Raw genomic sequence first — 72089 nt, 5'->3', positions numbered from 1 at the left:
AACTACATTTTCCAAATTTATAGGAGAAATAATAGGATACTTTAAAAAATATACTATAATTTACTATTTAGAGTTTAAAAAAAGCAAAGACCAATAACTTGTTCAAAAGAGCCAGATATTATCAATAATTGTTAAAATCAAGCATTAGCTTGAGTTACATAATAACAGCTTAGACAATATCAAGCCATATTAATTTTTCCAGTTATTAATCTAATTTCATTGAGTCATTTTCTCTCCACTGCCAGCTATGTCAGTTAATGCATATTTTGTCCCAGTTTTCCTGGTTACTGATGGTTATCAAAAGACATTTTTTCCTTATGGACCACAGCATTATTAGTTTCCAAGGTAATCCATCAAATTAAGTGGAAAGAAATTTTATTTTGCTGTGAATGTGCTGTGAAATGCACAGTGGAGGTGGAATAGGTCATGCTATAGGTATCCCCAGGATAAGTTTCTGAGGAGGGCTGTCTAAAGATAACAGTGAAAGTCAGTTCCCTGAAACCACTCTTCCCACAGACTAGTTTAGACTAAGATTTACAAAAATAAAAAAATTATGAACAAAATACAAAATATTCACATAAATTGCACCAACCATGTTGCACTGTCACAAAAGATAATAAAAAAGAATGATAATAATCCATTTCTTCCCATCCTTATTAACTTAAAAGGGCAGACTGACAGCCCTTTTAAATGCAGATGACTGAACACTGCTATAATGGTAACTAACAACAAAGTCAGAAGGATTTCCAGTAATGTTGCCACCTATTGATCTACTCTATATTTTGCATATTTTTTGCAAATTGCATATTATATGCACAGTTTAAAGCACAGCATATTGTAGGGACTTAATTTACCAGTAAACTTCATTAGTGACATTGATACTACAGCACTAAAAGAGCTTACTTCAATTATATAAAATTTACACCTCAGCTGAACCGTAACAAAATATTTCCATATTATAAATGAGGTGCATATGTAGCAGTCAACTAGGCTTGGGTTTATACAAGAAAAAAATTGAGTCAATATTTTTAAGAATAAATAGGACTGATAAAAGTACATAAAACAGTCAAACTACAAAAATATTTGTCTTAGTAACTGCTGGATGACTTTGCTGTTTCTCACCCATCAAATTCAGTGAAAGAAGCAGTGAATGTTTTCACTTTAAAGCTTAAAGAGCTGCCTGATGGAATAAACTCTTGGCTATTTAAATTAAGAAGCACATCAAGTAACCTTCAGAGTTTTTATGAGACCATGTCCTGAAAAAAAAGCTGTACTCAAAATAACAAATATGTACAATACTTTAGACCAATATTTAGGGACACTTCTGTACATTATGAAAATAAGCTTCTGAATATAAAGGCAAAATTCAAAAAGAACTTGGGAGGAACTCAAGAAAGCAGCTGTTACAGGAGACATTAGGAGATCTAAACCCTTTTCAAAGTATACCATAACCATTCAATAAACATCCCCATTATGTTGTACAACTTTTTTCTTTCCAAGTCCCATGACTTGGTCCATTGTGCAGACCTGAAAATAATTTTTCCCACTTTCCAGACATATTGACTTTGTAGATAAGGCTGATCCTCATGGTCTCCTCTATCTCATATTGTTCTGTGCAAGAAATTTAGGAATGACAACTGTGATAAGGACCATCTTTTTTGAACTTGAAAAGTGAATATTACCATTTCAACGCTGCCTTCAATGAAGCAGGATAAATATTTAACTAATTTTGCATGTAAGAACTTCTAAAAAAGTAGTCTCGGGTTTTTCTAAAAAAGTAGCTGTCTCTCGGGTTTTGTTTACTACCTAATATAACTTCTAAATGGATATAGAGGATTTTTGTTGAAAAAGTCACATAGCACTAGATGTGGCACAGAAGTGATCTATCTTAGTCTAGCTGGTGCTGCTTCACAAATTATGGTTTTTTAATAGTTAAGGAACTGCTGTAGTGATATTTTTTTGACTTTATTTCTACTACATACAATAACTCTCTCATCTTTTAACTGAAAACAGAAATTGACACAATAAAAATTTTATTCAGATCATCTTTACCAAGTTACTGCTTTACAGCTGTGTAATGGTCAGCTTTGCCTTAGCCTAAAGTCCCACTTTAATATAATTAACCTAAAAAAATGTGACTTTCAAAGCAAAGAACACTTGCTCTAAGGAGGAAAGAGGAGTTGGCAGTGTAAAAGAAGATAATAAAATGTTTCATTCTTTAGCTTTCTACTAGGCATGGCTACCAATGATATTTCTGTTCAGATATATATGATGTTACATTTACATAATTTTGCCATGACAAAAGCATTTTTTATCCTGCTTAAACTCAATTGCCTACTTTTAATACAACAAAAAATTATTTCTGTTTAACAAGCATCAATGACTCTGCAGAGACAGTCTGCAGAGACAGGAATTTTAATTCTTGGAGGTCAATTGTACCAAATTTGTAGACAGGCTCCCACCTTTCATGCATTCACGTCTCACTAAATGTTGTTTGTAGGACTTAGTTTGAACTCATTTCTTTCTAATGCATGTCACCTGTAACACCTAAACACCACGATTTTCAAGTTTCGTGTAATAATTATTTTCTTCAGAGTGTCAGTAGAAATGCATTCTCTTCATTGCATGCTTAGGGAAGCATTATCTTATCACTCACATTGTTCAATCCCCATTGCGTGTAAATCATACATATGTGGTAACTTAAGAAATGGTACTTCAATGCTAGAAAAATGCTGACTCACTGGCAGTAGAATGACATTTGCAAAAATACCACATTCTCAAAGGCATTCACTAATGTTCTTTCTTTTCCTTCTGTTACTATACATAGTCTACATGAAGGGTAGGCACTATACAGCAAGAAGCAGCATAAATGTAGCTATGAGGTTATTAAGAGGTTTAAAAAAATGCAGTCAGTTTGAAAAAAGGAAAACAAAAAAAAAAAGCCAAAGGGAAATAAGAACAAAAAAATATTAATGAAATTGAATCAAATTATTCTTCTGTTAATGTACCATTTATCCAGAGATCAGATAGGTCTGTGTATTTTTATATATGCTGCCTAATTTAATAATGATTTCAACTTTAACACTCAACCATTTGGTAGGAGGTAGGCTTACACAGAAGTATAATCATTTTCAGCTAAGCAAGAATTGTGATAATGTACTTTATAATGTTTAAAAATATTTTATAGGATCATAAAATCAGAGAATATCCTGAATTTAAAGGAACATCAAATGATCATAGAAAGCAACTATTGGCACTGCACAGGACAACCCCAAAAATCATGCTGTATTCCTGAAAGCTTAATCATCCAAACACCTCTTGAAGTCCAGTAGGCTTGGTGGATTTTAAAATGACATCATTTAGAAAACAGGGTTACCTCTTTCTATGCATTTTCACTATTATCTCATACAATCAACAACTGCATCATTTCTCAGCTAGGAAAAAATCTCTCCTCAGCACTAGCAATATGTAAGTTCAAAAAAAGTTCAGCCTGAGAAAAAATATCTGACTTTGCAACCATTTTCTACACTTTTTGTAAAAAATAAGTCTATTTTTTTGTGCATAATTCTCTTGTTTTGTTTTGTTTTGTTTTCCAAGAAGAATCTACTTTTGAAATTAAGGTAAAAGCATCCTGCCATCCAGTTTACAGCCACTGTTAAGTCCTTGTCTTAGTGATTCTACACTGTAAAGGAAGGAAGGTGATGCAAATAAAATTAATTCCATCCAGTCCTGGTTCACAAACTATGAATTAATTTCTCTTACTAAATTTTATCTTTTCAGTGTCACTGTTCTGCTATTTGTTCACTGTCAGGCTTCATGTGGTGCCACATGCTGGGGTCATTGCAATTTCACATCCTGTGAAATCTATTGAACTTAGTCTAATTACTCTCATGGCACAAGAAGCCTACTAAAGGCTAAAGTTGGATTCATCCCAAATTACAGTTCACAGAATTTTAAACTTATGACTGACATGGATACCAAATTTTCTGAAGCATAACCCCTATTTAGAAGAGAAATAAGGAAATTGTCTTTTTCTTGATTAGGACTTTGGCTTAAGTAGCTTATCCAATATTATCATATTTTATTATGCAATAGTTTCCAGGAACATTAAACTATGTCATTATCTAGAAGCTCAAGTATTTTCTTTCTACCAAACATGCATACTAAACTGTCCTTTGTTCCCAAAATAGAGAGCAATTCTTTAATAATAGAAAAATACAGATATTCGTCAGGTACTTTACTTCTTCAGCAACAGAGTAAATAAAAAGACCAGCATCCAAGCTTTGTTGTATATTATAACACACAATTTACAGTAGTAATAAATTTCTAATGCCTATACCATGCACTGTAGCACATTAGAAATTCATTGTCCATAACACTATGATAAGTTTCCATGCTGTACTTAAGTATTAATCAATCTGATTCAAGAGCCATTTCAACTAAATCTGATATTTTTACAAACACATTTGTAAATTTTTATTAAATGAGCAGGACAGAATAGGCAGCTAGAATTCATTATTTGTTGTACAAAGAGTGAAATTACTTTGAAGTAAAATATGTCTGTAATTCTTGGTTTTAATACTGTTACTGAGAGTGACAAAAAACCAGGCAAGTGAAGAAATATTTCTACATTTATTAATTTCTTAACATTTCTTTGGAGTCTGTTGTAGAACCTTTTCTTAATGTTCAGTTACGTGATTCGTTGGCAGCTGTATCTATTTGTAGCTGTGCTAAAACCAACCATCATCTTATACAGAACTTGTATAGATTTTTTCCACTGCTGCTGTCTATACCCTGATCTATCCATAGTTCAATAGTCTCATCACTTCTTGACCTTTATTTTGTCAAGCAGTGGTAAACTCATCTAAACACTGGGAAAATTTTAGCTAGAAGAACCAGAAACACAGACTCTCTCTCAGTCCCTATAAGCCTGAGAGAGTTCCTAAAAATGGGGACAACCAAGGAGAACATCTTGAGCATTACTCATATTTTTGAAATTAGGTTATCAGTTTCAGTTATTTGTTGTTATTGAGTTCAGTTTAGGTAGAAAAATGAAGAGTCACAAAGGTCTATTATTTAAAAGACAAATCATAAGACATACTGTCCTAACAATAAGTCATTGGAAATTCTTCTCTGGAGCAGTACTGTAATGTGCTATTGTTTTAAACACCATTTAAATGCTGGCAGCTTCCCTTCTGTCACTCATTAACCGTTCTTAACATGTGGAGAATAATCTTGGGCAATTGTAGGTAACAATATCCAAAAGAAAATGCAAAATTACAAATTCAGAAATATTTTGATATTTTGAATACTTCAAATCTTAGTTGGAAGCAAAAAAAAAAAGAAAAATCTGTGGAAAAAAAGAGCCATGAAAAACCATTTACATTATGTACAATCACTTCTGTTGATGTATTTTCAAGAGAGTTTCAGAAATTCCATCTGTATCTCTAGCTTTCAGGAGCTCCTTCCTGAAAACATTACATCTATCTGTATCTGTATCTATATCTATATCTATATATCTATCTATATCTATATCTATATCTATATCTATATCTATATCTATATCTATATCTATATCTATATCATCTATATCTATATCATCTATATCTATATCTATATCATCTATATCTATATCTATATATATAAAAATTAGGTTGTTAGTTGAATAGAAAGAAAACAGTCTTAATTACCACGTTTGAGATTCATAGGTTAGAAAACCATTAATCTGTAATCTGTACACATATTTGAAATGTAACAAATTTATTATTTATAAATTTTACAATTTTTATTTGCTTCTTGAAACTTTTGCTTACACCCCATACCTACTCACTTAAAGGGGGGGAAAAATATAATCCAAACTTTTGACTGAACTGTGTATCTTAAATATACAACAGCATTACATGTCTTAATATTTTAGCACTTGAGAGGTTAGGAAAAAGTGTCCAAGAAAGTAACAAAAACCTTTTCTACTTCCTCACTAAGTTTTGGAGTACCTGAGTGTAAAACATATAAAATGAAACCTATAGATCTTTGTCTGAGAAAATGAAAATTATTGCCTACTCCCTCACCAGAAGGAATAAAAAATATTTCTGAAAGAGGGAACTTAGGTGAGATACCTCTTCCATCTTTATGCCATTTCCTGCTTCTCCTCCAATCTTTCTCAAAAGTTCTTAAAAATTAAGATTCACATGAGCATCATGAGCAACAGCAGGCTCATTCCCTTAGCAAGAGAAGCAGTGCCAAAATTCTCCATAGTCAAGATCCAGTTATTATTTAATATTTGTATTTTTTGGACAAAGCATATTAATTAATGTCTAGTGTGGCAGATAATCCTCTTCAGTAATGTACCACTTAAAAAATAACTATGGCCAGATTCAGCCTGGCTCTATAAGTTTTGAAGCTCTATAAAAAATGTTGCATACAGAACACTTCCATTTTTTGACATGGGCAGAATACATACAGAAAGATATCTTCAGGCCATTCAGTGAGAACAACCCCTAACAAGAATTTTTTCATATATGCTTAGTTTCATTTTGCTTCATGGAAGGGGAAATGTCCTGGGGTGAAAGAGTAGAAAGGGAGTAATTTTCTTGGCAACCCCCTGCCATAAATCTCCGAAAGGTGATGCCTCTCCTGTAGGGATAATGAAGGTGAAATAGACAGAAAGAGCAATTACTTAGTTTGACATAAATCAACAATACAGAATATGAATACTGCTTTTAAGTCGTCTTATTTCAGAAGAGGAGTATGTTTTTGTTACTCTAATTCATAGTGATAAAACTACTACAGATTTCTTGCTTCCAGTTTACAGTGGCATTATTGTATTATTTCTGACAAATACATAGCAGTGTTTGCACTTAATTCCAGCAGACTCAGATGTTTGCAATTGTATTAATTGGATCACAGGTTTCTTTCCCTGCTAGTACCTTGCTAATATTCACCCTTTTCAAAGGAGTCAGATTGAGGGAAGGCTCTGCATTAGAGACTGCAGTCATCTCTATGCAACACCAAAACTAGTCTTTCTGCTTAAATGGGTATACTGAGTATTTACATTTTTATTCTTCCACTTTTCATTTGCTATTCATATTCATCATATATTTATACCCATGTTGAAAGAGTAGGAATTTCTTTTACAAGTTTAATTTTCCCTCTAGGCTACTGATTTGTTTTTCATTACTAGAGACTTGCTGATGCAACTTATCTCAGCTGCAACTGCAGCCTGTCTTTCTGCCAAAGACACTGCAGCTTGCAGTTTATCAGCTTTGAGCAACATCTTAGCATCTGTTTTGCACCAGAATCTGCTGGTTTGTTATGATTCCATTAAGAAAGGCACTCAGACTGCAAAGTATCAATTCAAATACCATTTATTAAAGATACCACTCCACAGAAAAAGCAATATTAAGTCTCTCCAATGCTGGGAATCTCAAGCTGTGCACCATCAAATGTGTCTTTGATCTTTGATCAGGACACAGCACACAGTGCAGCTTCTGTCTGTGGCAGAACATCCCATTTGAATCATTCACAAAAAAATACTTTTTTCCACTGCCAAACACAAGTAATTTTCACACAAAACTTCTTTCTGAACATTTAGATAATCTAAAAAGCCAGATCACACAGGTGTCATAATTGCTGGTATCAAGTTGATGCTGCAGTTCAGTGTCTTTCCACAGGCTGCAGCCTTGACCTCCAGTGCCATGTCATGTGGAGAGACCTATCACTGGGGAGCCCAGGGGTCAGTGGAGATCCGCATCAGCCTGTGCTGGTGACACAGAGCACTAGGGCTGCACTAGAGCTGGTGCCATGAAGTGCTTCAACATCCCTACTACAGCTGACTGCATTCCTGGTGCACGTGCTGGAGATCTGCTGGCCCAATGCACTGCTCCAGGCCAAGTTTTTATGGGTGGGTGGCCACTGCATGGCACTGTGGTGTGGGGTTGGGCAGTTTGGGGCTCTCAAGGAATGGTACTGCATGATATGGTGTGGAGAGGCGTCAGGGCCTGCAGGGTGGGCCCAGGAGCTGTTCCCCTCTTAGCCATGTCCTGTGGGTTTTGCAGAACACTGGAAGTGCTGCAGAAGCAAAGCAAAAACCCATAAACCCATAAACAGAAGCAGAGTGGTGATCAGCCCTGGCACCCAGCACACCACAAATGGCCAGCACCTCATGGCAGCAATAACTCAGGACTGTGCCAGGGGCTATCCTCTCTTGACAGTGTCTCTCCAGGCAGGTGCAGAAGCCCACACTGACCTCAGAGAGTCAGAGAATGTTGAGGGAGAGCACCAGATCCTGCCCCAATCTCTCACGCTATGCTCTGCCTCTGCCCACGCAGGACAGTGCTGTCCAATAGCCAAGGAACTCTGCTGTCCACAGGTCCTGCCACAGAGTCCAGGGTCTCTTCCCTCTTCTCTGCACAGTGAATATGGAGGCTTCAAGAAAGGAATGCCTGCCCCACTGGCCTGCCTGCCCATCCCTTTGAGCTTTGAGGACTATGTGTTATGGCACATTTCTATTTCCAGACTCCTTCTGGCCCCATGCTGTCATTGACCTGACCATTCTCAACCATGTGGAACAATGCCAGTTCTGCAAGGTTGGCCTGAGGACAGTGATGAAGCTGGGGATGCTCTTTCACCAGGATCCCCACTGGAGCTTCTGTCAGGAGCAGACCCAAAGCAGGGATGCTTGCTGGAAACATCAAGGACAGGGCACAGTGCCCTGTGATGTGGAGGTGCACCCCAGCAGCCTCCCAGACACGGCTGTAGACAATGATGTACTGCTCCTGGAGATCACCCACACCCTCCCATAGACCCAGGTGCTGAGTGGAACTGAGAGCCACTGCAGGAAGAGCTGGTACAGTGGAGAGAGGTACTGGGGGCCTGCGGAGATGGCCGTACCAAGGTACAATCGAGCTGGAGTTCCTGAGGGACAGTGTCCCCACAGAACTGCTGCAGGTGGATGTGGACTAGGCTGCAGATAGGGGCATGACTCCAACACAGGCCCTGTGCTGGCAGAGCTGGGCCTAGAAGAAGATTAATAGAACTTGAATTTCATTAATCCTGAGCATCCAGTGAATGTGGGGTCAGGAACCCCCTGGGTTACCCCAAATCCTATCCAAAATGTTAAAAAATACTTATTTTCTCTATCCCTGTTGTTATAATTCTTCCATTCATCCCATAGATGGGGGTGCAACACCATCAGTGCCTGACCCTTGTGGGGACTGAGCACTGCTGAAACTCACCAAACTGGGGTGGTTGGGGTATCTGGTATTCCAGTGAGTGTGCTGGCATCTGGAGATGGGCTGGAGAACCCGGTGGTGAGTACCACCATGAGCAGCGACATCAGTTCAGGGCAGTGCTGGTTTAATGGTTGGTTTTGGTGGGGCATGAGTCTTCTTGAAGGGGTAATTCCAATTATAAGTGCTCAGCAGTGGTAACTAGAACTGAGGATGTGGGGGTGTGAGTGGATAAGAAGCTCAACATGACTCAAAAATGTGCACTCACAGCCCAGAAAGCCAACCACATGCCGGGCTTCATCCGAAGTAGCATGGGCAGCAGGTCAAGGGAGGTGGTTTTTTCCTTCTCCTTGTCCCTCCTGAGACTCCCACTGGAGTACCTAATTCAGACTGGATTGTTAGAAATAAGAATCCTGAATTCACAAAATATGGTACTCTATCCTATGCAAATGCTTGGAGTTCTGTTCCTTTGCACTCTTGAGTTTAGCTAATCTCAGGTACAGTGAAAGTCAAAAACATTTTATCATTTGTCTTCACCAGCCACTCGACTTTGCAATTATATATAAACACAACAGGACCACTACATATTTGGGAGATGAAAAATCATCATGGCATGAGGGTTTAGAAGAGTCTAGTTCTAAAGAATTAAGGAAACTCAGAATACATGAGTGAGTGAGAGAGAGAGTGAGTGAGTGAGAGAGAGAGAGAGAGAGAGGAGAAATCATTGACTAATGGGATGAGTTCATCTTCATTGTTACTGATGAAAACCTAGCAGAGAGTGACTAAGTCTGTTTTTTACTAAAATGATTCATAACTCCTTTTATCATTTGCATAGAAATAAGTGGTGATTAGGATCTTGTTCAAGATCTATATTAGGAAATTAACAGCTTTGGCAATTATCCTGTTACAAATTTCTTACTTTTCTATAAGCACTCTCATGAGACAGCAACAGATTCCTTTCAGTATGAGAGTCTTTACCAATGGAGTGTCAGTCTGGAGGCGTTAGTAATGTCTTCTCCTGTTTAATGGTGTATCAATGTTTCCTTCTTAAAGAATAGTATTGTAGCAGTCAAAGAAGAGTTATGCTACTTAGTTGCTGAGGCAATTTTCTTACATGATACCTGTTAAAGTTACCCACTAAATGTTCCCTTTTGATAAACAAAGAAATAGTTCAATTCCCTGTCCATACAAAGTCTCTATTGTTGAAAGAAGGCTAGGTAAGCTATTAGTAATGATCTCTTGAGATCTCTCTGGTTGGTAGCACAAATTTTTGCCCTTACCAACCAGATCATTCATCACAGAATCACAGAATGGCTTGGGCTACAAGGGACCTTTAAGATCATCTAGTTCCAAACTCCTGCCATGGACAGGGATGTCACACACTAGACCAGATTTCTCAGAGCCCCATCCAACCTGGCCTTGAATACTTCCAGGGATGAGGCATCCACTTCTCTGGGAAACCCATTTCAGTGCCTCACCACTCACTGAGTACAGAATTTCTTCTGTAGAATTTCTAATCTGCTCTCTTTTAGTTTAACACTGTCTCCCCTTGTCCTGTCAGTACCTGTCCATGTAAAAAACCTGTCCAAAGCCTGTCCAATATAAAGCCTGTCCAAAAAGCTAGTGTTCCTCTTTTTATAAGCCCCATTTAGGTACTGGAAAGTCTCAATAAAGTCTCCCCAGAGCCTTCACTTCTCCAGGCTGAACTATCCCAACTCTCTCATCCTGTCTTCATAGGAGAGGTCCATCTCACTGTCTGCTTTTCCAGCCCATATTTCAACAACTTCTCTATGAAGATGAGAGACTGAGGTTTTGTTTTTAAAATAAGGCTAATACACTGTTTTGCCTGTAGCTCTTTAGTGGCCTCAAACATCTAAAGGGACAGAGACAACTGACTTTACCTTTTGTGGTTAATACATTGTATGCTATGTAAATCATCTCCTCTACTGTAAGGGGTTTAACAGTTTATATTTTCTACAATCATTCTTAATATTTTTTGACTGCTATACTACATCTGATGCTTAAAGTTTTAGCTTTCATATTTTTTAGATTCTGTACTGCCTTGGTGTAACTCTGAATTTCATATTAAGTGTTTGTAAGTTCTCTTCACACAGGAGTTAGACAAAACAATCTTTTTCCAGCCTGAGAACCAAGGACAACTGTTACAGCCTCAGGCCCAAAAAGCATAAACAACAGTGAATTGAGGAGAGCAATCTGGGAGGATATGGCTTCATAACCTGGAGCTGTAATTGGACAATTAACCCCAATATGTAAATAGATCAAAACTTATAAATTGTGAAAACTCATGACCAGTCGTCCATGTTGTGTCCATCTTGGGCAGAGCCAAGCCAGGCTCTTGTACTGCCCAAGGTGTATCCTTGGAAGGCTTTTAATAAATACCTACGTTATTCCTATAACTCTGTCTAGCCTCTGTTCCAGGTCAGCCTCTCTAGGCATCACACTAGACAGTCCCAAGCCAGAAAGTGATACAAAGGGATGCCAACTGTGAGTAATCTACTGCTGTACATGCTTTTCAATAAAGCAGATGCATTTGTTTGTTCTTTTAAGTTCTAGGAGCAAAAAACAGACACTGGAATTAGTATTACTAGCTTAAGCAAAGACGAGAAAATATTTCAGTATTGTTCACTCCTCATATTAATTCTATTATTGAATGAAATTCTCAAAGGAAGCCATAATGATTTATTAAAGTACAGTAAAAGAGTTAAAGGAAAAGTTATTCTCTCTTTCTCTGTCATGTTGCTCTCCCTTTCTGCTTTTAAAGTGAATCAACTTGTCTAATGACCTAAAATGATTCAATAACCCAACCTTTTTCTTCACCAAAATGTATCTTTTCTCTATACTCTATAAATAGATCTTGAAAAATACACCAATTATCTTAAGACCTGCTTCTGCTCTTCTCAGCCCCTCTGGGATTGCATTTGATGTCTTGCACATAATGAAAGAGGAGAAAATGCTGTCATGAAAGAAGTTTATTGGGGAGTACTCCTGCATCTCCCATTTCTGTAGGCTAGAAGATGCTACTCTCTCTACCGCTACAAATTGAATTGCAGAAGGTGTGCCGACACTTTAAAGAAAAAAAAAATAAAGTAGAAGTAACTGAAAAAAATATTTCTTCAATACAAAAAGTGTATAATAGGTCATCTTAAACTCTCCTTTTGCCTTTTATAGGTACCTTAAATACTTTAGGATCCCTTTTCATTTTGCTTAGATTATTTACTAATTATTTACACTTACACTTGGTAGTGGTATATTTGCTGACAGTCAGCTTCAAACACACAGCATTAGACCTAATATGTAAAAATTTTTAGAGATCTGTCAAAGTAGTAAGTGCCAAGTGCATTTTTAAGTCTTCCTGTAGCTCAGCTGAAGTTCTTTCCTCTATCAATTCTCTGCCCCACTTTTGCATAGAAACTTTTCAATTATTTTGTCATCATCCCACATTTGGAGGAAAAGGACAGAGCAAAGGAGGGTTAATGTTACTTAAAAAAAATTAAGTTTGTTATCATGTGAAAGAAGAGGAAATTGGATTTGTGCTCTTTCTCACTTCCTATTCAAATGATAGAAGTTCTAAAACTGAAGTGTTTATTAGATTAAAACTCAAGCTCCCTAACTCTATGTGTGCATTGCAGAATCACCTAAAGTATTATCCAACAATATTTAAGGCAGAAATTTATAATAAAAGCTTTCTTTTATCAAACAATCTATTGCTAACTAGAGTTTAAAATGCATTCTATTGGAAGTGAATGTGGAGTTGAGGGAGAGACAGTTTCCTTAAGGCTCTCTTTTAAAGCACAATGGGATAGTAATTAAAGCAGGAAGACATAAGCAGTAAGACATAGGCACAAATCTGACCCATACCATAAGGAAAGTAGTAATGAAATTCATAAGGGACCACTGGAACATCAGAATGTTCATTTCAGTTGGATTATGCGATCACCTACCTTGTGAAAGCGGGTGGCGAGGAAAAGGGACAAGGAATTAACAATATATACAGAGTAACAAAAGTAACAAGCAAACATAATGGAAACAGAGTCGAGAAGTAAATCTGGCCAACACACTGACTGATGGGCTACCAAGGAACTGCAGCAAGAGATTTGCAGCAGGGGTAAAAACCTGAGGATCCAGGAGGGTGGAAGGGCTAGCGGGACTGTGCAAATTGATGGAGAACTGTGCAGAAGAAGGGGACTGGAAAGGAATAAAGGGAACGTAGGCAAAAACATTATAAAATGGTCTAGTCAAATCTAAAAATGGGACAGTCAATTAGCTTTTCTGACTAAGACCTGCAGATGGTCTTCTTAAAATATTTAGTTACATCTTTGAATAATCTCACTTATCCTGTGTCTGCTAATGCTGCAAGGGCTAACAGCTTCTTGTCAGACTATGTGAATGAGTAGCCTGGCATCAGCACCTGGAGCAGGACCACAGCACGTAGTGCATGTGCTTGGTGCTGGCTGCTGCAAGGGGCTGAGTGTCCTTGCAGCGCCCCAAGCCATGAGTGTACGTTCTCTCTCTGTATCATTTGATTGCAAACCATAGACAGGACAGCCCTTAACACAATGTCTGTTGTGAAATGTTTTATTCACTCTCCCCAGGACATCAGAACCTCAGTATTTAGTTAATATTGGAATGGTTCATGCTAGTAAAACCTTCTTCCAGATTAGTGTGAATTATTGAGTGCTCCCTTGCTTACCATCATATTTATAATTCTCTAAGCATGCCTGTCTTTGTATGAGGAACACCATTTGATTGTATTTGAGATGAGAGAAATTATTTTACAAATTTGTTTTAGTGATATTTTAATACACCATGGGAAGAAACTTCAGGTGGAATGAGTGAAGACAGACACAGCCTTTTATATTATGCTTCACCTTTATGAATTACAAGTCCAGGCAAATATAATTACCTTCATGGATGAATGTAGTAAGTTTTCTTTGTATTAAAGACTTTTATTAAGCTTTGGTGCCAAATCAAACTGCTATGTTTGCCAACCATAATTCACACTTGACTTCTTAATTTCTGGTAGCTACACAAATAACTGATTTTTGGTCTGTAAAAGAAATAAGACCTCTTCTGAGCTCAGCAATATAGTTCAAAAAGAATACAATAATACTAAATTTACATGTTATGTGATATTAATTTCTAGGAGTATCATCAAGGTAGCAGATGCTTCATAGGACCAAATTTTAAACTTGAGACAGTAGCCTGAAATCCAGGAAATGTCTTTTTGAAATATAACTTAATGCTTTAGTCTAAATTGTAAGAATAGATATATCCTGAACAATATAATTCTTTAGGTTTGTGTGAAAAAACATTCCATCTTAATGGTTTTCCACAGCAACATTTGGATTTGCTAAATAGACAAGTAAATAGGAAGTATTACTTCACCCTCATCTAAGAGGTATATGTAAGATTATATTGTTCCTTCTCTTTGAACCTATGTCAATCTGCAGTTCTTCCTGAATCCATAGTACAGAATGTACTTTCTTGGGCTTTGCTGGAAGCGAAAAATACTGGACCCTGCTGACTCTAATCCTAACTTCACATAACCCATCAGTAGGGTACTTATCTCAGACATAAATCCTGGTGGAATTTTTAACTTAAAAAGATATGGTGATGAGATTTTAGCTGTATTAGTACTTATGCTGCTCTTCAGAGGACCAAATATTTTAATTTTCAAATAAATTAATTTAATATCATATCATATCCTATCAAATCATATCTATTTAAAATATAAAATTCCAACAATTTTAGTTTAATATTTTTTAAAATAATAAAATTAAAAAATTGTTGGAGTTTTGGCTCAAGACAATGAGTGAGTTCCTTTTCATTTGTTGGCTTGTTTTGCAGATGGAAACTGATCTCTTTAATTTTCACACCAACAGAGTTAATTTTCAGTTTGGGAATTTTATATATATTACTGACAATATTATTCTATCTATAAGTACATTCTTTTCCTGCCACGTTAAATTTTCTAAAAGGAGACTATATTATGAACCAAATTGGGTTGTGAAACCAATATTTTTTTTCCATGTCCATATATACATATATATCCCCACACACAGAGGCAAAAATGTATACATTAAAAAATTAGAAGTATATCTTTTATGTGTATAATAGGAATATATACATATTCTTACATATATTTTTATATAACCATTTTGTATACTCCTGTGTTAGAAATACTGATAGAAATGCCACACTGTTTCAGGGTATGTTTGTTATTAATTTAGTAGATACTTTATTTTTATACTCACAAAGAAAGTTTTTTCTGCCCATTTCATCTTATTGCCAGAACTGCCTGCAAACGGGAAACAAGGATACCCATTATTTTTCTATATTGCCAACAGCAGTGCAACACATACATGCTGGCTATCACAAATGAACACCATCCTGTATCAAACTGTGAAACTCAACTAAAATAATTTCAACTAGGTAAAAATACTATCTTATCAAAAGAAACAGACTATTCTATTCAGAAAATTAGTATAATTTGATATTTTAGATGGCCTTGCATATTTTTCTTCTCCTTCAGACTGTAAAACAGTATGTAATGACTGGAGCTGGAATGCAAATGTTTTGTTTCTCTCTTTATATACAAGGTTTTTTAATAGGGAACTTCTTATTTTATGAATCTTTTAAGCCTACAGCTTTATGCTGAGTCATGGAGCCTTTGCTGTTATTTATGCTCAGCTGGAGATTAAATTTCCTGTTTGTAATGATTAAAAAGTAAACTCCTAAAAAGCATTTGAAATCTTTCAGAGGCAGTTCCATTTTCCAATCTGTACACTGCTTCCCAGTTTTGAGTTCACTTTCACCCGAGTCTGAACAAGGATTTTAAAAATAATAGTAACCAAAATTTTTTTAATGTAAATTAAATCCATCTTTATAGATTTGTAATGACCAAATCCATATTAAAGCTCATGTAAAAACATGTATCATCTCAAAATGCAAAGCAACATGGAAGGAGGTTATGTGTCATACCTCCCATACCGAACTTTGTATGGTAAAAACCTAGGGTTATATATGCTTATTGTAATTAATAACTATTATTTATATTATTATATAATTGATTTAGGTAATTTAGTTATTTTATTAAATAATATAATTTAATTTAATTTATAAATTTATTATATTATTATATAATTAAATTATGTTAAATTATGCTTAAATTATGTTAAATATATCTTCAAAACCAATTCAGTGAATTTTAAGCTTAAAAAATTGTTAATTTTATTTTTTATTCTTGTGTCTGCATTTTAATAATAATGATAAAAGAGAGAAAACAAATACTACTTTCAGGTGTGAAGATGACTGACCCCAAACTAATACACTATTCTGACAGAGAACTCTGTTCTTTTATGCTAATACTTTATTCCAATAGAGAAAAAACAACCTCAAAAAATTAAACCTGCATTCAGCCAAAACCTTTGGAAAATGAAATTGTCATTTGAGAGTGCATCTAAGAAAATGTACATAACAAAAAATTGTAAATAACAGAGAAGAAAATCTAGATTTAGGAGTAATTGTTAGATTAAAAATGCTTGACTGCTTCCTGAGAAAATGAGACTCAGGTTACTTCAAAGTCAGTTGAGACAACCTGAATTGCTATCCTGTAAAAAATAAAGCAGGGCCTGCCATCTCTGAAGGCTTCTATCCTGAGCCCAAACCCATATCAGATAATTTGAATCAACTTTACATATATCTACACTGTTGTCAGGCATGGAACAAGAACTGTGAGGCTTCTGAACCAGCAGTGCCACCACACGAAGAGGGAAGAAGTGTTTAGTGTTGAAGCCACCAGATAGATCATCAGTTTTCAAGCAAGATCTGTCAACAAACTCCAAGTACATACCACATGAGATCCTGTCACATCCTTAAACTATAAAAACAACCTTAGCCTCTTAGTGCCCCAGTCACAGACACAGTAGTTTTTCTGTATAGGTGAGTATAGCATGGAGCAGCTGACATCACCAGGAATGTTCACTGCAAAAGCAAAGTGCATCCATCATTCCTGGCAGAGCTTTTAACCTCTGTTACAACACCGTTTAATCATTGACTTTTCCAGTTTCAGATTTAATTTGGAAGCATGCCATATCAGGGAGCAGAGCTAAACTTATACGGAAAAGTTGGTTTTTAACAAAACAAATAATATGGAAATCACATTTGAGTTAATTGTGAAAGTAAGTTACCAATAGTAAGTAAACTCATTAGATCATAACTATGGAGGAGATAAAATTAAAAAAAAGGAAATATGAACTGGAGACTACACAGGAAATAATTTTCAGTAGTTTTCTAAATGTCTCCATCATGATGTGCCTTTAGAAATACTAAATTGGAACAATACTTGCATTTTGTGACTGAAGTGGGAGGTGGGTTCATTAACAGTGCTGTGTAAGCAACTATGCAGAACAGAGAAGGGAAAAAAAAGTCATAACATTGACAGGACAGTTGACAGAGAAGTAATAAAACTGCATCAGAACACTGTAAAGTTGAAACTTCTAAAGTTGAAAGTTTTTACAGATTTAGTATAGATGCATCAAAAATTGAGTGGTTTTAACGAAATAACTTTCCTGCTATGTCAATTCCTTATTCTGAATTTTTAAATTAACATTTAATTCTTGTTTTCAGTCAACCAAACTCTTTTTATTTCAAGATATAATTTTTTTTTTTATTAAAAGAGATAATAAAATAAAATAATTTACTTCCATGTGATAAGTGGGTGAAAATATTTAATATATTACCTCTGAAAAAAACCCCAAGTCTCAAATAGAAGACTACAAATTTAAGGAAAAAAAAGACAGTAAGAAAGAAAGTGAGATATAATCATTAGAAATAACTTAAACCTCAAATAAAAAGGGCAAATTCAATATCCACACAAAGAGCCAAGTAACTTGCTTTAGAGGCAGTATGTTCATGAAAGCCTGGAAAATTTATTGTCACTGAGGAAATCAAGATGAGATATTTTTTCCCAGTTTGAAGATGTCATACAACTTTGCAGCTACACAGTCACAATTCACTTACTTTATATGCAAGAGATTAAAGAAGCAGCAGAAGTGTTGCAAATCAGCATTCCCAGTAGTATGATAATAATATGCAATCTTTTAGCAATAATTTTGCAAAGAATATGTACAGCATACCAGAAATTCTTGTCTAATGGATGCTTTATACGCATGGATATAAATGCATACGGTTGTGTTTCACCAAAAATTCACTAGTATAGTTGATTCTCCAGTAACCCTATCCTATAAATAAATTAAAATTTTGAACTCTACTGCTTCTTTTTAAAGGACTATTGATATATTTTTCTATCATTTCAAATGTCAATCAAAAAGAATATTTATCCTCAATTACCATGAAAACTAATGTTTCAGTTCGTAGATGGATCAAAGAACTAGTCTTTTAAGACTGCTTACATTTCAATAAAACAAATGTCAAAAGCATAATGTATCATGTGTTTCAAAAATGAAACTTTGAAACTAACATCTCAAATTACCTTGGAATTATACTGTGACTAATTTGATATTTTCTCCATGGAAAAAAATATATTTCACCCATGATTTGGGGACATGATTTAAGCACCTAATCCCTTCTTTGCTTGAATGCAGATTGGCATTTTGGTAGCACACTTCTGCAATTTTTCCTTCCCAGGAAAAAAGAAAATGTTTTAGGAAAACCAATATAAAACATACCACAGGGAAAGTTTTTCCCCACGACTGCAGTCAGCAGTTATCAATATGATTAAGAATCACAATGCCCAGTTGTTTGTAGGCATGAATGAAGTCGTCGCATGTGCTGAAATGCAAAGAAGGTACTTCTATGTGTACCATTAATTATAAGCAAATGGAAATAGTATGCATGTCTTCTTATTTGTACAACTCAGATCTTAGACGAAGTACAAAGGAAGGTTTGAATGTAAGGCTAGAAATGAGGATAGAGTGTAGCCACTTAGACTATATCAGCACTACAGTGAGCCCTTAGATGGGGCATGGCAAGGATATGTTCACATCTGTGCCAAAGGATAATTGCTAAAGGAGAAAGAAACAAAAGAAAACCCAAATGAAGCTTACAGGCAGAAGCAGAAGAATGATAACTAATTGGACAATGTGGTGAAAAATTTTTAGAGATGGATTTCAAGAATTACTTTGAACTAGGAAGCAGAACAACTATTGTAAGTGTTCAATATGAGCTGGGTAAAGGCAAATAAGAATAATCACAATGAATAGAGATTGTTACTTCAGCAAAACACATTCAAAGATTTCTGAACTACAAAGCAATGCATCACATATTCAATGAGAAACAAAATAGAGAGACATAATTGTACACAGATGTAGCCTCTTCCTCTAATGGAGAAGGTTGTCTAGCCACTGGTGCTGATGGATGAAGTAGAGTACATTACAATGTCCCTAAATGTAGTTCATTATAATTTCTAAATAGCTTGGCTTAGTAATTAGGCAAAGTATATTGAGCTTTGTTGTTGAGGTCAAAGACACGACCACTAAACACTATTTTAGAGGTTGTGTTTCATTTTGTTTCCAGTACAAACCTCCACATCTGCCCTGTCAGCTACAAAAGGAAAGGAGTCTAACAATTCACTCTACACGGGAGGGTATGGGACTGATACACAAGTGTAATAAAATACTACAGCCAAGACTGCTAGGCTGTTCTTCAGATTAGTTGTTAATATACTCTATAATATTACTTATGTCAACACTTCTGAACATTCTGTACACTTCAGTATTTAAATGAATTTTTTGAGTGGCTTCAGGATGCCCTTTATGCCTTTGTGAGCAATTTCTGTTACCTGTATTTTCTCTGCACCTATAATATTTGTTGCATTGTAGGAAATGTTCACCTACACTGTATTTCAGTAATTAATTTATGCCAACATTGTTTACCAAACATGAAGTACTGACCCTTGCTTTTTAAAAATTATATATTACATAATTACTCAAAAACTGGTGGTTTTCTTCATTGTATCAGAATTCTGGCACTTAATCTTCTATCAGTAAACTGTTTTATCCGGCATTTCTTTAGTCTTCAAAAATATGTACTGACCATTCTTCCAATGTGGTGCAGTTTAAATTGCCATTTTCCATACGTTTTAAGTAGACCATTTGAATGGCTCTAATTTATCTTCAGGAGTTTATCTGCAGTGACCTGCTACACCAAGTCCCTGCACTGTTGTTTCTGGGGCTTTCATTTCCTTTTATCTTTGCTAGCCTCATCACTGCTGATGCTTGTTTTGTATGTTAGTCAGACCAGACGGTATACCATCTTGAAGGATCCACCCTGTATGCCATCTACCTAATTAGAGAGGCTCAATTTCTAAGGCAACAGCTTGCAGTGTCTGAGGGATCTTCTGGTACAGATACCACCACAAATCATTATTCAGAGTGACATTAATTAGTTGGTCTCTTCCCAGGATTTACTCTACTTTGGCAAAGATATCACAGCATTTTATTTATATTAGCTCCCCCTCCCCTCCAGTCTATTATCAGCTTGACTTAGGAATCCTAAACTTTTATTATTCATATGAAAGAGAAATAATTTTTTTCCTTGCTTCTGAACTGTCAATCAATGTTTTGTCATGGGCTTATGGCTCTTTAGTTACTTAGCTGACTGACTGCTTCCCTAAATCCGCCCATCACTGTTCCTAACATATCTGGGAAGCTTTGGGATTTCCCCAGTGGAGCATTTACTCATTTTATAGTTGAATTATTTCTTTCTTGGAAGGGATGCAAAGAACTTGTAACACAAACAATTTCCTTATTCCTTTACAATGGAAGTGATGGTGAATGTCAGCCTAATCACTAAATCTTTTCAGTACACTTCTTTTGAAGTGTTCATTTTTAAAACTGCTCCTGCAATCACTATTTTCTTCTTAATATTAAAAGTGCTATGCAAAAGTGTTATATGTAAATCCTACTTTAGAACAGTAGCAGAGAACATTCAATTTGTTATTTAATGTAACAGTTTCTGCATAGAGGAAGCACACATTACCCTTCTCCACATTCAAGTTCCCCTCTTCCTTATGCCACCTGAAAAAGGAAATAAATTTTACATTGGCAATAAGAAATGTATCAAGAGGAAAAGAAGAGGGAAAAATATGCCAAAACATGTTGCAGCATAAAAATTTATGCAAATTAAGGAGGAAGTATTTAATTGAAGCGTCTCAGTTCACAATGGCCAAATCTAATTTGTCAATTTTATGCATTCATTTAGAGTTAATGTTAGATTTTGTCTTTTCACTAGAAATTATTGCAACTTGCTGGTTAATTTTTAAAGCAACCTTTGGAAACCCATGCCTTGTATCATGTTCTAGCTGCAAGGTAGCAGCTATGAGAGACAGTGAGAGACACAGAAATACACTATTTCTGTAGGAAGTTAAAAAATATTATAGCATATATCAGTGGTCATGATGTCTATAATCTGAGTTCTGCTTCTGATGCATTGCTTATGGTGTAGCTTTTTTCACCCTCATTATTAATAGTGTAAATGCTATTTGCAACAAAGGTAGCTGCACATGTAAATATCAGGACATAATTTTAGGCCTTTATCCCAAATGCAATTATTGACCGACTAGGCAATGATGCAAGTGTTTAGAAAGTTTAGCTTTAGAAAGTGATATTATTTCTAAAACACAAAAATTATGATTTGATTAATATTAACCTGGCATTTAATTTATAATATATGTATAGTTAACAATGACAGTGGTACAAATAGCATTTTTTTCACATCCACTTCGTTCATGCAATCTGTTTCACAGTAAGATACATGTTGTTGTATAGCAGCAGTAAAACTTTCCAAATTGTCTTTTATGTGTTAAATTCTCTATCAAACAAATTTTTCCTTAAATATTTTAGCATATTTTTTTTTCAATTCTTGCTTAAAAATTGAAATTAATGTTAATTATTTTTTTCTTATTTCATCAATTGGCTAAAGGCAAGAACTTTAGTGTCAATTCCCCTCACCTTTTCCTTTCTCCAGAATTATTTGTGACTTTGAAAAGGCCATCACTATTAGTATTATCAAAAACAAAATAGTAAATTTATCTTCAATATTATTATCAAGCTAATAATAAGTATTGTTTATTATTATCAACAATAACCTTTAACATACACCTTTAAAAAAATGCCTATGAAGTATTTTGACATGTAGCATAGGCATTCATGGTGTTTTGATTTAAATAATTTAGATTGGGAAATAGGAAGTTCAAATATAAATGTGAAGATACTCATTTTTTGAAGGCCTGTTGCATAGTGTAGGTGTTCAATAGATAATAAACCTGGCCAATAGGAAACTTTGAAGGCAAAGTTGAACAGAGTTTCCTGATGACTTTTAAAATGCACAGAGATTATTTAAATGAATGGAGATGTCTCCTGTGAGTTGATACATATAACAGAGATTCTCCTCAGTGTCCATGGCACTTGAGCAGACCTCTAAATGCAGTTCCTTTTTCAAGGTGCAAAAATAAGGACTTTTTTTTTTTACTAACAGACATATTTCTCAAAATGTGAGAAAGGAATTCTCCCCTTTTTCCCTAGAGTGGGTCAAGCACCAGGCTACAGGCTCTTCTGGATGAAAGCACTCCCCCTTCCCTTCTGGAACTATATCACTGTGCAGAACATACTGTGAAAAAGAGAAAAAAGAGCAAGACTACTCTAGTAGGAGATTGAATCTTTGGTAGCAAGTCCTGTACATGTTCTGGTCATCATCCCTAATGATTAGTTTTTAGCTATGTTATTAAATTACTTACAGTTTTTTACTCCTAATTTGTTTACTGCATACTTACATACAAACTACTTCAAAATACTTAAATAATGAACTACTCCAAAATCTAGCAGATTTATAGTGAAATTCATATAAGGCATAAGGGTCATAAATATCTAAATTTTATACAACTGGATAAGCAGTAAATTTTTTCTAAGTATTGAATTATCAACGCATGAGTATAGAGTAGTATTAGAGCACAGTAAGGATCTGGTAGATGATAAAACACACTAATTAAATAAGCTGTAGTAAAACCAAAAAGGTCTGTTTCAAAATATTAAACTCTGAAATCAATCCAGATATGAAAAACAATAACAAAATTCTCAAGGAAAGCATTAGAATAAAATTCTGTTAAATACTGATTAGCAAAATTAAGAAATCCATGCCCATATTTTAAACTTATCCCTTGGACTTAATAAATCCCTTTGATGTTAATACATCCCTTGGACTAGAGCGAAATGACACTGAATGATCAGTGTTTATATTTATATATATGTGGCAGGTTTTTTTAGAATAATTTGCAATGAAAAGGAGGTATGTGGCCATTTTGTCTATTATTTATCATTACATAGCATTATATATTATCTAAGTTATATACAATATAAAAATATAAAGATCACTTAAGAAAATAATGATAATAGGGAAAGAAAAAAGAGAAAGTATAACATTAGATAGTGGAGAAGAAAGGTATCACCACCAATAAATCCAGAAACAAGGCTTGATTGTCAAAATTTAGATGTGCATTGGTCAAAATGACCGGTTGCAGTCTTGATTCCTTGGGGGTGAGGGAAGCACACCTGATACAATGGGTTAATGTGTGTTCAGGTTCAGGTCCAGGTTCAGGTCCTGGTGGAAACAACCAGGTAACTCTTCAGTGACAGGGAGTATTATATTGTCTGTTGCAACACTATGGATCATGCACAACATGGGTCTGGGGGCCCTTCAGCAGGTCCTTAATGGTCTATAACACCTTCTGAGACACAACTGCGGTTTCTTTCATCAGTGTAGTTGAGCCAGTTATGCCTAATTGGAAGGGACAAATACTGGAATTGGACTGGAATAATAAGACATGGAGTGAAACAGGATTGAGAGCAAAAGAGTGAAAAACACAGAATAAGCTATTAGCCAGATGCTAAGACTATCTGACACCTTAAAAGCAATCTTTACTTTTTTTCAATGTAAGAGAACAGCTATCAGGAGGATTCAGAAAATTATACGAAAAAGGTTCCAAGAGAGCACTAATGTAACTAAAAACAACACTGATAAATGAAAATAAGAACAGATTCAATCTGCAGTTCAAAAGTGGCTGTCAGTCTAATCATCTGGTGTTCTCTTCTCTGTACTTCACATGTATGCTCACACTTAAACACAATTAGCCAAATGCTCACTTTTGAACATTTGAGATCTCCAAGAAACTTGTTTGGCAATTAGACTGCAGAGACCAGTTGTTTCATATATTCATCACTGAAAACTTACAAAATTCTTGTTTTCGGTCACTGTTAAAACCTTCATTGTTTTTCACAGATATACAAGCAAATATGCCAAATTGATCAGAGCACTCTAACCACCATATACTGTTGATGAATACTGCACATTTTCTGCCACATAGTAAAGCATTATGATATTGTCAAAACAAGCATTCACAATTGAACTAGATATGACAAGGAAAGAAGAGTCACTGTTTACTGTAGTATTGCATTATCCCTGGGTAAAGCTCTGTAATTTGCAGCCATTTAGTAAAAGCACAAATGAAAGGTTGATAATCAGATCCTGAGAAGAGAGCAACCTCTAAGTCTAAATTTAAAGTCTTTTGAAGATTATTTCCTGCTGACAAATAAATAGTGAATCCATACTCTCAGGCCTAGAGGAGACATGACTGGGACATATGAGCAAACAGTGAAGTAGCTTTGAAAAATCTTTGGAAATTCTATGTCAGAGAACTTCTCTGGACAATAGTATGGTTTATAGTTTTTATATATATATATAGCCACGTAACCTTATACAGCCACATAATCTATGTTTACTCTCTAGTTTAAATTTAATTTATAGAAATTATTTTAACAAACTAACAAAAATCAAGAATGAGTCTTCATGCAGGCCATATAATTTGTTATTGCAGTAATGGTGCTTTAATGGTTTATTGTAAGTAAAATTGCATTGACAGAATTAAATAAAGAAAGGCCTATATAGACCAGCTAAACAGTTGCATACATCTTTTTCAGCTGAACAAAAGTTTGTATGTCACTTCCACTCTTCAAGAAACCCTCAACCAGTTAATTTTGAAAACAGTTACAAAGTTTAAAAATAGCTGAGAGTGGCCATGTTTGTCAAGAATTTCAGTCTAGCACTGAAAGTTCCTTTTTATGTCCAAACACAATTTATGTGAACTACCTTTCATGAACATCCTTGTTAATTAAACTCTAACTGCTTTGGTACTTCAAAGTTATATCCCTGACCTAAAATTAATTCATTGTTTATATTCATTAAGCTCATTGGAAGCCCGGGAGGCTTCATGGTCTGTTCTCACTGTCTACACAGAACACTGAATTATTCACATATGCAGAATTCTTACTAGTGTCTTACCTGATATATCATTTATTATTACTGAACACCTGTGACACTACAATAAATAATAAAGTTTAATTTATCATGTACTAGGAGTAACCTCTTCTTCCTAAAATTTATGTGTTTTTAGTAAGACCTTTTTTAAAAAAAAACATTTTTGTAGGGAATGAAGCATCCTTTTAATTTGTACCAATATTCCAGATAAATAGGAAAACGGAAGAAAACAAAATTTTAAAACCTCAACAAAATACAAACCAAACCAACTAAACAGACAAACAAATGCCCAAACCATAAACAAATAAACAAACAAACCTCAACCAACTAAAAATAGCCAACCAAACTGAAAAAACAGTGCAGTAAGAAAGGTAGTATGTCTGTTAGGCACAGTGCATGTAAAGCACCTTACCTACATTTTCTTTACTTCTAGCATAAAACAAGAAATTCTTCAACTCACTGAAGGAAATGGGACCCAAAAATTCTACCAAAAATGTCAGCCAGCAACCCAGAATGATCAAGAATTAAGGCCAGTGGTAGAATTCAGTTTACTGCAAAAGCCTGAATGACCAAACCTTTTTTTCTTAGTTAGAAGAGGACAACCTAGTATAAGCAATAGCAAAACAGCATTCAGAACAAAAAACTGAGTAGATTCAAATAAAAAAAGGAATAAAATTTAAGGAGCTAGTAAGGAGCTCTTACTTTCGTGTTTAAGGCAATTAAGATAGAAACATCCATGTTGTTGAGATATCATAAAGTATTTGCTTGAACAACAGCCTACACTAAAATACTTGGAAATTGTGGCTTCTATTACATGGATTCATTTTGTTATTCTTGGAAATTTCAGGCCTGATCTCATGGGCAGATCAATGAAAGATGTATAAAATTGACATTTTCCAAAAATGTGATCTGAACGACGCTTATATTGCTCTGAACAACATAAGACCCTTATAGTCATTGTGCAAATATGTCTGTACAAATATCAATTCAAAATACTTATTCAGAATATTTTTCATATTGGTTACATTTCCCATCTGTAAAGCTTTATGGTCAAACATTAGCAAAGACTTTCAAAATCAATGTGAATCATATTCTAACCTTTGTGGTTTGAAAACACTGCCTGAGAGAATAATATCTCAAGTTGCATGTGAACGTGCTTAGAATGGGAAGATCTCTCAGTGTTCTAATACCAAAATTTAATCAAATATTGCTCATCAACTCTTAACGGTAACCAGAGAAACAAGACCAGTATAGAGTTAATACTCTCTAGAAAATGCAAAGAAAAATGTAACCACATCCATATTCAGAAATACATTATAGCAGAGGTATTCTCCAGTCTGTAAGTCCTGTGTCCCTCCAGGAATGCATAAGAGTTGGCATTCATGTTTTTGACAAACACAGTGTGTAAAAATATCAAAACAGCCCAGAAAGCACGATGAAGAAATCATTCCTTCCAAGAAAGAAACCATCTTACCCTGCAAAACTTTTCACAGGAGAAAGCTTCTAAAGTTTGAAAGAAAAAAAAAGGTAGTAGGAAGAATTTGAGTACAGTATCTCCATTACAAGAAGACATTTTAAGTGCTTGTTAGCAACAGTAATGTTGCTATGGAAAACACGTTATTATATTACTTTCTAAACACCATGTCATTATCAACTAAGGCTTAACAGACAACATATTTCATGCCATGATGAACATTTATTTATACAGATTTCACTCAGCATGATTTCAAGGCAGATGCTACAAAGAACGGAAAAGAAAGAAGGAAAAAAAAAAAAAAAAAAAAAGTAAATGTAAAAGAGGAATCATTCTGCAGTCTTGGGTAATGAACATCAGGGTCACTAGGTGCCCTGCTGATGACTTTAGCCTCCAAGATCTTACTTCTCCATTTAGGCCCAAGCAGTTTCTGAGTTGCTTGTTGGGAAGAACACAAACTGACAACAGTAGCAGAAAAAGCACAGAAACTTCAAAGTTCTACAACAGTGCTCCCCAGACCACTTGAAAAAGAATTTAGCTTAAAGATCTGAGGTATTGCATTAATTTGTTTAAGGATGTATCTCACACATTTCTAAAATTGTAAAGTTTTTCCCAAAACTTTGTTTGCCAATGGGCTTTAAAATGCTTCTAACATATCTAATCTAGTTGAATGGAGAATTGTATATTAGAAAAGTGAACTTTCAAGCTTAGTCTGGAAATGTATACTAAAGATCTGTACCCACGTCTCTTGCTGTGAGCAAGATTGGGCTGTATCACATAACCAGTTTCTGGGAAAAATTTACAAGTCTGTAGTAGTAATATCTACATCTCCACATGGAGACTTCAAGTCCAGATATATCCATGGATAAAATACTCTCCTTACTCAAGTTTTTATGAGACTAGCCCATCTCTAAAATGGGGTCAGTATAAAAGCAGATGGAGAACTCCTCTAATTTTGTGCAAGCCCACCTATGTAGGCTCTTATTTGTATAAAATTAAAAAGGAATGGATAGTCCTCCAACCAAACCTCTGAGACAATAAATACCTGGTAGTGCTGGAATAAAGTATTTAATCTCAGTCTTCAAAACAGCAGCAATTTTTGAGTAGCAACTCCAAATGAGAAAAAAGAATGAAGAAAATAAAGACAGATATGAGGGTGTGAGATGTCCTACATATGAGTAGACTCTGAATTCTTTTTTCTCCACTGTGTTGTACACCCGAATAAAACGTAATAAACTATAACCTAACTTAAAGTAACTTGTTTAACTCTTTGAAAAACTTATGAATTGTATTTCTCTAAGACTTAAGACGGTAGACAAAATTATAACAATACAAACTCACTTTTACTTAGACTACTGAAGACTAGCTAAAAATGTATGTATATTTCTTTAAGCCCGCAAAATATTCTGGAGGTATGAATGAAACTCAGGTTGTAAGCTAGCTATTTCTAAATAAATGGCAGTAATAGGTAATGGGCTTTATTATTAAATACAAATTTTCTTTAAATCCTTGATAATAGACAAACTGTTAAATTAAATTTTTTCTACTAAGTATATCACCTATGCAAAAGCCACTCATGTTTAACAGTGAATAAAAAAATTGTTCCTGGATTTGGGGCAGGGGATGTGTGTGGGGATGTTAACTAAAGTTTAATTTCTGTTTTTTTCTGAAATAACTTTTATGAGAAGCTCTCCTGATCAAGATGGGCTGGTTGTTCAAAGACAAGTGATATACTTTGCCAGACAAATAACAAATTTATGATGAGTAATACTCAAGTTATCAAGAGATATAGAAAGACAAGTTATGAATACTCCATATCCCAGAAAAAAAACTGTGAAAACTTTACATTTTGTTATCATCAGTCTTCTCTCTGAAGGAGACCGTTTCAAGGAAAATAAATCTCTCAGTCATTTCATTGCAGAACAGAAATTTTCAAAGCTTCCAAGTTTAGATAGAAAACCAGAACCCTTGTTTTCCATCCAACGTTACTAAGAAGAAAACTGATGAAAGAGAAAGTAATAAATCTGAAACATTCTGAGAACTCTATATGTAGTATTTTAGCATTGGACTGCACTGTGATAAAACAGTCAGCGAAGAACTTTGCTATTATTCTTTATCTTTAATTTGAGTTTAAGCATTTATCCATGTTCTGTAAAACTTCATATCAGCAGATATTTCAAAGTGTTATATATGTATGATTGATGCTTTAGGAAGAGACATTTTATAGAAAGCAGCTTACAGTTATGAATGCTTAGAAATTACTTCAAAGTTGTTAGTTAACAAATGGCACCTTGATATAAAAGTTTTGGCTCAAGTATGTACTTCTGGTCTTGAAGAGCAATTAAGAACAATTTCCCAGCTATGGGGAAGCAGGAGTATATGATGAGATCAGATTTCATCAGATTCAGTTTCAAAATAGAAGAAAGATGAGCTGAGGGAAAAAGATCGCTTTTGTAAAGCCCAGTTGCTCTGTGTTTACTTTACAAACTGACTGCCTTGAAGGGGTTCTTGATAGGTCTCAAAGCTGCACAAATAAAAGATGTTAAGCCTTCAAAGCAACAGAATCTAACTGAAAGAAAGACTTGAAACCCATATCATAAACTATTGCAGGAAGAAATGATCCATTCATGGCTGACCTAAGTGGTAGAACAAAAGTTTATGTAAATTCAGTTCTGTTATTTTTAGAATAAGCCTTCCACCAGCGTGCATAAGCCTTAAGGGCAGTATTAAGAAAAAGCCACCTAGTGCTTCAGAAATATCCTTTTCATAGTCTTTACAAGTAGGACAACAAAGCAAATGCACAGAAGGAGACTAACTTATTCATGTTTTTCAAAGAGTTGTTTTTTCAAAGAAACAATTTGTGTTTCTCACATCTCCCACTGAAACAAACAAGAACAGTTTACAATCTCACTAAATAATATTTATTCCCTGTAGGTACATTGGAAACTTCAAAAGAGCATGAGAAAATATGTGGCATAATCACAGTTGGAAGGAATTTTACAAGATAGAGAAGACACAGCATGCCACCTATCACCAGTCAACATCCAGATACATTTTCAGAAGTTGGCAAGGGTTTACATCTAAGTAAAGATGAGTAGTATCCTACAATATCTAAAAGTCCTTTTTTCTTTGATAATATTTATGTAGATTAAATGAAAAATTATCTGTGCACCATTTTTTGACACTATTTGAGAAAATACTGAATACATATTAAAATTTCTCTTTTTAACTTCTAGAGCTGTAAAACTTAACTTAGATGTAAGCAGATAGTAGTTTGTCTTTAGATGTGCAGAATCCTGACCTAAGCTCTCAATGTAAAGGCAAAATCTCACTATTTTAAACTCTTCTAAACTACAAAACTGTATGACTGGATTTTCAAATCATAATCAAAATGTAACTTCAAATACTGAATCAATCAAATTACAAGTACCCTGAACTAAATAGTGCAGTTGCCAAAAGGACAAATCCTCTTAAAGTTGATACAGTCAGTTTTTGCTCTTTAATTTACACATCTTGGAACCATGAGACACACCGTCCCACCTAGTTTTAAGGGATTATCATTAAAGCATGTTAATCAAGCCTTGTGAAAAGTTTAAGATGCAAAGGAAATTAGCTGATTATCAGACTTTATAGTGAAGCTTTTCCCAAGGTTTCTGTAAGTAAAACAATACCTTATGAGCTCTTTTTCAGTTTGGACCTAAGAACACAAATCACAAGGGGAGTCTGCCACTTTCATCTGCTCTGATAATTCATAGTTTCTGACAAAATTAGGTGGACACTCCAGCTGAAGGTGTACACTTTAATATTTATGCCTTAAATTCTATATGCTAAACTGAAAACTCAGCTTTAGGTTTTGAGGAAAAAAATACGGAATATTTTCAAGGTCTGGACTCTTCAGTCTGAGTGGTAGTGACGTGTATGTCACAGTCCTGCAGCCAAAATCATTGGCTGCAGGTTGCAACACAGTCGCCAGCCTTCAGGATGGTGATCAGCTTAACTGCCCCCAGCTGTGATATTTGTTCTAGTTCCACCATGTCTACATATTAAAGACTGAAGTACTAATTTCACTTAATAAAAATCTTTAACAAAGTGTTGGAGTCAGAGGCACAGAGAATATCTCTGTATCTGTGCTGGCAGTTTCAGACACTCCAGAGAACACTGAGTTCAACCTGAAACCATGAGAAAACTCCTAAAACTAAGTGAAGAAACTGAGAATGTGTGTAAGTTAGATAGAATTTTATTAAGTCACTGGGTGAGAAAGTTAAAGTTTAGGGTTTAAGCTATATTAGCGAATAAAAGACAACATGGAGGATTTAGGACATCATCCCTTTCTCCTTCTTCTTCTTCATCTTCTTCTTTTAGGGTTTTTAGGTAATATTGGGTGATTGGATGAAAGAATCTGCATTGCAGAACGCAGGTGTTTGGTTATTGGGCTATAAGTGAAAATAAGTTACTTGGCATTTCATTATTGGGCAAGTTGAGACTTAAAAGACCTTGAAGAGATATTTCACTCTCCATTTTGTAGCTTGTTAGCCTAGTGTATATAGTTCTTCACTGTCTATAAATACGTAATGCAGATGAGGAAGAAACAACTGAGCCAAATCACAAAAGCAGTCTCTCTGTCATTAAGTTGGTCCTGAAGAAAAAAAATGACCTATCAGTTACCCATAAATTTCATTAGAGCATTTCACTGTATATGAAGACCCCAAAGATCCTTGAGGATCATACTCTGTTCTCCTATGATTTTTTTTTTTTTTTTTTTTTTGTATGTTTTAACAATTTTTTCTTGACTTTCCCCTAAAATTTTCATCTTCAGCTTAGTGGATTGGGGTTTTTTTGAGAGGCAAATTACATTTTGTCATTTGTCTTAAATTATTGTGATCACATCATATGGCTTAAAACTTTCTGTTTCAAGTATATTATATACATTTTCCTCACAATGGAGAAAAGATACACACATATACTATGTATGCCATGTATGTGTAGAACTGTATGTGGAATTGAAACAGATTTTTCAAACTTATTATTGTCCACAATGTCCAATGGATGTCAATGAAGTTAAGAGCATCTCAGAAAAACATTTCTTATATTCTACAGAAATCAGCAAGTTATTGATATATAGGAATATCTGATAAAGAATATACTGTAAAAAATATGCACAGATAACAGCACAGAGATGCAATTTGGGCTCCAAGGGAACACTGTCCTATATCTCTTCTCTTAGATGTAATGATGTCCCAAACATCAGAGTGCCTTGATTTGAAAGACAGATGTCTGCCAAGGAAGGCAGGAACCTCCCTTGGAGTGGGACATGACCCCCTGTCCCTTCAAATTTTTATAACTTTGAAATTCAGGGGCTTTCAGGCAAAGAGATAGGAAAAGGAATAACATTTCTTTACTAGTATGTGTGTGCATAGTCTGCCAGGCAGGGGGTGCAGGACTACAGTGTAGCAGGAAAAATGGGAGCAGTGGCAAAGAAACAGCAGGGAGTGGGAAGGGAAGAGGCCCAGGGATGCCAGGGTTTCCCCTGAGGCACCCCAGCAGGTGGCAAAGGGGAATTTTTGTGAGGTAGGGTGTTTTTAAGGTCCCAGCGCAATGGCCACTCTTACCAGCAGATCTCCACTCATGGTAGAAGAAAGGCAGCAGGAGACGGAACCCCGCAGTGGTGGTGGATTCTACCCATGGCACTGCAGCCTCTCTCCTCTCCCAGTGTCCAGAGCACAAGACAGCTAGGAGCTGCACCCAACCCCTTTTCCCCAGCCCAGTCCTTGTGGTATCTCTACCCTTCTCAGAGAAACCACCAGGTAAAAAATGAAGAGTAGCCAGCTGGACCCCTTCCATCCTCGGCCTCCTCTTATCTCTCATAAGTTATCTCTCGTTATTGTCTCCTAGCAACACATATGGGAGAAGATTCCCTGAGAGAAGGAAACAAAAGGAAGAATCCTAAGCCCCAACACAGGGCTCTGCACTTGTAGACTTCGTGGCAATTCTGATGAATATTTTGTCTGAAAGAAAACTTTTCATTTGATGTACGTGGCACTATCAGTCTAACTACATAACAACAAAACTTATAAAAGAATTAAAGAATGGACTAAGCGTGAATGGTTAGCAATGACATGCAAATTTATGATGTGTGTGCCTTAACTTTCTGGACTGTGGTAGTTTGGCATGTAGGGAGAAAGTAGGAAACATCCACGGAAGTGACTTCTCTGGGAGAAGCTGCTGGGAGTTTCTTCTCTGCTTGAGATCAGGCCAATAGCTGGCCAGTTCTGAGAACTGACAGCATTTTGGCACCACGGAAAAGTAAGATCACCTTTGTGAATGCCACCTTTTAAAAACCCAAACCTTCTTGTCTCTTTGTTTCTGGCCTTGAAAGGTATCAGAGCTCTGCTGTGTCTGGCCCCATTCCCCCCCACGGGCCTGTACGGCCTGGGGGAGGCTGGGCCGGACTCCAGCAGCTCCTGGGCAGGGGATGGAGACTGTGGGGATTCCCCCCCATCAGGCCAGGCTGGGGTCTGCTGTGGCGCCTCCTGGGAAGCCTTCCGGCTCCTATTCCGGTGGGGTGGATGAAGCCTTTTTCAGGGGGCCACAGCCCTAGGCTGGGCCTGGCCACGGCTGCTGACATCTCGCTGATATACCCCCCACCATGGCCCACACAGACAGCTCCAGGATGAAAAATGGCTGAAAACTGACTGTCTGCTGACTTCCAGTGCTGCTGAGCTGAAATACAACACCATGAATACCTGCTGCTGCTTGGGTCATATTTAACCCTTTCACTACCTAGATGAGACCTGCAGACTTTAATCTCTCCAAGGAGAAAAAAGGACACGAGCGATCAACGTGTAAAGAGACAACATGAAACATCAAGGTCAGTAAGAGAAAGAGTCAAGCCTCAGATGGAAGGAGAATGAGGAGATGCTTTAATAAGCTGAAATATTATTTTAGTAGAGCCATGGAGATGGACAATAATGTTCTGAAAAACTCCTTTAATTAATGGAAATATTATTGGGGGAAATGAACTATTCAAACTGTAAATCTGAGCAAAGGTATCCATTGATGATGACAAGCAGATGGTGGAGTAGCTGTGATCCCATGAGGTACTTCAACAGAGAGAGAGAAGTGAGAGTTGATGAAGACTCTTTGCCTTTGAATAACTCTAAAATAATGCCCCTTGAGTTCATGGCCCATGAATACACCTCTGAGTGGTGTGAAAATGGGAGAAAGGGATGATTGCAGTCTTTTTTCTGGGAGCCTGCCGTAATGGGAATGAAAAGCCACGAGTAAACTGTTTACTGTGTAGAACTCTCCATGGCATGACAAGAGAAAACTCCTCTCCCTACAGAGACTGATGAAAAGACTGCTGTATAGTTGCTACTGCTAACATTTTAGCAGTTTTTTAGCATTTCAAGTTTTGTCTCTATGTTGTCAGTTGAGAAAGGAAAAAGTTGGGTGTGGGGAAGAAAAGGTTTCTGGAGGTTTTATTCCGGTTTCTTTTTCTTGTAGCTCTGTTAATAAACTTTCTTTATTCCTTTTAAGTTTAAACCTGTTTTGCCGTTCTCCTAATCCATATATCACATCAGAAAATAAATACTCAGGTGATTCTTAGCTAGTGCTAAACCCCACCACATAGACTAATGATTTGATGCTTTTTTTTAACTAGCAGTCCAAAGGAAGTCAGAACTTAAATACCTCTCTTTCTCTTAAGTATGACTGAATATATATATATATATATATATATACACACACAGTACAGACCCTAATTTTGTGACAATTATCTTCTTTTCTTCTTTCTTTTTTATTTCTGTTGACTTTTTTTTTGCATGAAATACATTCTGATAGTTATTAGGAGAAATACAGTAAGAGACATTGTTACCTGTCAAGAGTCTATGCATCACATACTGTGAATAGACAGGATCACTCTACTGGTGTAATCAAACATCACAAGGAAATATTTACGTGCCTGATTCTGTTGTACTCAGTTGTATCAACCACAGATTCTCATATTAAAGGAATCTGCTGTCTCAGTTGCTCTTGAGAGATCACTAATATTTAGAACAGAAAATCCTTGGTTATTTTATTGATCTTTTTTCCTAGAATTTCCAAAGGACATGTTATTAAAAGCTTAACTCTAATTTCACTGAAGTTAATGGAAGAGAGTTCTGAATTAAAAGGTAGACTGAATCCTAAGACAGATTTTCTTTATGGCTCTGTAGTTTTTTTCTGTAGCTAGAGAAAAATTATCCCATCAACTGTAAACATTGACACTGCTTTTTTAAAAGATCTACTTAACAGTTGGAATCTTCTGAGCAATTAGCAAATCACTATTCCATTGTTGCCCAGTAGGTGGTCTTAGATTGTGAAAATTCTTCTCCCTGCTTTAACACTAGCCCTGTTTTTTCAGCTTGTGCTTATGATGTGCTGCTTCTGACTGAATAAAGAGGTACAGATTCTTTGCCATATATGTTTGTCAGATCATGCACCATGTGTTATTACTATATATGTGCCAAATGACATATATTGAGGTGACCCTCAGTTTATACCTCTATTCTTCTTCTCTGTTTTTGACACATGAAACTTGATCCTAGCTACCTCTTTTCACAATACCCTAGCTGTTGGTAAAATGTAGTAAATATTTTTAGCTTTTCCTTTCACTATATCCCATAGTATGTTTCCACGCACATAAAAAAATACACTATTTTTTTAATACATACAACAATCAGTGTGTATGTAAAATAAACAGTAAGAACTGAAATTCTTTGCTTCTATGCTAGACTGCTGTATGCCTAACTATGTCTATTTCACTAATACAAATACTGTCCTGTACTCAGGGAGCATAGTGTTATCAGAAATCACAAAATAATAAATTGGCTGTTTGCTGAAAAAGAGCTACGACATAAAGCATCTCATTTATGAGAACAAAAAAACACCAAAAAACCAAAAAACAAACAAACAAACACCATGAAATGGGAAGGTATAAAAACAGGAATATCCACAAAGAAAACACCTAAAGAGGCAGTCTCTTTAGAAAGAAGTTAAGGACATTTGACTCAGATTGTAGCTGTGGCAGGTAAAGTGCTCCATAATTGCTACCTAAGTTTCCAATTCAGATAGAGGTTTCAGTTTGTAGCTTTGAACAATAACAGAGAAGGGTAAATGTTGGTTTTTTTCTCATCTAGTGACTGAATTGAAATGCTCTGTAATCACTAGGTTACACATCCTCAGTTATTGCAAACAGAAAAGCTACTGACAGAAGAATTACACCACATCATTAGCAAAATATTTAGGTCATACTGAATAACAAAATTAAAAACACTTGCAAATTTATACCATGTATATTTATACAATCATGATTTTACATAAATTCAGATTATTATGAAGGCTATTGACACACAAAGATTATGAAAAAACAAGACTATCTGACAATATAGAGGAGTCACATATATTCTGATGAGTTTCTAACTAGTCTGTAAACAAGACACTTATGAGGAGTTAAAAAGTTTAGTTGTTCTTTGTTGAACAAATCTTTAATCTTGTTCCTGGCATGACCTAATTTCATATTTTGATAAAAAACAGTAAAAAATTGCTTGCATTTCCCCTTATAGTAAAAGCTGGTAAACCAGTTCTTGTGACAATATTTTTAATTAATTAGAACAAATAATTGCTTTTATATAGGATATGTAATAGTAGGGCAGAAATCCCATCCTTAAAATAGCAAGCATCTTCCTCTAAATATTTTGAGATCTATAGCTATGATTTTTGTGTATTTTTTAAACAAATGTCTTCATCTATCTCACTTTAACAAGAACAGCTTTTGTGAAATATAAATTTTACTTTCCTGTGCTTTTGTTGTTGAAACACCTGTATTTTGGGGTATTTGTGTTAGTGACTGGTTTGGTTCCTGTTACTAATTGTTGTAGACTACTAACTTTCTTGAAGCCATTACATCAGCAGTCTGGCAAGATATACAAGATTTTCACTGTAACAGTAATACATCATTAGGTGCAGAAAAAAAAAGATGATAGTAGCAGCTGGAAAATTAAATAAGTCACTTATTTTTTTGTTTAATACATAAAATGGTAAACTGAAATTAAGTAATTAATTTTTGGGAGGTTGGATCTAGTCTATGTTTGGCCCAACATACGCAAGTGTGGACTTAAGATCATCACTCCCTGAAGGTCACTTTGGATCTTCCACTATTTTAATGGAAGCTTATTCCTTCAGAAAAATTTAAAGAGAATGAGTGATCCACAGATATGGCTGTGACGTACTCTCAAAAAAAGACAATGCACATTTAATTTCATTTCCTTGCAAAGAGAGTGACAAGTGCAAACTTAAAGACAGACAGAAGGCAGGTACTCTTCACAAATTAGCAGAGAATGTGTCCATAAACATTTCTCAAGGTAGAGCTGCGAATTAGATACATCATATAATATCTTTCCAGAGAGTTTTCCTTTTCCAGCATGCATTTGTCTATATAGTTGTCATTTTATGTGCTGGTACAACACATACATACTATACTTCTGTATAGTAGACAGAAAGACCTTTTTTATCATCCTTACTCATTGCCTTACTGGAGAGAAACTTTCTTATACAGTTACTGAGAACTGAGTCACAAACAAAGGATGACAGCTGACCTGATAAGTCACATAACCATTCCCAGTTACAAAACACAATCATGGAAATGTCGAAGTTATATCTTAGTTAAGCTAAGGGTCAGTAATCTCTGGATAGATGCTACCCACTCTCCTACTTTTCCCTACTGTATTATATTAATAAGATGGCTACTTCCCCAGGATTTTTATGTCATCTAAATGACTACAAAATGCTAATAACATTAAAGAAAAAAAAAAAGAAAAGGAAAAAATAAAAAAGGATTTAAAAGGGTAAAATCCCAAAGGGATGAAAATCCTCCATGATTCTATTACTCTGATCTCCGTAGGCTGGAGCATGTCCCAGACCAGGTATGTGTATGAAGTGAGGGAATTTCAAGAAGCCTGTTACAACAGAAGAAATTATAAAATGCAAGAGCATTTGGATGCAGCAAAGATTGATTTCATTCTAGCTTCACATTTCATACATTTCATAACTGTTACAAAAAGAGATTAAGGGCAAGTAAACACTAGGGAATGATATAGAGATCCTCCCAATCTGCCTGCATAACTCTACAGTATCTGTGACAGCTGCTAAAGGGTATGTGCAGAAGCATGCTTAGCAACCACAGCACAAAAGCTCACTCCAAAATTCTACCTCTCAGAAAACATGAGTTTCCAATTCAGATAAAAGCTTCATTTTGTAGCTGTTGAACAGCAACACAGAACATGGCACGACTAAAAAGATCAGTCTGTAAGTCATCACTCTGTCTATCAGGCAGTTAATTTAAAATAACAAAGTCAAAAATAAGTTGCAAGATACGCTTCTAATCAGGAGAATTTTTGTCAAATCCCTTAGGAATCTTCTTCCAAATCCTTTATGCTTAAGTGAGTACTCCTACAGAATCATTATTCCCAGAAAAGGTTAACAACCAAAGTTCAGTAGAAAAGGGAAAATATCTATTGAAGCTGTCGCAATCTGTGATCATAAAGTCCTATGCCAAGTTACAATCTAGCATATCAATCAAAACCTATTTTGATAATTTGCTTAGAACAGCAAACACGTTAAGTTGTATTGCTGAAAGCCCTCTATAAAGAATGGGGAATGGAGGGACAGAGCAGGTGTATGCATAATAAAATAACAGTGAAAGGCATCTGGCAGCAATCCACACCAGTAAATGAGACCACATAAAGTCCGTTATTTTTACATGCGTTTGCAAAAAATAGTATTTTCTCAGAAAAGGAAATATTTTTTTATTCACCCAGGCTATTGTGGTCTCTTAGCACAAAGAAAACCAAATAAATTTGTTGCAGACACTTTTCACACAGTCCTGTGGAGGGGAGACTTCCAGTGCAGTCTATTTTAGCAGTACTACCTAGCCATTGTAATGCTTCACACATAAGCTTCATACAGCTGCTCACTTGTAAGATACATAGATCTGGAGATATCTAGATTTGGAAACAGCTTATGAAGGTGCAGGAATATTCCTCCTGACATAGCTCACATGTTGAAAAATATAGCTACTGTGGATCCTTTGATCTTTGCAAAAAGGGTTTATTGCTTTATTTGAAAGCCTTCTTTTTTTCTCTTCACTTTCTCTGTCTAAAGAAAAAAAATGTCATACTTTGAGTTGGCTATCATGAGTCTGTATTTTCACAACTAACTTAGAAAATTCATCTCTATATGACAGCAGGAACCCAGAAGCAACAACTTTCCTGCAACAAATGCTGAATTTGGAGAAAAGTTCTGTTTATTATTTTTTAACCAGGCAGATTGGTTCATAAAAAATATTTTCTGTCAGAAAGACCAGCTTCATGGTTACATTGTTTGAATGTTACAGCACAATCTGGACTAAGGATCCAAAAATATGACTATTCTCACAAACTTCCTATTATGATTCAGTTGAAACACAGAAGAGGAGAGGAAACTAATTCTCTGTGAATAAAGACGATCAAACCCAGAAAGGTTCAAAATATACCCAAAAGATATGATTAAAACCAAATGAGGTTAGATCTTGGTGCCAAAATTTAATAAATATTATTTAATAATAAAAGAGGGAAGGATGGAAAGAGGGAGGGGGAAGAGGGAAGGAAGTTGAGGAGGAAGTGAAGGAGGAAGTGCAGGAGGGTGGGTGGGCAGGCAAGCAGAAGGAAGGCAGGCAGGCAGGAAGGCAGGCAGGAAGGCAGGAAGGCAGGAAGGAAGGCAGGCAGGCAAGAAGGAAGGCAGGAAGGAAGGCAGGCAGGCAGGAAGGAAGGCAGGCAGGCAGGAAGGCAGGCAGGCAGGAAGGCAGGAAGGCAGGGAGGGAGGGAGGCAGGGAGGGAGGGAGGCAGGGAGGGAGGGAGGGAGGGGTGGGCATGGGAGACAGTGATGGGGGTTAGGCAGAAACATATCACCCTTGCAGGGATCCCAATAACCTTGTTGCTCCTTTCCATCTGGTCTTCTTGAGGGTCCCCTACAGCTGCCATGCTGCCAATGCCACACCACACCATGCACTGCCACACCACTCCAAAAACTCTAGAATCTGATGGATGAATATACCTTTGGGCCAGGTGGGAGAGCCCAGGAGCCTCCCTTGCAGGGACCAGTTTGACACTGTCCCTTTCAACACTGTGATCTGCTGCATGGCTCTGCGGTGCTCTGCTGCAGGGTCTGGGGACCCCTTTGGGAACCTTTGGCACCCGTGGCACCCCTGTGTCCCTCATGTGGATGCGGCTTCTCCCGGGGGAAGGGCCCCGCAGCTGAGCTGCTCCGCGCAGCGGAGGATGGGCGCTCGCTGCCTCTCTCCAGAGCCTTTTCTCCACGCACCCAAAGCCTCTCTGCCCTCAGCCTTTGGTGTGAGGGTCGGTGTGGGCCTGGCAGCTGAGAGCCCTGGGGCTGTGCTCTCTGCTCTGAAGCTGTTAAACTTCTGCTCTGTGGATTTATTCCTCTCCCCCAGCCCTGAATTGTTGCTTTATCTCACCTTCATCACTGAGCGGCATGAGGCCTCCTTCAGGGCCCACTCAGGGTGTTGTGGTCTTCTCTGCAGCCTTTGTAATACAGTTTTGCTATAACAGGCAAAAGCATCTTCATGAACATGTTTAAGTCATAAACTAAAATATTTCAGTCTCTGACACCTCCTCAGGCATAAATGGACAATTAATGAAATATATCACGTGGAAGAATAGTTACAAACATTTCTGAATCCATGATGGTGTACATTTTAAAGCACATATGAATTAAAAAATTTTTGACTTAGTAGGTTTAAGTATTGGCACACCAAAGAAGAGCTGGTAAAATGAAATTTTCACTAAGTGAAAATAAGTGCAACAAAAGAAAAGGAAAGTTGATATTTCATTAGTTACTACTATGTGGCAAAATGGTTAGATTTATGTCAGACTCCTAGTAAAAGACTAAGTATCAGGAAAAAATTTTCGCTCAAGACAGTCACATCATTCATCATGTAAACCATAAACTGTCTCTGTAACCTTCATATTTCTGTAATTTTTTTATGAGGTGATCTAAGGATTTTTGTATTTTCTAAATTTATATAATCTTTTTCAGCATAATCTTTGAAACATTATTCTTCTTCCCAAAAGAATAATTAAAAGATACTGTATCTAAGTGGTTCTATTCAGATTCAGCATGATAGAAACTTAACTTTCCTTTGTCCTTGCATTTGCATACAGCCAGAATTCATACTTTTTCAACCAATAAAAATGTATTTCTATGAAATATTATTAAGTTTTCCGGGTTTCACCACTTAGTAACATTTAAAAAATAACCCCAAAATAAACAAAAGCAACCAACAAAGAAGTAGTTTTAGAAGTTTTATTTTCTAACAGGGATCTTAGGGAGAGTTTGACGACACAGGACTTACAAATGATATAAAAAAAGCTGTAATGTAACTCTGCCAGCCCTTGAGTGGTCAGGCATTCTGAGTGAATTATTGTTGAAGGTTCCTTCCAACTGGACTATTCTATTCTATTCTATTCTATTCTATTCTATTCTATTCTATTCTATTCTATTCTAGTCTAGTCTAGTCTAGTCTAGTCTAGTCTAGTCTAGTCTAGTCTAGTCTAGTCTGTTTTATGCCATGCCATGCCATGCCATTCTACCCTACTCTATTCTTTCAGACATGAATATGAAATAAATTGATATATTTTATTTCTGTATTTTTCAAGATGGTAAATGAACATAATAGTTTAATATGAGATGTCTTTCCTCTGAAACACCTTCATTCACTTTTGAATACTAAGTATGGCTTCTTTTGAGGTTACTACAGAAAAAATATTACATCTTTTCTGTTACAATGTTTAGTGTTTATTTGGTCAGCATGTTTAGTGTTTCTTAGTGAAAACACCACAACAGAAGGAGTATACATATTGCTATTGATTCAGTTCCATGACAGGTATGTTATAATGTCTGGGGTTTATATGATATATTTCAAGAAACAGAACACAAACTGCTGTGAGGCAATGCTCTTTTCTGGTTTTACAGGGAAAGCACTGGTCTGATCATCAATAATCTAATGAAATAACTGATAACTATCTTCCAAATTTTATTTAGTAATGTCAAAAAAAGAAAAAAAAAGGAGGAAATTCTATCTGTGTGAATTGTATTTTGCATTGAATTAGTTCTTCTGACTTTAAATTTATTGCATTTTTACAGAAATAACCTTTGCAATACATTTTTAACAAATGCTTTAATTTTTCTTTACCAAATTTTTAAATGTTATTTTTCAAAAATGATACAGATTTTTTTCATTTCCCTCATTGCCCCAGAATCAGAATGATTTTTTATGAAGATTAAAGACCAACTTTCTATTCTGGTTGAATTTTTTTGCATTTATTTATTTATTATTTTATTTTTTATATTTTTTATTTTTTTTTTTCAAACTAATGTTATTTAACATCTATTTGTAGAAGTTAGTGTTGTAAGACACTAAAAACGTTGGATAATGGTAGCCCTCATCAATTTCAGTAACTGCTCAGACAGTATCCAGGTATTTTTTACAAGCTAAATTAAATACAAATGGCAAGAACTGCCTATTCAGTAGAATTACCTATATGAAAAGCATCAGCTGCATCTTCTACTAGCTTCAAAATCAAGTGCAATTAACTCAGCATTTAACAGTTTTCACTTTTGATGCCCTGTGTACACAGTCATTCTTTCAAGACTTTGTAAATAAAATTCTCTAAGCAAATAATTTCTCTAAGATTTCTAGTACTACATTTTCACACTTGTTTTTAGATTTAGATTATTATTCAGAATTGTTGAATACTTAACTAAACAAGCAAATACCTATTCTTATCTGGCACACAATGTCATACTACAAAGAAGAATTGTAAAAGATTTTTGCATCTTTAATATTCATCTTTGCCACCTATGTGTAAGTAGTGTTTCTCAGTATGAGGATTAAGACTCAAAAGTCAAATCACAAACTGAAATAGGTATAAGACTGAATAGACAAAACATTTGGGCTTTCCTACCACTTTGTCCATAAGACTGCCATGCTGTCCAGCAACATGATGAAGTGTGAAAGTATTTAGTGACCACAGAGATTCTCATACTCCAATTTCAGAAGTTGTGAAATAAAGAGGAAGGCAAATCCTTTTGAACTTCTTGCATCACTAATCTCAGGTGTTACAACTTTGAGTTAATAGAAGACACACAAAGTACTGGCTTGTATGTGTGGTCCTGAGCTTGTTTTGTTATTGACAGCTACAGAATTGCTCACACAGTCATCCACCTTAATGAATCCTTTACTCAAAAAAGATGTAGATAGCTTGGAAATCATTTACTGTCCATAGGATCTCCTGACTTGCAAAATCAGTTTCTTTTTGCTCACTGATTTGTACCAGAAAGGTAGCCAGCATTCTTTAAAGAATTTGTGTTGCAAAATAAGTAAATTTTAATTGCAGTAAAAATACACATATTTTAGAGCTACCTAGACATAAATTGGAAATGAAAACCATTTTCCAATGTCAAAAGCAGTAAGTAATCTAACTAAACAGGAAAAAGGGGAAAAGATAAATAATACATTCATTGATTAGAATAACTAGCTTCAATTAGGGCTCTCGCAACACTTATATATCTTTTTCATATCAAGATTTCAGGGAAGGGATTAGCTCAAATGGTAGAGTATTTGTTTAGCACGTGAGAGGTAGCTGGATCAATGTCTGCATTCTCCAGGTCGTTCCTGACTTTGGCTACCTGTTTGCAGCCCTCTGCCTTTGTCAGCACATTCCAGGTTTTGTTCAATAATGGCTCTGATGGTCACCAGCATGAGTTGATTTGGGCCACCAAGACTCGAGGTGGCCTGGGCTGCAATGACCATGAATTGTGGCATTTTCAGTTCTGAGGAATATATGTCAGGTAAAGAGTAAAGTTAGGTCTCTGCACTCTAGGCAAACAGACTCCCAGCTCTTAAGGGAGATAGTCAATAGAATTCCCTGTAAGACTTCCCTCAGGTACAAGGGAGCAAAATGGAATTGGAAGATCTTTAAGGAAGTCTTCCATAGCTTGCAAGACCTAGCAATCCCCAGGAACAAGAAGATGGACAAGGAAGGCCAGAGACGAAGTTTGGATACGTAAGGATGGAGAGAGGAAAGCCAAAGTGAAGCTGAAACTGAACCTGTGAAGGAGCACAAAGAATAACAGGAAGGGCTTATACAGGTACTTAAACAGAAAAGATAAATAAAAAAGGTATTCTCCCCATGATAACAACAGTAAACTGATAACAATTAATGAGAGCAAGGACAAAATACTCAACAACTTTGACCCAAGCATTCAAGGGAAACCTATTCCCATGTCTCTCAAGTGGATGGACAGAAAGATGGGTAGTGGGGGAGAAAGCTACTTCTCACACAAAGATCATGTTTGTGACCACCTGAGGGACGTGAATGTGCATAAGAGTACAGGACCCAATGAGATGCATGCCAGTGTTCTGAGGGTATTGACTGAGTAGCTGCCACACCACTCTCCTTATTTGAAAAGCTATGGCAGTAGGTTGAAAGCCCAGGTGACTTTCTCTGGATAAAGGGAAATACTGTACTAATCTTTAAGAAGGATAAGGGATGTGAGAATAGGATGGACCCTGAAAATTAACAGATTGTCAGTCTCACCTCTGTGCTTGGGAAGTTCATAGGACAGATCCTCTTACAAGCTATGTTAAGGCACAAGAAGGACAGTGAAGTGATCCAGGACAGTCAGCAAGTACAGCTTCACCAAGGGAAAGTCCTTTCTAATCAACCCAGTGGCCTTCTATGATGGAGTGGTTCCATCAGTGGACAAGGGAAAGGCTACAGATGTATCTGTCATTTATCCTGTCATCTACAGGACTTCTGTAAAGCCTTTGACACCATCCCTCACAACATTAAATTAGACAGATTCAATGAGTGGACTATCCTTAGATGGACAAGGAAGTCGTTGGATGGTCGCATTCAGACGGTAGTGATAAGCAGCCAAGTGCAAGGTGCTGCACAAGAGTTCAGGCAACCACTGGTATCAACACAGTCTGGGAAGAGAAAAGAGCAAGAGCTGCCCTGCCAGAAAGGACTTGATGATGGTGGATAAGAGGCTGGATGTGAGTTGGCAAAGTGCATTGGGCAGTCACACTTGGGGCTTCTCCAATTCTTGCTGAACTTCTATTCACTGCATTTCTCTAATGGATTGAAGGGTGTGACTCCAGCAGTCCATTTCTTTCTCACACTCCCTGATAGTCCTCAGGGTCTCCTCTTCAAGTTTAGCTACATGGCTGAGTAGATCATCTGCTTAAATCACACTGCATGCAGGTATCATCTGTGCTGTCCCTCCGTATTAATGCCAGGTTCAAGCAGTCCCTGTAACTGAAAACTTGGACATATTCACTCTTCTTAGGGAGGACCACCTAGGTCAGTAAGTTACTGCAAGCAATGACTTCTGACCATGTTGAAATCATTACTCAGTCTTTTCTGACTGAGAAAGCAAGAACCAGGGGTATTTTTGTCAGGAGTCAGGAGAGTTTTTGCCCCCTCTTACATTAACTGTCTTGCAAAGTGTTGTGTCATGTCCTTGTGACACACACTCTGGGTTGCTCATGCTCCCTGGAGTTGTTCAAATGTCCAACAAGGGCTTCCAGGTCTGAACAGAGCTCTGGGCTGCTGCTTGGGTGTCCCTGAGCAAACTAATGCTCACTCACAGACTTAAACTCTGTCACCTCTGCTGCTGCTGCTGCCACTGCTGCCCCATTGACTGGGTTGGTTGTTCCCAAAGTGATTTCATTATTACAGAAAAGCTGAGAAGGTTTTAATGTTGAAACAAATCAGTATAGGAAGAAAACAAACGAGTTAAACCAAGTATTTTGCATTAGACCTTCAGGAACTGTAGCTGTAAAAACAAGCAGTTGTAAAAACAAAAGCCACTTTTCTTAGTTTCTTGCACCCTTATGTAGCTTTAACAAAATCAGGGGAAAACAATTGGGATGGATAAGATGTATCAGGATGTATAGCACTCCTTTGGCATATTAAAGCCTCCAGACCTGGAAGAATGATACCTAAGTATCCTCAGTTTCCTGTCAGACCTAGAAAATTGTAGCCAAATTAAAATACTCACCTTAAAATACAAATTTTGTTGCTGCCTTGAAATGCTTCACACATAGCTGGGGACATTTTCATTTCAAAGTCATGCAGAAATTTTCCCAATAGTCCTACTCAAACAAACCCACATCACAGATGTGGGTTTATGTGCCATATAAGACAAAAGCCACATCTTCATCTATTTTAAAACCTATTTTTTAAACTTATCAGTTACATGGTAGTTTCAAAGTATAGATGAAGCATTTGCCATGACTTTAAAGTCTTTTTTATTCTGAATGAAAATATGTTTCTTCTAAATCCTCTTCTAAAGTCTAATGTTTATTGACAATATTATGTAGTAGCAATTAACAATTTTATAGTAATTATAATAAGAATTTTTTCTTGTTTAATTACATTTCCCTAAATTTAAATTTATTATAAGCTAACTCAACTGATAGTTGAACTTTAACTACTAATGAATATTTTACGCATTAGAAATAATTAATATGACTATAATTTTGAAACCCAATCTTATCTTCATTAATGTCATACAGAGAATCTTTCCAGAAACTTTTTACAATGTAGAATTGAATTATTAGCATAAAGACGCATTTTTAAAGGCAGAAATTGTCTAGACAATTTAACCAAAAAGTGATCAAACATTATGTTATTTCTTCTTAATAGCTAGCTGGGATTTGAAGCCTGTCCAGGGTTTATATTTGTCCTTGAAAGATCACTTAGTTCTCAGAAAAACGAGACTACAGTAATCTTGCACTTTTACTACTATACAACTAATTTTATGCACTTTCAAAATGCAAAGCAAACAATTTAAATCATGAAAAGACTGTGAGTCTGTAATAACCTCTCATATTTAGCTGACCTTTTTTCTTTTAAAACACCCCAGTCTCTTCTACATTTTCTGCTCAGAAAAAAAAAAAAAAAAAAAAAGAAAAAACAAAAGACCCTTGAAAGATCAGTCAGTATCTCCAGGATGGATTTATGAGAGAGATCAGATCATCATTACCGTTGTACTGGGCTTGCATGGCCAAGTTTTGGTAGCAGGGGATACAGGAATGATTTCTGTGAGAAGCCACTGGAAGCTTCCTCCATGTCTGACAGAACCAATCCTGGCAGCTCCAAAGATGGATGTCTTGGTCATGGGTGGGCCACTTAGAAATGGTGGTAATGCCTCTGTGACAGCATATTAAAGATAAAAAACCCCAAATTATTGCAGAGTTGTAATTGAATCCAGAGAAGAGCACAGTGAGAACATGTGAGACTAACAACTTTACAGGCCAAGGTCAGTGGAGGAGAGACAGGAGGTGCTCCAGGTGCTTGAGCTGAGACTCCACTGCAGCCTGTGGTGCAGCCCATGGTGAAGCAGCTGTGCTCCTGCAGCCCATGGAGGACTGCAGGGATGCAGAGATCCACTCACAGCCCATGGAGGAGCCCACACCAGAGTGGATAGATGCCTGAGAGGAGGCTGTGAGGCCATTTGAGGTCTATGGAAAGAGAGGAGCCCATGCTGGAACCGCCTGTCCTTGAACTGCACCCCATGGAAGAGTGACCCACACTACAGGAGATTGAGAAGAACTGTTGCCATGGGATGGACTCATCCTGCACCTGTTCACTGAGAGCTGCTGCTCAGCAGATGAATTCACGTCAGACAAGTCCACAGAGGACTGCCTCCGTTCCCCCATTTCATTTTCACACTGAAATGGGGTAAAAACTCCCCTAAGAACAGTGATAGAAACAAATGACAGCAATCCCCATTCACTGTCTTCCTGTCAATTTGGGGAGGAGGTAGAGCTGGGAAGAAGAGAGGGTGGGTTGTAAGGTGTTTTGAAGGTGTTACTTAACTTCTCATTATTATGCTCTGATTTTGTTAGTAATAAATTCCATTCATATCTCTAATTTGAGCTTATTTTGCCCACGATGTTATTTGGTGAGTGATCTCTCCTGGTCATTATCTCAACAAATGAACTCTTTTGTTACACTTTCCCCATACAGCTGCAGAGAGGGATAAAGCGACTTTGGTGGGTACCTGGCTTCTAACCAGAATCAATGTACTACATATCTTTGAAAGAAAACAAACCTGTTATTATAGTACCTCTGAAAGACACTACCTAGATTATGAGTAAAAAAGTTCAAAATGGTCTCGTCACAGCACTAAAGAGTTCTACACTACACCAGAACAAATATAAGAACTTTCAGCTGAGCCATGTGTTGCTCAGGCAGAAGAGCAGCAGTTACACAAATATTTTAATCCAATCATGTTTATCAAAGTAAAGTTGTTATATGGATTTAAATTTTCAATACATGGGTAATTCTACAGCTGTCAATAACTGTAAAACATGAACATTGGAAAATGTTGAAAGGACGCATCATCCCTGTATATCAACATGGTCAAAACCAGTATTTTGTAAAAAGTTTGGTTTCTCAGACTACTCAGAATGACAAAGAAATAATTGAGGCAAATAACAAGAAACTTCATGAAAGCGAGATGCAAAATTATTGAGATGACATTTGGATGTACTCTGTGTAAAAAATAAGAGTGCAGTCACAGCATTTCTCTTGAAACAAAATTGATATTGATGATTCTCCTAATTTCATTGAAAATCCTTCAACTGGCCAAAATGCAAAAGATACACAACCTGATTTCTTGTCACCTAACATGCAGCATATTTAGAATTTTTGTGTGGTTTTTTTTTCAGGAATCTGTGGGACAGTCTTCATGACAGAGAATTTTGGTAGTTTCATCAGAAAATGTGAGTGAAATGGTAAATTGTGAGACATTGCGTTATAAGTAGATCAATAGCTGTAACAAGTTAATTATCTAGTTAATGTTGGATTATAAATTAATTATTATTTCATAATCTATGTTTTCAATTAATGGTTAGTATTTGTTATTAGGGAGTTCAGGCTTTCATGGTTCTATAGGGGAAATGGGTGAAGACCGGTCGGTGTGGGTGCAGTCAAATGGAACCAAGGATGGCTCAAGGTGGCTCAGGGCTGACGGGGTATTGTTCAGCAATATACAGGATTCAAAAAAACTCAGAGAACAGCCCAGAACACGACGTCCAAGGAGTGACATCTGTATCATAGACAACCATTGGTGGAAGAGCCAACCAATCACTCGACGCCCTGCAGGAATGATTGGTCTGGAGTGCACCTCGTTAAGGACCAATGAGAGCCCTGGAAATGGGCCAATCAGAGAGTGGATCATAAACGGGCCAATCCTGGACAGAGGGGGTTTATAAAGGTGGCAGTGGGACTTCACTTGGGGTGTTACTGCTGAATTTCACGTTTGGGGGAAGGTATTTGACATTGGTGTAGCAGAGTTTGGGCTTAACCTGGGCTCTTGCCTTTGTTGGTGTTTTTTGTTTTGTTTAATAAATTAGTTGAACTTTCATTTTCACCAAAACATTAAAGCCTTGTTTACAACAAACGCACATTGAGCAGAACACTATGAAAAACAAGCTAATTCTAAAATTCTAGACTTTCTCAACACCATCAAAGCAAAGAACAATTCACAATGTACAGCGAAGTACTGATAAAGTGATAAATTATGGTAAAATAATTAAACTTCGCAGTGGTAGTGGAAACAAACTGCAAAAAATACTTACCATACACCAGGAATACACAAAACTTGAAGGAAAATTGGAGCTTATGTCTAAATACTAATAAACCAGTGTACTGTGTGATTCCATACATAATAAGACAAGACAGCAATTTTGATAAATAATGAGATGTATCAAATTCTTCCTGCAGGATATTTTAGGACCACCAAGAAGCATACTCAAAGAAGAACAATAGCAAATACACAAGATACTTGCATACATTGTAAATTGGCAGTTAAGAGAACATCACAGATGGAAAGAAAATCAACGGTAAAACTTACTTGATCAGCAAGAAAAATACATACTGGCTACCAGGGTTTCTTTCCCTCAGCTTAGAGGATTACTTTGGAAGTATTCCTGAGCGTTCATCTTCCAACACACGGGACATTGAAAAGGACCAGAAATTCAATGTACATATGATTCAAAGAGGAAATACTGCACAACTAGCACTTCGAAGAGACATTCGGTTTGACATTCATTAAACAGCCTCCAGGCTTTATTTATAATGCAAAAGATATTTTAAGGATGTTCTTCTTTATTCTCAGCATGCTGTCACCCTATCTACCAAGGTTGTTCTTCACCAACCAAGATCTTCCCATCTTGCAGCTGAAGATTTATCTATTTGTGGCCCTCCTGATATCCTGCCATTTCCACTTCTCATTCATGTCTGTGGAAGTGCATGCCCTTGCCTTGGTAACGCTTATCACAATCTCTTGTACTTTCTCTGTGATAGCCAGCTCTATCCACCTAAACAGAGAGAAATACATAAATTGTTTTTCATACTTATAAAGACAAAATTCAATAAATTATGTCAACCCAGTATGGAGGCTTGGAGATTTTTATAATGTTTATGCAAACCTTTTTTGGGTATCCTAATTTAGATTATAAATGGTTTATGAAAAGTCTCACATTGTTTTGTAAACTGTTGTCTGCTCCTGCTGTACTGCAATACTGACTCTTGTAAAAACTGTATGCTACATAGAACTCTACAGGCAAAAATTGATTCTTTGACTATTTTGTGACTTCATGTATTCATCAAGTAAAAAATATTTTTTCCTGTCTCTTCCTGTCTCAAAGATTTCACTGTTTTGCAGTTATAGAAGTACCTGATAGACCTAACAGTGATTGATCTTCAAGATGTTCAAGAACAAAGATTCTTCACATCTGCACCTCTTCAAAACGCAACAGCTGAGGAAAAGGTTTCAGAAATTTCCACCCATAGTAATTTTCAAAAATAAGATTAAGCCATCAGTTATTCCAAAATAATACTAGAAATAGATTATCTCGTGTTCAGTGTGATTTTATTTCAAAAGTAATAATTTCCTGTAGTATTTTTGATGTGAGAAGATTGATTTAAACAACAAAGTCAGGATAAAGCATTGTATTTTTGCACTTTACATCTGATACGACTTTTTCTGTTTAAGTATATTTATTTAAAAAAAAATAAATGTGCAATGAGATGCACTTATATTCTTGTTGACACAACTTGCAAAAGGTATTTAATGTTTGATTTAATGTTATGTCTGTATTTTAAAAAATACTTCAAGACTTAGAATCATAGAAAGGTTTGAGATGAAAAGGGTCATCATGGATCATTTAATTTCAACTCCCCTGTCATGAACATGGGCATTTTGCACTAGATGTACTTGTTCAAAGTTCCTTCCAACCTGTCTTGGAACACTTTCAATGATGCAATATGCATAATGTCTCTGGGCAATCTGCTTCCGTGTCTCACTATGCAATTGATAATTTTATTTCTGTATTTGTTCTATATATTTCTGTTTTCTACTAATAGAAAACATCTTTCTTATGCTCAATTTAAACCTAAATCCCTTGCCTTACCACTGGTAAAGAGTGTTGTGGTTCTGGTGGTTCTAGTAAAGAATCTTCATCTTTTTTCCAAGACCCCTTGCCTATTGGAACAATACAATGACATCTCCCTAGGCTATACTTTTTCAGGCTGATCAATCCAAACTTTCTCAGGCTGTCTTCCCAGAAGAGCTGCTACAGCCTTGTGATCATTTTTGTGACCCTTCTCTGGGCTCACTTGCACAGGTTCATGGCATTCTTGTGCTGGGGAGCCCAGATCTGGATGTCAGACTTCACGTGGGATCTCAAGAGAATGGAGTAAAGGGGCAAAATCATCTCTCCCATTATGCAGCTCACACTTCTTTTGATGCAGGTCAGGAGTGTCATGTCCAATTTTCCATCCAGTAATATTCCCGAGTTCTTGTCTGCAGGGCTGTTCTCAATAAAGTTGTCCCTCAGATTATTTTGATAAATCAGCTATATAAGTTTTATAATTCCCCAATTTTGCCTATCATAATCTAAGATCTGTTTAATATTCAAATGTCATAAGCTCATGAGTGTTGCATTCCCAAGGTCAAGAAAATGAAAAAAGGGGACAGAAGACCTACAGAGATGAACATGGAACACCTGTCAAAATGCATTCTGTTAATTTCTGTGATGTAGTTATGTCATTTGATGGAAGTGATTTTATTTTCTAAAACCTAGATAATTCATATCTGACTTATAAACAATCAAAAGAGTTGTCCCCAAACAATTTTTTTCCCACTGAAAAAGTAGTCTGTGCAATAGTTCACTCAGCTGGACATTGCCATCAGGCCAAATGGAAGCTATGCAGTGTATCAATAGCTCTAAACTGAGCTAACCCTGACCAGACCAAAACAGATCAAACCAAGCCAAACCAACCCACCCCCCCTCAAACCTACAGAATCATGGAATCATGGAATTCTACTGTTGGAAAATACCTCTGAGATCATTGATTCTAAACATTAATCAAGTTGCACTAGTTTTAAGATTAAATTATAATTATATTAATTAAATTTATAAGCCTCTGCCCAGTCTGGTAAGGGAGGGACAAAAGCAGAGATTATCAGTTGAGGTAAGAATTTGCAGGAAGTACAAAGCAGTGGAATAAGATACACATAAACATCAATCAACATCAATATTAATTGCAAAAGTTTACAAAAACAAAGATGTTTTACTCACAAAAAGGTGTTAGCTGCTGGGAAAAAAAGAAAGATGGCAGACACTCCCCAAAGCCACCCATGTGGCTTCCTGAGACAAAGGCATTGTGGTGAGCATTTCCACATACTCCCCATATGGCCATCAGGAATGAAAGCACTATGGTGACTGTTCCCATGTGCCAAAGACATGATTGTCAGGAGCGAAACCAAGATGACCCAAGAGCTGCTGTGGCTAGCGTTTCCCACCCCCAGACTGAGCACAATGGAAAACCAATGACAAGTCCCCAGTAGGCAGATTGTCTGAGTAAGGTGACATTGCCCCTTTGCTGAGCTCAGTTCCATGCAGGTGCCTACTACTGCTCTCCCATGTTGGAGGTTGGTTCCCATGGGTTGCTTCTGCTTTTTGCACTGCTCCACTATTCTCCCTTTTGACTTGCCTGGGCTCCCTTTTGGCTCGTCTTGGCACCAACACCTTTGATCTCTATGCCGTGCCAGGGGGAAAACAAGATCGATCAAGTGTCTGCTTCCTGACACCCCAGCCTTGCTGAGCTCAGATGCATTTTGCTGTTTTCTGTTCAGAATCATGTCGCACAGCCACACTGCTGCCTCTCCTCAGCATCACATCCTGCAGAAGGATCTCAGAGGAATGTGGGGGGGAAGTGGATGGTGGCACAGAGGACAGCGTCCACAGGTCTGATGTCAACACTTTCCTGCCAGAAAGAGAGGTGCAATGGTGCTCTCCTGGTGGGATGCTCAGCTTTTCCTTCTGAATCCACATGCCCCGTGATGATGGGTGTGGTGTAAAATAACAGCCTGGCCATGCCCACATGGTGCTAAGATCTTCCACCACCCTTCTACTAGGACATGTGTTCATCACTAAACCATGTCCCTTATTGCCACATCTACACATATTTTAAATACGTGCAAGAATGGTGATGCAGCTACTTTCTTGGTCACATTCTTCCAATGCCTGAGGACCCTTTCAGTGAAACTTTTTTTTCCAAATATCAAGTCTAGACCACTCCTGGTGCAACTTGATGTCAATTCCTCTTGCCTGTTACTTGTTACCTAGGAGAAGAGACAGAATCCCATCCATCTGTAACCTCATTTCAAGTAGGTGTAGAGAGCAATAAGATCTTCCCTGATACTCCTTTTCTCCAGCCTAATCAACCTCAGCTCCCTAAGGTGATGCCCATAACATTTGTGCTCCAGATTCTTCTCGAGGTCCAGTGCCCTTTGGACATGCTACAACACCTCAATGTCCTCTTGCAGTGAGGAATGAAAATCTTCAAGGTGCAGCCTCACAAGTGCCAATTACAGAGGGATGATCACTGCCCCTTGTCCTGCTGACCATAAGCCAGGATGCAGTTGACCTTCTTGGCCACTGCTGGCTCATGTTCAGATGAGTTGATCTGGTTGTTGACAAGCACTCCCACCTTCTTTTTCTGCAAAGCAACTTTTCAGACACTCTGCCACAATCCATTCGCATGGGATTGTTTTGATCACTTCCAGGTGTGGGGATTCCATCATTTCCCTGGGCAGTCCATTCCAATATCTGAAAATCCTTCAGTGAAGAAATTCTCCTGATGTTCAGCCTGAATCTTCCCTGGTGGAACTTGAGCCCATTTCCTCTTACCTTGTCTCTAGTTGACTGGGAGAAGAGGCCAACCCCCACCTCGTTACAACATTATTTTAAGTAGTTGCAAAGAGCAATTAGGTCTCCCCTAAACCTCCTTTTCTTCAGCCTAAATAGCCCCAGTTCCCTTAGTTGCTCCTCACAGAATGTACTCTCTAGACTCTTCTCTCCAGCTGTTTTCCTTTGGGCACGCTCCATCACCTCAGTGTCTTTCCTGCTGTGAGGACCAAGAATTGAGCACAGTACTTGTGGTGTGGCCTTACCAGTATTGAATATACAGGGACAGTCACTGCTCTAGTCCTCCTGGGCATACAATTTCCAGGGCAATCCAGGATTCCATTGGCCAGCTTGTGTTCAGATAGTTGTCAAACGACCCCCCCAGGTCCTTTTCCACCAGGCAGCTTCCCCAAGACTGTAACACTACATAGGATTGGGGTCCAAGTGCCGGACCTGTCACTTCACTTCGTTAACCCTCCTGCCACTGGCCTCCGACCATCAATCCAGGCTGCCCAGATCCCTCTGCAAAGTCTTCCAGCCATCCGTAGTTCAACACCTCCACCCAGGTTAGTGTAATCTATGAATTTCCTAGGGTCCTCTCAATCCCCTTATTCAGGTAATTGATAGAGATTTCAAGGGACTCAGAATGCGTGTCTTGAACAGGCTAAAGTCTGTGCTACAGAAGTCCCAGGCAGACGTTTTGTTGATCCCTTTCCATACTTCACTAAGAATCAAAGATGTATCATTCCATGACTGCTGCACCCAAAATGGCCTCTGACCACCGCAGCCCTCCTCTGTCTGGGAGCAGCAGGTCTGGCAGGGCATGCCCTGGTAGGCTCCCCTACCAGCTGTGAATGGAAGTTGCCTTCCACACTCTCCAGGATCCATACTGTCTCCTCTCACTGTGTTGAGTTTCCAGCAGGCTTTTGGCAAGTTAAAGTCTCCCACAAGAACAAGGGGTAGTCATCATGAAACATCCACTGATAGAAGATTTCACTTCATCCTGGCTGGGTGGTCTGTGACAGACTCCCAGCAGGATCTCTGCCTGGTTTGCCATCCCTCTGACTGTCACCCACAGGCACTCAGCCTTATCCCCACTGCACAGCCAGAACCCTCCCCAGTGTACAGAGCCACCCACAGCCTCTCCTTCCTCACCTGTCCCTTCTGAAGAGCTTGTAGCCACCCACTGCAGCACTCCAGTCACATGAGTCATCCCACCACATTTATTGTGATACTTTTTCATTTACCCTTTCCCCAAGGAAAGACAAAAGCAAGATTTCTCAGCACCACAGGAGTATTAGGCAAACCATTCTACCAGTCATCTGGTCTGCAGGTGATATTTCCTGAAGTAAATTTTGCTCTCTGAGGTGCTAGTGAATAGATAATGCTATTAACTGAATGTAGTCCTATTGGTTCAAAACACTCGCTCGCAGTGAGAGACTTCTCATGGGTCAAACTGTTTGGTATAAGCAATTTATTATAAGGGTAAAGAGAGGGAGAGACCTGTGTCCACCACCAGCCTTGGTGTCCATGTGGGTCCAGGGGGAGGGGAGGAGAGGTTAGAGATGGGGAGGGAGGAAACAAGAGCAACAGAGGGAGAGCGGGGAGAAACAGGGAGGCTTAGGAGAGCGGGGGAGGACAAGAGAGGGGTAAGAGCGGGAAAAACCACAAGAGGGTAAGAGGGAAAAACTAGAGGGAGAGAGCAGGGAAAACTAGAGAGGGGTAGGAGCAGGTAGAGGGGTAAGAAGTAAGAGGGGGGAAAGGCTAAGAGAGGAGAGCTGAGAGAGGGGTAAAGGGATACGAAGCAAGAGCTAAGAGAGGGGTAGGGAAAGGGAAGGACTAGGAGAGCGGGGTAGGGAAAGGCCAAGAGAGAAGGGTAAAAGCTAAGAGCCCCAAGTTCTTGTTACAATACAATATATCTTTTTCTATAGTGAATATTCTAATTCCCAGTAATAACCAATCACTACGAGATACACCATCTAAATATTTACATACAGCCTATGAGAATCCCCATATTAACACAGAGTGTTGCATTTTAAACTCTAAAAGCTTTACAAATTCTTTCCTTGCTTCTTGACCTTTGGATACTCTATCTGCAGAAGGACATTGTTTTATTAACCAGGGATTCTCCTTTAGCTAGCTAGACTATTGTTCTTTGTTTATATAGTAACTAGTACTCAGCAGCATGACTCAAAGCAGGCTTTCATTTCTACTCCAATTCTAGCCTTCATATTTTCAGAATCTTCTGCCAAACAATTACATTCATAAGGTTTCCCTGTTTCACCCTCTCCAACATAGTCCCACATCAGAACTCCACCCCAGCTGGATGCTCAGAAAGACACAGTACACCTTAACCACCTGATCCACTCTGGACCTTTACAATCATACATGTTAAAGTATTTATATATACTTTAGTATATGTGTTAAAGTAGAACAGGAGAAAATAAGAGAGCTATGCCTAATACTATCTAATTCTGCAGCATGGAGAAATATTCTAAATAACATCTGATAGTTACCAGTATAATTTCAAAATCAGTTAAAATGTTTAACTTCAGATTGCATGCATTAGATATGCCTGCCAAAGAGTCCACATATCTCTTTACTTTTGAGTTTATATAGTCAGAAAATGCATAACAATAACATAAGCTCAAATATTATAAGCAATATATTATAGGGAATTCCCACATAAATAAACAAAGTTTCACAAACACATGCATCTAAGCAAAAAGCAAGGCTGAAAGACAAAGAATTGTATGTCAGAGTGATAGGGAGCTGTATTATATAACTTAGAAAATAATAATTGTCAAGGAAGACCAAACAGATTAAGGAATATGGCATGTGTTTCGATAAAATATGATCTAATGTATATAAAGTATATGTATTTGCCAAGGATACTTGAGTTTTGCTTCTGCAGACTCCTGTTAAAAAAGAAGAAAACAAAAATGTCCTCCCAGAAACACCATTATAATGATTAACATTCCCAACTGAAGCTGAGAAAGAGAAATCTGATTTTCTCTCAAACTCCATATGAAGGATTTTTGCTTCTGTGAACATGCATTATTAGTAATTCCCTTATCTCTCTTTCTTCAGTCCTTAAAACCTCTTTATCTTTACATATATGCTTTATGATGATTTTGAATACAAAGCCTTTGGAATATATGTTACTAAGCCCACTGGGATAGTACTTTCTCTGAGCTTACAAATACTTTTACGTATAATTACTTCTTTTACCGACATATTTCAGTGGATTTGAAGTAGATACTGCTTAAGCTAATATATTAAACATAGAAACAAAACACTTTGCACTCAGGAGCAGACTTCTTTCCGAGTACAAGATGTTAAGCTTGCTAGCAATGGACCACTAGGGAGAGATAAATCTTCACAGACTTCCAGCAACATATGTGATTTTAAATTCAATTCTCAAGGGGAAAAGAAAGTTAGGAAACTTATTTTTTAAAAGTAAGATAACTATAGGAATGAAACCTTTAACGGTATTATGAAGACAACTTTAAAATACCCTACAAATAACACAGTTCAGTGGAATCCACCACAGAAAAAAAAGCAAATTCAATATGGCTAAACAACAGAGTAAGGAAGATCAGAGAACAGAGGTCATGCTTCAGTAAGTTCACATAACTACAACAGGAAGAATCCAGCTGTGGCAGGTAAACATTAAAACAAATTAAGGCAGTCCAAGAGTTTGTGATGTAGTCAGCAAAAAGAGTCAAAACTAGTAAGAACTTTTCCTCCAAATGTATCAGGAGTAAGCAACTTGTTGGTAGGGCCAACTGATCAAACCATAAAAGAAGCAGAGAATAGAATGTTGTTGTGGAAACTGCAAAATTTTTCTGTGTTAACAGCAGAAGAAATCTGGAATATTTGGAATATTCCAATGATGACAACTTTCTCCATGAGATCTCATACCCATAAAGTATTCTTCCTCTTCTGAGGTACTGTAATTAATGGTGTCTCCATCTCCAATAAGAATTAACAATAGGCTTAGCATCTTCTCTTTTAACTGGCATCTGACAATCTCTGTCAATTATATTCTATTTTATCAGATTCATTGCAGAATGGTTGGACTCCAACCATCTTTTTCAACCTAAATGACTCTGTGAGGCTATTAGGACACACTTTCTTCTTATAAGATTACAGTGGACATCATGACCGTAATCTTGCCTGTTGAAAGATGCTGATTTAAATCAGCATCTCTAATGTAAAACTTCCAAAAATCAGTAATAATACAGTATTTTCCATGCTTCAGCTGAAGCACCAACAATTCTTAGAGACTAAGAGAAGTTTGCAGCTATCACTGTATTTGTACTGGTGCATCAACAATTGTGAATGGTTAGGATAATTTCTCTATTAGCTAGGCAATTGCAAACATTTCAGTAAAACAGGATTGTTTTGTTGTGTTTTTTTTTTTTTTTTGTCAGAAGAAAATCAGTCAAGTCCTCTCTTACCGTGTTCTGGACTTTCCTCATTTTACTTCTTCAAATCAGAAAAGATTTCTGTGCACAATTCATCTCCTGAACTTGGTACCTGAAGAGCCAGGTAGGTTTGAGTGCATGAAGTTCACCCAACTACCACAAGCAAAGCACACTTACTCTGCTCTGTATTTGGGTTATATTCAGTTCTGTGATTAGGTATTTCTCCCCCTGAGACATGTTCATAAGGTTTTGCTTGGAAGTGCTTGAAATAAAGGAGCTAACTTAAAAAATTGTCCTAACTCTATTATCTCTCCAGCTGAAGAGGCTGTGCAAGTCTCTAAAATGGATAAATGGACTTTTATCAAAAGAAAATCTAAAATTTTCATGAAAATAAATTTTCCTGAAAGTAGAGGCAATGATAATCCAAAACACAAGTTTTAAAAGTGTCAATATTGGATAGACAGCATTTAGAATTTTGCAGCTTATTCCCTAAATCTGTGAAACATGGAATCATGTGAAACTAACCTGGAAACCAAAAAGACCTGACCTAATTATTAACAGAAGACCTTTTCTGATTGTATGTTAAGGTATTACACAATGATAAACAACTTCTTACTAGAACTTCCTAGGTTTCTTAATGTGCTTTTGTTTCTGACACTAGATAATAAGACAGTTACACATCTACTTTTTTTGTAAAAAAAAAGTTTTTTGTTGGTGATTTGATGGACCTGCGTTTTTTAAGAGAAAGAGCACAAAGGAGAGAAGAAGGAACAGTCTAGTAAATTTTTAAGAATTTTAATAAGTCCTAATCTAATTTGGGATCCACTCCAAAAACCATTGAAAACAATAGAAAGAATTATTGACTTCAGTCATAGCCAAAGAAAGGCTTTTAAATATAAATATTGACACTACTTTAATAATTGATCTTTTCTAGCCACCTCCATGCAAAACAACACTTCTGTAAAATGGTTTTGTCAAAACATTTTCTCCTTTTTGATGTACAATGGCAAGCAACAATTAACGTAATTACTCCTGCTTTTCATTACATAATTATGCAATTTATTGTAGAAGTAATTAAAATATTGCAATTTAATAAATTGGAGATGCAAAACATATCTAATTTATATGCATAACTATACTAGATTTTTATTGCCCTTGTAGTTAGCTAAATTTTACTATAAATTGCAATAGGTTTACTTGTTCACATGGACATTATTCACAACACTGTCAAACATCTCAAACGTTATTTACACTGAGCAATCACAAGACAATTTTAGAGAACCTTATGTATAACAACTATTTAAAATTCCTCCAAAAGTTAGTCTGAAAGTTATGCATAAATTAATACAGAATTTCAATAACCATGGTTACATTTAAGTAGTTTCTACGCATAAATTATTTGTATTACATCTCTATGTTTGGTGTAATTTATGGTTTTTAACTTATCTATTTTGCTGTGTTTCATCTTGTGTAAGATAATTTATATTTCAGTGCATCTAGGGTGGTCTCCAACTGCAATATCTTTCTTAGGGTATTAACTAACCTCAGATGTAGTAGTATTAAAAATGTTTTAGTTTACCTGGTCTAATCTCTCTGATGACAATTCCTAATCAATTTTAAAATAGTACAATCTTCTATATACTGATGCATAGTCCAATTATAAAATTAATTTAGTGGACTCTGGTGTTTGATTCATTCAATTTTAGTTTCAATGTAAATTTTTCTTTGCTTTATACTTACTGGAGTTTACTAATAATTCATCTTGAATGAGGACACATTCAATCTTTATTTCCCCTATTAAGTTCACTTTCCCAAATGAAAACAGAAATTAGTTTAACTCATTTAATAATACAGCATTTGTAAGTATTCTGGACAATGCACTTTACAATTTAATCAACCAAATCACCTTTTGACAGTCAGAATTTGCACACTGATTAGACCACTAGTCTGTTTTTTTTTATTGACCTCTCATCTGCAATGTAGCTCTATAAGTAAAAAGTTTAATATTCCCTACTGTATTCAGTACTGTGTCTAGAAAAAAGATCAGCTGTGGACAGGATTTCTGAGCCTCTGAGCCTGAGAGAAGTTTTGGCCTGTCAGGGGCTCATCTGTTCCCAGGGGAAGGTTCCTGGGAACAGCTTTCTCTCCAGGATTGTGCTAATGTAAAGAGATAATATTTCTCAAAACAATACTGAACAGATGTCCTTGGTGTGTTTTCTCTGATCCCACCAATGGGACTAAAGGGGGGTGTTGTTCCTTCTACCAATTAGGGTAACCTGGTTGGAAAAACTATATGAGGTTTTAGAAAACCTCGCAATAAAGGCTCTTCAGCCACAGGGAAAATGAGTTGCCGTCTTCTGACTTGGACTTGTGCCCAATACTTCGTTTACTCTAGCGACAATCATCTGTAAATCAGACTTGTCTTCATTATAACTCACACTTCAAAAATTTTTGTGCAATTTTCAGACCTAATTATTTTGTATTTACTTCAAGCAGCTTGATGAAAAAGAAACTTCGACTCAATCTCAGCAAAAATACATAAAGTAAAAACTGGTATGATTGCTTTCTGAGATCTGCATTACAAATAGAAAAAAAAATCTAAACTCTAATTTCTAAGTAAGGAAAGGGAAATAAAGCATCTTTGTTGTCTTTATACTGGTCTGTAAGAAATTTTGTAGTTTTTATAGTACAAATACACATGTTGAATTGTAAGATTTTATTTTTTCTCTCTCAGCTTATGAATTTCCAACTGTATATGACAACAAGATCTGTATAGGATAGCATATCTAAATATACTAGATAATAGAATTTTAGATTAAGTTATACTTATAGGTCAAACTGGAAAACTGTACAAATGGCTATAAATAGATAGGTATTGATCCATGCTCTGTATCCTGTAAAAAAATGAACACCAGTACTTTAATTCCTCATATTTGTAGCCCATGACAGTATTTTATAGTCAGAAATACTCATCTGAATATGGAAATATTCAATCTGAATTAAATCATTGCACATTTTTTCACTTCTTTTCTAACTTCAATGTAATATTCTGCATCTTTAAGCCCTACAGATTTCTCTCTTATTGCTATTACAGCAATGATGTGTTTCAATACAGAATTTGTAGAATTAAATCTATCCACTGCTTTGTATAATCATTGTTTCCATATTGTTAACAGAAACTTGTGAAATAGAAATTAAATAGAAAAAGAATTAACATACATATCTTTTAAATGATATGAACAGTATTCAAAATTCCCAGACTTTAGTGGACAAACTATGCTACTTGGGTGTCATATTTTTTTCTTTAACTCAGTTTCACCTATGGAAATGACATTATGACAATTTAATACAAATTATTCTGTCATCTCCTTATTATCCATATTCCTATGTATCTGAATTATTTTAATACATAAAATTTATAGTAATTTGTTAGTCATCATTTAACTGTGATTATCGAGTATTGTATGATTTTATAACATGAAACTTGATTAATGAGATACAGCTTCTTTAAAGTCTAGTGACTAAACAGTTTTTAGCATAATCGAGGCCAAGTCAGCAGCATTGCAATTCACTTCAGTAAAAGCAGTTGAAAAGACAGAGATTTATGTGTGTTCAGGAAGATAAAAAAAGCATCTTATATTCCGCATCTCCTAAATAATCACAGCAGACCAAACCTTCAGACTTAGCAAAACTGGAAAGGTAAAGAGGACAAGCTATCAGAGACACTATTTATGAGAGTGACCAGAGAGAGCACAGTGCTGTGAATCTAAGATTAGAAAAGACAGAGCCTCATAGAAGTACTTCCAGAATAAATATATATCTCTGTCTGATTAAAGAATAGGTTTTGTGAAACTGGGCATGCAAACAATTAAAGGCATAGGTAGGAAGCAATTACTATCTTAGCTACACAGACTAAATTGATGATCTCATATGCAGCAGCTATAAAACCACCTGTTGCTAATGCAGAGGAAGTGTCTAGAATGGCAGATCCTTCCGTACTCTTCTGATCTGAGTGGCTGGAAAATGGCAAATGTTGAACAAAATCAAAGAATACTTTAGGTACAGCAAAGACCATAACGATCACTTTCCGCCTTGCTTTCACTACTCAAAGAAAATGTTGACCTTCAAGAACAATAGAGGCAATCATAAAGTATTGCTTTCATGTCCTTTCTTGAAATGTCAGAGGTGAAAAAACTGAGAAACAGAAATTAAATGCAAAATTATTTCTGAAAGCAATAGAAACAGAATGAGACTTTGTAACTTAAATATCCAATCTGCACTGGATTGGAAGTACTCAAATCCACGATGATGAATTCTTCAAACTGGTCATACTGTCAATGTATTATATATTTTAAATACAATTAAAACTTAAGATTAACTTTAATGCATAACTCAGTTCCATATTTGTTCCTGATTGCTCAGAGTTATTTCTTTACCATATTTTCCACTCTTACTTTTTTTAAAAAAAAGTGGTAAAAGTATAAAATTAAGGTAACAGTAATACAGAAAGAGTTATGAGTCAAAAAGAAGACAAAATCTAGGAAAAACTGTTAAATTAAAACAGAGCACTTTTATATTATAATCTAAAATTGCAAACAAAAAAATCTAATCCTGGTTCAATTTATAAACACTGCAATATGTGATTATCAAAGGGTCATAATTCTAGTAAATACTTAAAAAATAATAACAAGGCATGTAAATTAATTGCTGTCTTTGTACTGATGTTTAAATATTAACTTCATGTATTTGGTTTTATTTCTTCTTTCTAATACTGAGAAAAGGTAAAATTCTCTACTCTTGGCTGTACTTTGTTGATTTTACCAGCTTCTCTGACAGCAGTAGAATTTCTGGAACTCGGTTTAAGAGTTCCTATAGCTGACTCTGATATTTTTTTAGTCAAAGACCAATGTGAAAAAGAGGAGAACTCTGATTCCTCCTCATCATTCTCTTTGTGATGAAGTACTAAAACTTTATTCCAGTTGAAGTCTGTTCATTTTTAAGACAGTGCATTCAAGTTCATTGAGCTGTGCTTAAATTTGGTGTTTTCCAGTGTTAGGTATAAATGTTTGGTCTTGAGAATGTTTATATAATATTTCTTCTGATGTAGAAGATGTAGAGAAAGACCCTGAGCAGTGGACCTCAGCTAATATGTCTCTACCATTTCTTTCCTCCCTCAATGTAATTCTTACAGCTACAACAGGTTTTTTTCCCTACTTGTTCTAACATGTTGCAAAGAAGCATATTTGAAACATAAACTAAAGAGGAAGATGAAATACCAAAAGCTTGCCTAGTCAAAATTAAAAAATCTCCCATGACTGATGCTGAACTGAGAATCAAATAAGAGAAAACTCATATGCTGTTCAAACCTAGCTGTTTTTCATATTAAGTCAAATTGTATGTTGTCTTGCGTATGATTTGATAGAAGACAAACTTGCTTTGCATTGAGTTGAGAAGTGTGGAATGAACATCTTTCATAATTCAACAACTTTGATACTTTACCATAAAATATGAAGAAGGGGATAAAACAAAACAAGGAAGTTGTATTGGTTTTAACTGCCAAGGTGTTAGCAATGGGATGGGAGGGCTGCAGGGATGGCGTCTGTGAGGAGTGGCTGGTGCTGCTCAGTGCTGGACACAGACAATTACAGCTGGCTCCAAAAGAGGCACTGCAAGTCTCAGCTGGAACCCTCAGCCAGCCTTGTGTGTCTGTATAAAATACCAGCAAATTCCTGCCATCAGTGTGAGGAATGAAGGAAAAAAAAGAGTCTGAGGAGAAACCCTGAAGGCACCAAAGTCAGGTGGGTAGGTGTGGAAGAGCTTTAGACCCTAGGGCAGGTACCCACACTGAAGCCTCTGTAGTATCTCATGTCAGACTAGGCGGATATTTCCTAAAGGTGATGCTGTCTGTGGAAAGCACCTGCTGAAGCAGGGGAAATAACTAAGAAGAAAGGATCAATGGAGAGGGAGTGTTATAAACTGACCACAGTCTCCGTTTCCCATCCCCCTGTGCTGCTTGGAGGAGGGAAGATGGAAAAGCTGGGAATGAAAAAGAGTGAAGCTGAGCCTTTGAAGAAGTGAAGTGTGGGGTGAGATGGAGGTATGATAGTTTTTGAGTTTGATCCTTTTCACCTGACTCAGGTTTTAGTTTATAATAAACTAAATTAATTCTCCCAAGTTCAATTTGGCATCCCTGTCATAGCAACTGGTAAAAGACCTCGCTGTCATTACTTTGACTTGTCAAAGCCTTTCATCATATTTCCTACCCCTGTCCTGCCAAGGAGAGGGAGTGAGAGACAGGCTGGGTGGGGGTTTGGAAGCCAACCAGCGTAAAAGTCTTCTAAGAGAAAAGCTCTTGTTAACTATATGTTTCATGTACATAAAAATTTTACTGAAATGGATCATAAAACATATAGAAATCCCTAAATATATTTGGTATAGGTTTAATAAATTATATACATAATATTAATTTGAACAAAATATTTCATCCTACCAGTTCTATATTATCAGTTTAAATAGCAAAAATATAATCCAGATTATTATTAATATTTACATAGTTGGTGTTATTCACCAGCAAACAGCACCTACAATCCATTGTTATTAATATGTAGTGGCAGTTTTCAACAATATGCTTTCTTGCATCCGTTATATGAAAAATGAAGAAATGTCCACTTTTTTACAACCTATTTTAATTAGCTTGAATATTTGTTGATTTGGTAGTTTATTTTGTTAGGTGTTATTGAAAATAAAAAATATTAGATGTTCTCAGAATGAGTAAGAATTTCAGTTTTAACACTGCTACCCAGAATAACTCTGAATAATCTCTGCAATACCATTTTTCTGTGTTTTGGAAAGGGAATGATGCCAGAAAACATAACCTCCAGAGTGCATACAAAGTATTGCAATTTTCCCCAAGATTTATTTTTTTGAGGTAAATTAATATTTACTTCATTTTGGAACACTACTTTGTCAAAAGTAATGTGTTCACAACTATCTGCTATTTGTGAGAAAAAGGCATAGTGACCTTTAAAAAGTAGGGAGATAAATTTACCAATTTTGGAAATTAAGCTCAGATAAGTAAACTTTAACTGCAGCTATCACCTGTATTTTTTATTCAGAATAAACTTTTATCTAATGTTTGCTTTCATTAGTCATATTGCATGCTTCCTGATAGTGTGACTAGGAAGTGTTAAATTTGATTTTGGACAAAATTAAATTTAAAATTTAATTAAATTAAAATTAAAATTTTCAGTAAATGCAGCTGCATTTGCTGGCTAAGAGTGCACTCATCAGCACACATGCTTAAGTTCTCCACAAAATTAAATGTGCAAGGACATTTCATCAGATATTTTCATCTACACCTCACTACTTAGCTCTACCAATTGAGATAAATTAATTGCAAACATAAAAACAGGCAAAGATTGTACTTAGAATTTCTAAGTACTTTTTTATAATTTCTAACTACTTCTGCACTATCTTTTCTTCACGGATCAGTCTAATTTCTGGAAATACGGCAAGGGATCTTTAAAGATTGTAATGAAAACTTATACCCTTCCTCCTTCTAAGTTATTCCACATACAACAGGCCCTCAGAAGATTTCTATCTACTTGCAATAAAATTGAAGATTTTGCAATTTACTTGTTTCGCAGTTCTTCTCCCCATACTCAGATTTTGCTGTGGTGTAAGGAAACCCACCCCAAGTGACTCATAGGTTTCATGCTATGGTGAGTTGACCCGGGATGGATTCACTACCATGGCCCTCTTCAGCTGCACAGGGATGAAAATATAATGAAAGGCTCATGTGGCAAAATAAGGACAAGGAGAGATTGGACACCAGCAATTGTCATGGGCAAAACAACCTAGAGAAATTAAATTCTTTCTAATCAAATAAGAATAGGGTAATATAGAAATAAAATAAAACTTTATAAAAACATGCCCCTCAGCACTCCCTTCCTCCTGTGTTCCACTTCTCTATCTCTTCCTCACTGTGGCCCAGGGGAACAGAGAGCAGGATCAGTCCATCATACATGGTTTCTGTTGCTCCTTCCTCCTGAAAGGGACAACTCATTACACTTTGCTTCAGCAGGGGATCCCTCCCACAGGACACATTGCTCCACAAAATCCTGTAATGTCAGTTCATACCATAAACTGCAGTTTTTCATCAAGTGTTTCAGACTGGGTTCTGTCTGTGGGGTACAGGCTTCTAGGAAACTCTGCAATGTGATCTCCTCTCTCTCAAGGGTAGCTCAAGGGTTCTGTTGGAAGCCTGCTCCAGCAAGGGCTTCCCGTAGGGTCACATCCTCCATAGTACATCCATGTGCTTTGGCATGGGGTGCTCCAAGAGACACAAGTGGGTATCTGCTCCACTATGGATCCCTGTGGGCAGCTGGCAGACAGCCTGCCTCGCTGTGCTGTGCACTAGAGGCTGTGGAGGAACATCTGCTCTGCTGCCTGGAGCAACTCCTGCCCCTTCCTCACTGACCTTGGCATCTGAAGGGCTGTGTCTGTCATGTGTTCTCACTCCTTTGTTCTCTGGGTACTGTTCCCCGGCAAGTTCTTTTTACTGCGTCTGTCTTGGAGCTGACTGTCACTGACTACATAGAACACAGGGAAATCTTCTGACAGCCACCCATGTAGCCTTCCGCTTCCAAAACCTTGCCACAAAACCCCAACACAGGCACCTATATTTAAACAGACATTTTTTACTGTCTGTGGCTTCTCTGTACCACATTCTGCAATCTCTTTTTCATATTTTATGACACCAAATATTTTCAGTATTTCATTATGGGAATGGAAGATATGAAACTACTATAGCAAAATACAGCTTGAACAGATAAGCACGAAGGTTTATCTAATTCTCTTGACAGCTGGAAAGAGGCAATATTCCTGACCACACTTGTTCCAGATGCTGTATATTTGAAAAGTTTCCTCCCCACAATGACAAAATTAAGCTCATCCATCTTGGGTTGAAATCATTAGGCATCATCTACCTATAGATTTGTCTATCTAGACACTGTAGAAGCCCTGATTATCTATTTAGAAGGACAGTGTGAATCATCACCAGTATGTCATTGACCATTTATATGATACATTCTCACATATCCTTACAGAGATGCTTAAAAAGCAGTATTGAGTGAGCAAAGCTTCAGTCAGTCTTATGGCAACAGTGTATTATTGGTGTATTGCTAGGCATGAGTAGGTAAGAAACTCTAGCCTTAGCCATGTTAGTAGTCAAAGCAGTGCTTTGATTGGCATTAGGTACATTAGGAGTCATATTGAAGAACTCCAAATAATAATCCCATGGGAAAAAACCCTATGCCAAACCTGTAAATGCTCTGAGTCATACTTCTCAATATTTAGTCATTAAATTAATATAACTTTGGTCGTAGACAGTATATACAACTTAAAGGACAATATCTACATTTTTAATACATTACTTGCTTTTGCTGGACTACTACAATGTTATATTTTTAAGCCACTTTCTGAAAAATTTCACAATACAAGAGGATTTTGTCATTGGTAATGGCTCATATTTCTCAATAAAGGCAAAGTTTTTGGTTTTGAACTATAAACAGGCAGGAAGGTGGAGCAGTGACAGGTAAACTGAGAGAAATGTGAATATACTAACTGGATGTGCAGATGAATGCATGGCTTGGAAACCAAAATCTACCTTGACTGAATCTGAAACAGGATACTGAAGGCAACTAGGAAGACTTCTCTGAACCCAGAGAGAAGACTGGAGAAAATGTTGGTCTTGATGAATGAGGCATTAAGCCCAGTGACCCAAGACACAGGAAAAGGATAAAGTACTGGACATTGTTGTCATCTTGGTCTTTACAAGCAAGACTGAACTTGGGAAATCCCAGACCAGGGGTGTCAAGTCTGTAGCACAGAAAATATACCTTGAGTAACAGAGGTTTGGCTCAGAAAATACTTGAACATGGGCCCTGAGGGAATGACCTGTAAGTACTGAGTGGGTTGTTTGATGTTATCATGAGGCCACTTAACAATAATCTTTAGTCATGGTAAATTAGAAAGTTGCTGAAAGTCTAGAGTGAAGCAAATGCCACTCCCATCTTCAGAAAAGTGCAAGAAGGAGCATCTAGGGAAGAACAGGCTGGATCTTTGGGAAGGGACTCAAATAACTAATATTGGTTAAAAATGCCAGGCACATTTCCAGTCTGTTGAGACCAACAAAAGTTCACATAGATAATGACAGCAGTGGGGGTGGATGGTTGTCAGGGGTCAACCCTCAGCACCCCTGTGATGGCACTGGGGACAAGCTGTGACAGCCCCTGTCTTGCTGCTTTTCAGCAGCCACAGGCTCTGACCCTCTGCACATTGTCCAGGGCTCTTACAACAATATACATGTGCAGGCTCCAGCAGGTCTCATTACTCCAGGTCTGTTCTCCTCCTCCTTACACCCTCTGCTCCTATGCCCAAGGGCTCTGCTGTTCTACCAACCTGCATTGCCCAGTCCAAACTCGCTTCAGCAGCCCCCAATTCCCTCCTCCTGCTTGAAGCCATGACTTGGGGCTGCACTCTGCATCACCACTGGGCTGTGTGTGGACAGGAGCCCAAAAAAGTTCAACAAGTTTGAAGAACAAAGATTCCATTTCATCTAAAGTGCTGCAACAGTTTGTGTCCTTCATGTTCTCCTGTTTCTGAGTTCTGCTGCTATCCAAACCCTTTGACCAGCTGCCAGGCTGCCGGTCCAGAAGACTTGTACATTATCCATCTGCCATAGACACAGGTCATGCTGACAGTCCAAGCCCTGATGGATCCTCCTGCTGTTGCCTCTTACCATGTTAGCTTCTCTATGATATGAATCAGATCTGCAAGTAATCTCAATGACTGGTCTATAAATAAAATTTCAATAGCTGCAATACTTTCATGATTACATGAAAGTCAAAGTTTACTCAGTTCTGTTCTTTTAAAGAAAAGTAAGATTATATTTTCAAAATCCATTGCTATTGGATAAAGTCCAGTTTTATTGCACATTAATTAATGACTAGAACTTACATATAACATTTCCGGGAAACATTGCACAAGTCCAGCTAGCAGACTTAAAAATGTCAGAAACAGTGTTTCAAAAATATTGTGGCCAGCAGGACCAGGGAAGTGATTGTTGCTTTGTGCTCAGCACTGGTGAGGCCACATCTCAGTGCTGTGTCCAGTTGTGAGCCTTACATTTCAAGAAAGACATTGGGGTGCTGAAGGATGTCCAGAGAAGGGAAATGAAGGATCTAGAAAGTAAGTTATATGGGAAGCAACTGAGGGAACTGGTGTTTAGTCTGAAGAAAAGGAAACTCAGGAGAGACCTTATTGTTCTCTACAACTACCAGAAAAGAGGGAGTAGGTTGGGGGCAGAGGTGGTAGGGAGGGGGGAGGGTGTGGGGAGAAGGGAGTTGTTTCTCTCAGACAGGAACAGGACAAGAGGAAATGGCCCCAAGCTGTACCAGGCTGGAGGTCCAGATTGGACATCAGGAGGAATTTCTTCCTTAACCAAGTTTACAGATGTTGGAATGGGCTGCTCACTGAGGTGATGAAGTCACCATCCCTGGAGGTGTTCAAGAAACAGTTGGCACCTAGTGCATGGTCTAGTTGACAGGGTGCCGATCAATCAAAGGTTTTGGCTCAATGATTCCACATGTCTTTCCAACTGTCTCGGTTTTAGAAGACAGGTGTCTGCTAGGGAGGGCAGGAGCCTCCCTTGGAATGAAAGAATGTAGACCCCTCCCTTCGAATTACTGTAACTCTGAAATCAAGGGGCTTTCAGGAAGAGATCTGGGGATAAGAATAACAGTTCTTTACTAGTATAACCAGGCAAACAAACAATAACTATAGTATTAGCAAGAAAACAGAACCAGGGACCCCATGACAGCTTTCTCGGCTGAGATGAGATGGAGGAGAGGCTTTGCTTCACAACCCCCCTCGGGCAGTCAGTCCTGGTGCTCCTGCAGGGCTCTGAGGAACACCCAGCTGGAACAGCAGGGATGAGCTGAGATCCTGGGCCGGTGGCTGAGGTGGATCAGCAGCTCCTGGCACTGCCACACGTCCCGGCAGGACACGGGGTGTGAGGCCACCAACGAAGAGGGAAGAAGGAGAAGAAGCAGCAGCTCCGTCTGGGTGATGGTGAAATTCCCTTCTCCCCACGGCAACAGCTCTGTGCCCAACGTGTCCGTCTCACCCCCTTCCCCCCGCCTGGGCCCGGCCAAACTCTTTGTCTTTTGTCAAGCACCCACCAAGTACCCACAGTTACGTTGTCCTCGCAGCTAATGGGTAAAAATTCCATGGGCAAGCCAGAACTAAAAAAAAAGACACCTAACCCCCAACCCCAACCTAAATTACTATGTTATTCCATGATTCTCTAATAAAGGCCACCTGAGTTGCAGTTATATTTTATTATTTGTAGATCTGCAAAATTGAAATTATTTATTTGCTTTAGTCAGTAGTGGAATAAAGTCTTGTTACTAATTCTGTATAGCAGTATTCAGTAATTTACACATTTTAACTTGAAAGTGCCCAGTGGCATGCTTTATTTCACTAAATAAAACCCTGTTGTACCCATAGCCACCTGGGTTTTTGTCCACTGCAGTGCTTGTTCTTTTGTCAATTATTTTACTTTAATACAAAATGTGCTAAAAGTAGAGCTGATTTATTAAAGGAATTAAGTAGATAAATTGCTATTTAAAGTAAGGTTGCTTTTCTGTACCTTGTACTGTAATATGCCTAATGATGTCAGCTGTATGGTTGACTAATCCATAATTCTGAGCAACTGCTGTATCACAGAATCATAGAATCATTTAGGTTTAAAAAGACTTTCATGACCATCGAGTCCAATTCTTAGCCTAGCCACTGCCAAGTTCATCCCTAGAAATAAAGATGGACAGCAGAAACATGATTTATATATATTTAGGTATGATTTCATGCAAAAACATTGTTTTATAGTGCAGTGATGTGCAATAAAAGCCTCATATGTTTTCTAACACTTTTACCAAAAGCAAATAGTAATAGAAACTTTGTGAAATGTAAAGATAATACAGACGTCAGCATTTAAACACACTGCATTTACTTTCATGAGATCTGATAACTTATTTGCAGTGTTTCATTCTACCATGGAGAAAGGCAATAAAGAAACCCTTCTAATGACCATGACCTTGCAGAGTCAAAAACTATATTGCTTGTTTGGAATGTTATTGTTAATATCACAGAATAGCAGATCTTTCCACTTTACTATTAAA

General features: G+C 36.9%; 3 long non-coding RNA genes across 4 annotated transcripts; 2 read left to right on the top strand and 1 right to left on the bottom strand.

The window, feature by feature from the left end:
• Window positions 1-17520: 17520 nt before the first annotated feature.
• LOC111941806 (uncharacterized) lies at window positions 17521-32730 on the bottom strand. The gene is made up of 3 exons (XR_002870277.2): window positions 32661-32730; window positions 21249-21286; window positions 17521-17647 (listed from the first exon to the last, which is right to left on the bottom strand). It is a non-coding gene; the product is annotated as an uncharacterized LOC111941806 (long non-coding RNA).
• A 39-nt stretch (window positions 32731-32769) lies between these two features.
• On the top strand, window positions 32770-33153 carry LOC111941805 (uncharacterized). Its single transcript, XR_002870276.2, has 2 exons — window positions 32770-32855; window positions 32944-33153. It is a non-coding gene; the product is annotated as an uncharacterized LOC111941805 (long non-coding RNA).
• A 417-nt stretch (window positions 33154-33570) lies between these two features.
• Window positions 33571-64939, top strand: LOC111941813 (uncharacterized). 2 transcript variants are annotated; one of them, XR_015280062.1, is made up of 6 exons: window positions 33571-33919; window positions 48890-48943; window positions 49947-50488; window positions 50890-50994; window positions 58855-58972; window positions 64868-64939. It is a non-coding gene; the product is annotated as an uncharacterized LOC111941813 (long non-coding RNA). The 2 variants fall into 2 exon arrangements; XR_015280063.1 differs by lacking the exons at window positions 58855-58972; window positions 64868-64939 and having other exon boundaries at window positions 49947-52839.
• The last annotated feature ends 7150 nt before the right edge of the window (window positions 64940-72089 follow it).

This window comes from Cyanistes caeruleus, chromosome Z, assembly GCF_971803275.1.
Source record: "Cyanistes caeruleus chromosome Z, bCyaCae1.hap1.1, whole genome shotgun sequence".
NCBI classification, from domain to species: Eukaryota; Metazoa; Chordata; class Aves; order Passeriformes; family Paridae; genus Cyanistes; species Cyanistes caeruleus.
This window is presented reverse-complemented; position numbering and strand designations above follow the sequence as displayed.